This window comes from Oryctolagus cuniculus, chromosome 5, assembly GCF_964237555.1.
Source record: "Oryctolagus cuniculus chromosome 5, mOryCun1.1, whole genome shotgun sequence".
Taxonomy (NCBI): Eukaryota; Metazoa; Chordata; class Mammalia; order Lagomorpha; family Leporidae; genus Oryctolagus; species Oryctolagus cuniculus.
The window spans coordinates 80,367,867-80,439,955 of NC_091436.1; positions in this window are offsets into that span (position 1 = coordinate 80,367,867).

Genomic DNA, 72,089 nt, shown 5'->3' on the forward strand with positions numbered 1-72,089 from the left:
TAGCTATTGTGAATTGAGCTGCAATAAACATTAATGTGCAGACAGCTTTTTTGTTTGCCAATTTCATTTCCTTTGGGTAAATTCCAAGGAGTGGGATGGTTGGTTTGAACGGTAGGGTTATCTTCAGGTTTCTGAGGAATCTCCAGACTGACTTCCATAGTGGCTTAACCAGTTTGCATTCCCACCAACAGTGGGTTTGTATCCATGTTAAAGTGCCAGTTCAAGACACTGCCACTAAGATTCTGATCCAGCTTACGGCTAATGCATTCTGAAAAGGAGCAAGGGATGACTCAAGTGCTTGGGGCCCTGTCACTCACATGGCAGACTTGGATGTTGTTCTTGGCTCCTGACTCAGCTTTGGATGGAAAGTGGACCAACAGATGGAAGATATCTGACCCCCTCTCTCCTTTCTCATCTACCTTTCAAGTAGTTGAAAATAAAAAACAAATAAACATCAAATAGGAGAAGGACTAGGGCCAGCTCTGTGGCATAGAAGGTTAGGCCTTCACCTGAAGCACTGCAACCCATATGGGCTCTAGTTCAAGTCTTGGTTGCACTATTTCCAATGAAGTTCCCTGCTAATGTGCCTGGGAAAGCAGAGGAAGATGGCCCAAGTGCTTAAGTCCCTGTGTTCACATGGGATACTGAGAAGAAGCTCCTGATGCTTGGCTTTGGTCTAGCCTACCTGCGGAGTGAGCCAGTAAATGGAAGATTGATCTATCTCTCTTTCTCTCCCTCTGTCCCCACTCCGTTTCTCTCTGTATCTCTTCCTTTTTAAATAAATAAATAAATCTTAAAAAATAGAGAAAAGTGACTCTACTTCTATTTCTGAGCATAGACAACTAGAGAATTCAGACCAATTTATTGATGAGGAGAATGAAAAAAATTTAAAAAATGAAAATAAGAAAATTGGACTGAACAGAATAAAATGATGTAATCAAATATCTAAAAGTATGGTCATAGTATAAAAGATAGAGATGGCTAATAGGGTAATTATTTTATTCACTAATTTGTTCTCTTTTCAGAGAACTATGGAAACAGAATTTTCAAGATTACTTTGGGGCCGGCGCCGCGGCTCACTAGGCTAATCCTCTGCCTTGCGGCGCCGGCACACCGGGTTCTAGTCCCGGTCGGGGCGCCAGATTCTGACCCGGTTGCCCCTCTTCCAGGCCAGCTCTCTGTTGTGGCCAGGGAGTGCAGTGGAGGATGGCCCAAGTGCTTGGGCCCTGCACCCCATGGGAGACCAGGAGAAGCACCTGGCTCCTGCCTTCAGATCAGCGCGGTGCGCCGGCCACAGCGCGCTGGCCACGGCGGCCATTGGAGGGTGAAACAACGGCAAAAAGGAAGACCTTTCTCTCTGTCTCTCTCTCTCACTGTCCACTCTGCCTGTCAATAAAAAAAAAAAAAAAAAAAGATTACTTTGGACTCTAGAAATAACTTTTGATAAAGCATAAGTTAATTTAAGAATTGAAAAAATCATACTGAAAATTTTCATGAAAATTTTCAAGTATTGGCATCTGACAATGCACTAGTTAGGTATTTCTCAGTTCGTTATTTCTCTGAAGATAAGAAATTTTCTTAACCCTCACACATTAAAAGATGGCTGAGGAATTCTCTTCAGATCTAACAGTCTGAAGGAGACCATTTCAGACATAAATCTTCTCAGCAAAAAAAAACAATTCCATTGTTTATTTTCAGTGATGGCTCTGGACACCATCAACTCTTAAAATTGTTTCCAAAACGTTTTGCTCCTCTTTGTGTTTTCTGTATCAAAAGAATTATCTCTCTATTGGGACTATTTAACAGAGTGAATGTTTGAGCAAAATAGAAGTGTGGAAAGGCTGTTTCAGCCTGGAATACAGTGAAGGTGCTTAGGCCTTGGATAAAAATAAAGGAGATATTTTTCTATTAGACATTTGAACATAAAATTCAGTTTTTGATAAAGAGCATTTATCTCTTTAAGTAATATGTTTCCAACTTCCTCAATTGTTTCTTCAATTTAGTTTGTCTTAACGTATAAAATTACTAGTTTAGGAATGATGAACTGTAATATCACTAAAAAGTAGAAGTTTTAAAGAATAATTATTTATGATGTCATAATCCCCTTTTAATAGCTTGAATGTCTGAATATATTAAATACTGAAAATGCAAAATTCCTTCTCTGTTAGAGTGTATGGAGTGTTATGAGAGATGCAGTTACTAATATAACATCAAGCAACCAGTGTAGATGATAGAAAACTAAAAGCAAAGGGGAAAACCATGGTTGTAAAATCCCAAAGATATTTAAAACATTTTAGCTGGCATGATTATTAATGCACAGTGTTATATACAGAGTATAAAAAAGGTTACAGTGAATTGAATAAATACATCAAGGACTTCTCAATATGTGTTCTCTTAAACTCCAGGTCATCCTCACTTACTGTTTTAGTTACCATTTAATTGCCAACAACTCTCAAGTATACATTTTCCATTCTCCATCTGTTTTTTGTCTGAATAACCCTTTCACCTGCTGGTCTCAAAGGTACATCTGACTTCATCAAAATTTAAACTCATGATATTTTTGTGTGGCATTATCATTTACTCTGCTTAGAAAATGAGGAACTTAAAGTCATATTTCATATTCTTTTTCATTTTTTATTATTATCATCAGGTGCTAAACTATGAATATCCTTTATTTAAAAATATAGATGATATTGCATCGTGCTTTGATATATGTAAACAATCATTAAGGAAATTTTATTTCAATAATTTCAATGGATACTTCCAAACTTATATATCAACAACCATGACCCCTTTATTCTGTTTTTATCCTTCATTATTATTTTTCCAACTCTAGAAGCAGAGAGAGAGAGAGAAAGAGAGACAGAGACAGAAACATTCAGATAGAAATAGAAAGAGAGCTCTTATTTACTGGTTCATTTCCAGCATGTATGGTTCATGATTTATTCATTGCTTTATGCACCATTTATTAGGAGTATATTGTGCCCTTACTGTGTCAATTGCAAGGGGATTTATTTCTAAGCATAAATTATATCAATACCCCAACATATTTTTAGGAATTGCTTACAGCTCTGTTTTAAAACAATGATTTTAAGACACATACCCCACAATGTATTTGGATGTTCCATGAAGATGTCTCTTAACTATGGACTATTTTCAACCCTATGTTAGGACTAGAATGCAAAGATGCATACAACACGATTTAAACTTTCTTTATGGTACAGAGAAGGAGAAGATACAAAATGAAAATACTAAAATGTTAATGTGCCATGACAGAATACTCAAGGCAAACAGGAGCCATGAATTTCTTTGGAAGGAACAAGTCTGGAAATAACTCATAATAAAGAATATCTCTCTTCTAATGACTTATATAGTTTTTCAGATTTTTGTCTCCCTATAGTAACTTCACAATATTCTCCTTTTCAAACGCAACTCAGCTTTTTATTCCTAATTTAATCACCAGGAGTATATGTCTGTGTATGTCTGTGTATGGTGTTCTCAGAAAACTCTCTCACACTTTAAGTGTAATTAAATACTTAAATGAAATGTACTCATCTAGTTATAGTAAATTGCATGTTGAGATCAGAAATAGACGCTAAATTCAGCCTGTTGTGGACTTTTCATGATAGTATGATAATCACTATTATTTTTACCAATTTTATTAGTGCTACAGTATTATCACTGTTTTTGCCCATAGATGGAATTATCCATGGACAGAAATCAGCTCCTGTAAACTAAGCCACTATAGAGTATTTCATTGAAATCTGATAAATAGTTGCCAAGTTATCATTAAGCTCAGAAATATGGCAAGTGTGTCCAAAAAAGAAAAAAGATGATACACAATGAAAACTATAAAGGAAATAAAATGGAGCCAATCTGAAAGAATCTGGATAAAAGCCAATGTTGAGTCAACAGGAGAACAGACACCGTTTCAAAGTAGAAGAGACACAAGTATCAAAGTCAAGAGTGGAATATATGGCTGGTGCTATAGAGTAGTAGGCTAAGCTTCCACCTAAAGAGCCAGCAGCCCGTATAGTCACCTGTTCATGTCTCGGCTGCTCCTCTTCAGATCCAGCTCTCTGCTATGGCCTGAGAAAGCAGTAGAGGATGGCCCAAGTGCTTGGGCCTCTACACCAGCATGGGTGATTCAGGAGAAGCTCTTGGTTACTGGCTTCAGATCAACCCAGCTCCAGCCCTTGCTACAATTTGGGGAGGGAATCAGCAGATGGAAGACTTTTCTCTCTGTCTCTCCCTCTCTTGTTTTGTAATATCACCTCTCAAGTAAATAAATAAAATATTTTTTTAAAAAAAGGGGTGGAATACCAAGGAAAATAGTTGAACTGATATGAACATCCTAGATCAGAATGACAGGTTCAAAAGTAGACAAGAAAAAATTAGTCAAAAAGAAGACTCAGATACACTTTCTAACCCATATTTACCATAGAGAACAAGTCATTCACCTACTCATGAAGTTTCAATAAACCTTGTACTGAAATCAAATTGGAAAACTTTGCAAGTCACCTTACTTTTTAATTTTATAAACTCCACAAACTTCCATTTTTTGACCTATAAAACTAAAAATTTTATATTGCAGATCAGTATATTTGTGTATATGTTAATAATCCAAAATGTTACTAGTGTTGATATTTGACAGTGGTTAAACCTGTAAAGGATCTTAGAGATTATTCAGACTTTCTTCCTTATTTCCCTGATGACAAAACCTAGATCTGAAGGTATCAAGTGATTTTGTGAAGGTCATACATGTACTTAGTGCTGAAACCAGGAGAAACTCTTCAGTGTTTTAACTTCTAGGATGATGTATATTTCTAATTTTATACTTTACACATATGTGTGACATTTTGTAAATGCAAACACAATACCTACATTAATATATGACTAGTTCTTAGTTAAAAATAAATATAACTACAATATTTTACTTAATTAATCTATGTAAAAACATATGATTGTAGGCTGGCGCTGCGCCTCACTAGGCTAATCCTCCGCCTTGCGGCGCCAACACACCTGGTTCTAGTCCCAGTTGGGGCACCGGATTCTGTCCCGGTTGCCCCTCTTCAGGCCAGCTCTCTGCTGTGGCTCAGGAGTGCAGTGGAGGATGGCCCAAGTACTTGGGCCCTGCATCCCATGGGAGACCAGGATAAGTACCTGGCTCCTGCCATCAGATCAGCGCGGTGCGCCGGCCTCAGCGCGCCAGCCGCGGTGGCCATTGGAGGGTGAACCAACAGCAAAAGGAAGACCTTTCTCTCTCTCTCTCTCTCTCACTGTCCACTCTCCCTGTAAAAAACAAACAAACATATGATTGTATCATTACATATTTGCATATACCACAAAATTCTAGTGGAAAAATATATACAAAAATGTAAGCTTTCATTCAATGACTTTCTATAAATTCTGATTGTATTTAATTCCATCATAAATACTGCTTCAAATTATATGTGTATACATATATGATTTGAAATACATATATATGTGTGTGTCAGAAGAAACTTTCTTTGAGAAAAGTCCAAAAATACTAAAAATTAGCTGTTTTACCATTATACAAAATTTAAAAAGGAAGAATTGAAGACAACAAGCAGGGAGATGTAAGGTTTCAATCTGTCAAAAAAAAAAAAAAAGAAATTCTGATGCTCTTCAAATACTCATAGTTTGAAGAGAAGAAACGAATAAGTACAGAGGCTTTACAAATGAACCTCGTCCCTAGCTGTCATCTGACTTCATAGGATAAGGCTCCTCAATTGCGGTAGTTCTCACGAAGGCAGACAGAAAGGGCAAAAAGATCAGTGGCACAGCCCTGCTTTACCTTGACAGGTGAACAGACTGGCACTTCTAATGCTGTTACTAATTTATTAAGTATTCCAAAGTTAGAATTTAATCGGAATATTTTTGTCACATTATCCATCACCAATGTAGAAGAGATGGAATTTTCTTAAACAGTAGAGCAGTGTGGTGCCTTAGGCAGGCTTTTAGTCATTTCAGTTTGTCACAAAGGTCTAGTTCCATTTTAATGATTTAGTTAATTGTGTGACAAGCTATGAAAAATGGGAGTGACCCAATGCCTAGTCCCAGGAATATGCTGAGGTCTAGCGGCTAAGTGACTGAGAACCACTCTCATCTGCCAATGGGAAAAATATTTCTACCTTTTTCTTTTTCCTTAATAAATTCCAGATTTCATATGTTAACAAAAGCTAAGTCATAAATAGCTATTCATTGATACAAGAATAAGACCAACATAAAAACTAAACTAGCAGTTTAAATGTTCAATTTAAATGATGAAATTTAGATAAAAAGACAATTAAGTGTTCAACATGTAATGATCCATTTGACAGTGGGAGAAAAGAAGATTCAGAGAATTTCAAATACAGCCTCCTTATCTAGAAATCACACTTAATATTTTTTTATAGAAGAATATATGTATCCATTGCACTGTATTGGTTTATGACTCATTCTGTCATTAATTAAGGCACACTAGAGGTGGCATTGCGAGGTACTGGATTAAGATGCCACCTGCAATACTGGCATCCCATATGGCTGCTGACTCAACTCCCAGATGCTCTGCTTCAGATCCAGCTCCCTGCTGATGCAGCTAGAACAGCAGCAGAAGATAGTCAAAGTGTTTGGGGATCTGCCACCCACATTGGAGATCTGGATCAAGCTGTTGGCTTCTGGCCTTGGTTTGGACAATCCTTGGCCACTGTGGCCATCTGAGGAGTGAGCCAGCAGATGGACGATATTTCTATCTCTCTCTGTCTCTCTGTCTCTTTCTGTATCTCTTTCACTATCTCTATCTCTGTTTTTCACTCTGTCTCTCCTCTTTCTGTAAATCTTTCCATTCAAATAAATACATCTTTGAAAAAAAATTAAGGGACACTAATACTGTGCGAGTATCTGTGTAATACAATACAGCTAATGCAACTTCAAGAAAAATTCAATCAATTCAAAATATCATATTGAGTTCTATGATATTTGAGTCTGAAGTTCTAGGTCCAAGTAACTAATCGAGGAATCTTGGGTAATATATGTGAGTACACGCAGGCAAACTGACATTTAAAAATTTATAAATTTATAGAATACCATGTGATGTTTTCATACATATACAGCTTGTAGAATATCAAATCAGGGTTGATCATATATATTGCCTCAAATATTTAACATTCGTTTGTGGTAAAAGCATCCAGAATTTTTTACTCTAGTGCTTTTTTTATTCAGAAAAATATATACTACATCATCATCTATAGTCTTCCTACTGTGCAATATAACACTAGAAGATTTTTTATTAATTTTACATTAGGATTTTTTTATTCATTTCACAGACAGAGAAGTAGGACCAGACAGAGACAAGCAATAGATGAAATTCCCCTCTACTTCTTCAGGCTGAAGCTTGGACTTGGGAACCAACCCAGGTCTCTCATGTGGGTGTCAGGGATGCAACATGAGCCATCAACTGCTGCCTCCCAGGGTACAGATTAGCATACAACTGGAACCAAACACCAAAACTTCTTACTCCTATCTAGCTATAATTTAGTAGCTGTTATGTGAACTTTTCACACACAACTCCACCCATCTCTCTCCCAGTTTATGAAAATCACCATTACACTTTTACTTCCATGAGATCAACATTTTGCATTCTACATATTCCACACGAATAAGGTCATGTAGCAATCTCTTAAGCTGTGTTTTCTCTGTGACGTTGGACAAACATTATTTAACTTACATGATCATTGTGAAAATATTAACTGTGTAAAAGCAACAATGTAAGCCCAAAACGATGTAAAGAACTTTAAAAACTTAGGGAAAATTGAATTAAAATATAAACTTTTTAGGTGTAAAATATTTTGAAATTCATCTATTTGAGAGGTCATCAAAAAGTTTATGGGAAATTTGTTATGAACTTTAGAATTTCATAATGTTGTTACACAAAAATAAACTTATTTTTTAATTCCTTTTTCCACAAATACTTTGAAATACCCTCAAAGGGCTGCATGGCATATTGATAGAGATCAGGAATCAAGAAGCTTAAGAGGAACCACTCTGACACGTTAAAAGAGACCAATGGGCAACCTAATATACTGCACCCCATTCCAGCTATCACTAAGTAAAGGGTAACCATTTAATGATTCTTTGCAGGCATTGTTATACATTCAGACATGATTTTGGCAATCACTCTATTTAAAACTCAAATTATTAAGTGATTTACACAATATAAAAAATAAATTATGAGAGATTGGCACTGTGGTGCAGTGAGAAAAAAGACAATCTGCAATGGATGCTATGTTGGAGTGCCAGTTGAAGTCCCAGCTATTCTACTTCAGATTCAGCTTCCTGCAAATGTGCCTAGGATGGAAGCAGAAGATGGCCCAAGTACATGGACCCCTGCCACCCATGTGGAAGACCCAGATGGAGTTCCTGACTCCTGGCTTCTGCCTAACTCAGACTTCATTGTTGCATCCTTTACACAACAAATAAGAGGTCTCTTTCTCTGTGTGTCTTTCCCATTGTCTGTTACTCTATATTGCAAATTAATAAAATAAGAAAAATAATTACTTATGATACTGATATATAAATGAATAATAAATGAATATATAAATGAATAATTAATAAATGAATTGGATAAGCATCCAATCTTTTCTTTTTCTGTTTTATAACATTTAGACATTCTGCACTCCAAGAACTTTATCACCATAAGCTAAAGACTTTTAGGTAAAATAGATGTGTATGGAAATACAATACCTAAGTATGATCCAGCCACAAGAAAACAAGCACACAGCAATTATAGCATAGGAACATGTCATTATTTTATACTCATTGTAATATTGTTTAAATGACTTTCTGAAACACTGAACAAGAGACATGTATGCTACCATTTTTTTAACCAAATGATTCACATGAAAAAGAGAGTGAATGATAATGTCCATTTGGAGGTGGTTTTTTTGTAATTCTGTATAAGTTTTTCAAAAAATCCAAAAAAAATTCATTGTAATAAAAACAAAAAAAATTTAGAAGGCAGGATTTTCATTGTTTAGCATGAAACTATTTTCATTGTTTTAAATGCTCTTTAAAGTGCCATATGTGTCTCTCTGCTACGTCCTGGGAAAGCAGATGGTCCAAGTCCTTGCTCCCCTGCAACTGTGTGGGAGACCCGGAAGAGGCTCCTGGCTTGGGATGGTCACAGCTTTGGCCATTGCAGCCTCTTGGGGAGTGAACCAGCAGATGGAAGATCTCTCTCTCTCTCTCTGCTTCTCTATAACTCTGCCTTTCAAATAAATAAGTAAATCTTTTTTTAAAAATGCCTTATCTGTATAGCATCATATCATAATTTGAGATCTTACATACTTCACAGTTAATTAATTTAGTTATGTATACACATAAAATTAAGTTCATAATAATATCCATCTCTGAAAGCAGAATCTGATTTTCTGAGTGCATGCAAAGTCTCCAGTTCTACTATTAAGAGAATATTGAAGTTTAGTGTAGTAATTACTACTATTATTGCCATATCCCCTTTATAATCTGCTTACAGGTGACTTCTCTCCCAAATTAATGCAAATGGCCAAATTATTTATTATCAATCAACCTGCAATATATCCAGAACCATCCAGAGTGCTTGTTCTTCCTCATTTATATCTACAAACCAGGAATTATGTGTTTATGTACCAAGTGGAACATTACCATGCAGTTTTTAATGATACCTCTGCTTATAATTACTTAATCCCTGATATCAGCTGAAGGTTTCAGTCACCTTTAATGGCAAGATTATGGAATATAAACAGAGCAGTTTCTTAAAGATTTAAATTTCAAATACTCATTTTAAAGGTAAGATATTTAAGTTATTGGATAAAGAATTTTTTTTTTTTTTTAGTATTTGTTTCTGGCAATCATATCTGAACTAATTCTATATGGTACACAGGTGACTTACATGATTCCCTGGGATGAGGGGTCAGGATAAGTGACCTCTAAGGCTTTCCTAGTTAAAAATATTTTTAAAATTTTTTTGGCATTTTCATTTGTTTTATTTTAAAGACAGAGAGAGAGAGAGAGAGAGAGGGATCTGAACGTGCTGATTCACTACCCTAAACTCCTGCAACCAGAAGGACTTGGCCAGACCAAAGCCAGGAATCAGGAACTCAACCAGGTTCTCTAACATGTATAACATGGCCATCACCTCTTGCCTCCCAGGTTCCACAGCAGCAGGAATCTGAAATTGGAAGCAGAGCTGGAGCTCAATCCTGAGCGCTTCAATATCGTACGCAGGCATCACAAACGGCATGTTAATGGCTACACCAAGTTCCTACCTTTTGAATCAATTTAATATGTAGCCTGGGAATAGCCACTAAAGATCACTGCCCAAAAAGCCCCTCCCTGAATTCTGAAGATCTTGAATCTTACTTCATTTCTCTCCTCTTCTTTGATTCTTGCTATTACAAACACAGACAAAATGTGTATTTGTTGTATTTCATTGTTCTATAGGCAGAAATAGAAGTTGCACAGCTGTTTTCTAGTTCACAGTGTACCGAGAAAATGAGAGAATTTGATACAAAGGAATGAGAAGTTGGTGGTGAAATTACTACAAATTTGAGAAACTGGTATACCGGGAGAAAAAAAAAAAATCAGCTCATAAACTAGGGACCTGTTTCCATAGTTCGGCATCTTGTCCTCTCATTCTGCCAGCATCCTCTCAAAAGGGGCTACCACCTGTGGTTGAGAGATGGACGATTCCTCCTCCAAATTTTGCCCATTATGGGAATTCATAGTGAAGACTGCGCAATTTTAAATAAAGAATTCCCCAGGTCTGTTGCCAGAAAGTCAACAGAGGGAAGTGTTTCCCAGAATCTTCAGTTTGGCTTTTTGAAACATAAGCCCTAGAAGCAGCAGTATCCACCCACCAAATGGCTCTCATAGCACCATTTTAGAAAACCATGCCTCAGTCGTCTCTGTGTATAAGCATGCTCAGAGGGCCCTGAGATCCTGTCTGCGTGTTTTGTCTCTGAACTCCCAACAGCCCACAACATAATGACTTTTGGGTATCTGATTCATTAGCAAATCTGGGACATGTTTTACTTGGATTCATAATAGGATTATCAAAAAGAATTATGAGGTAGCATATTTGGAAGAACTTTAAGACTCAGTTTAAGAAAGCATTACACAAGTGCAAAGTATTGTAAAGAGGCAATGGAGGAAAATGTATTGGCTGAGAAAATAATTGGCAATGTGAAAAAGGAGCATTTTTTGCAGCTGAACAGAAAATGCTGCAAAGCAATACTGAGCCAGGTGAATGGAAAAGAGATTCAGTTTATTGGAGGAGGATGACAAGTGCCAGCAGCTTGGAAAGAAGTGGAAAGAAGATGTGACTGTTTGGAGAACGTTCTTGCTAAGTACCTAACACGATTTCCAGATTGTCAACTGGACATTCACCCTGTTTCCCAAGTGCCAACTTCCTGTCATTAAATTCCAACAGATGGCTGTTTTTAAGAGTGTGCAGGTGGAAATCTGTGTCCCTGTGTGTTTGTTTGGATGCAAAACTATTTATAAAAACTAAAAAAAGAGTAATTATAAAAGTATACAGAAAATATCCAGAATTCACAGAAAAGAATGTTGAGAGGCCAATGAATATCATCCTTAAAACATTATTATTAATTGAAATTGTTACATTCTTATTTATTGAAATTGTTTTATTCTTATTAAAGTTATATTACTAAGTTTGTTTTTTTTTCTTAGAGATTTTGTTTCAATTTATTTAACACAAGTAATAGTAATAATTAAAGTTATATCTGCACCTCAGTTATTGTAAAGGAAGGAGGAAGGAGGGTAGAAGCATGGGCAGGTTAGAGGGTAAGGTAGGAAGCATCATTATGTTCTTACATCTGTATATATGAAATACATGGAATTTGTTCATTCTATATAAATAAAAAATTTTAATAATACTCAAGATATTAAAAAAGGACATGATCCAGAGTCAGCAGGTATGTATAAGGAGAGTTATCTCAGTGAATATAAAACATGAAGTATATGTGAGCTTTTCAATAAAAGTAGACTGATAGGGTAAAGTTCTGGTGTAGGCGTCAAGCTCCTGACTGTGGCCTGGCTCAGCTGCAGCCAGCCATTTTGGCCATTTGAGGAGTGAACTAGCAGATGTAAGATTCTCTGTCTCACCCTCTCTCTGCCTCACTCCCTCCTTCTCTTTCTCTTTGTAACTCTGCCTTTCAAATAAATAATACATATGTCTTTGTAATCAGCCCTTAAGGCATTCAGAACTGGCTGAAGAGCCCATGAGAGAATTTTAGGCATGGAAAGCCAAGACACTCTGGGGGAAAAAAAAAAAAAAAAAAAAAAAAAACCTAAATGAAAGATCTCTGAGAGTGAGATCCCGTGGAAAGAACAGGCCATCCAAGAAGGAGTACCTTTCTCTGAAGAGAGGAGAGAAGTTCCACTTTGACTATGACCTTGTCTAAATATGATTAGAGTCGGTGAATTCAAAAGGCTTCCATAACCTTGGCAACTCATGACAAGAGCCTAGGGTGATTACTGATGCCATAAACAAGAGTGTCAATTTAAGTCAACAACAGGAGTCACTATGCACTTACTTCCCATGTAGGATCTCTGTCCTTAATGTGTTGTCCAATGTGAATTAATGCTATAACTAGTACTCAAACAGTACTTTATACTTTGTGTTTATGTGTGGGTGCAAACTGTTGAAATCTTTACTTAATATATGCTAAATTGATCTTCTGTATATAAAGATAATTGAAAATGTATCTTGATGTGATTGGGATGGGAGAAGGAGTGGGAGAGGGAAGGGGTTGCTCTTTTGTTTCCCAATTTAATTTCCTTTGGGTAAATTCCAAGGAGTGGGATGGCTGGGTCGAACGGTAGGGTTATATTCAGGTTTCTGAGGAATCTCCAGACTGACTGCCATAGTGGCTTTAACAATTTGTATTCCCACCAACAGTGGGTTAGTGTCCCTTTTTCCCCGCATTTTCGCCAGCATCTGTTGTTGGTAGATTTTTGAATGTGAGCCATTCTAACTGGGGTGAGGTGAAACCTCATTGTGGTTTTGATTTGCATTTCTCTGATGGCTAGTGATCTTGAACATTTTATCAAAATCAACAGCCTTTGTATACACAGGCAATGCCACGGCTAAGAAAGAAGTGCTAACATCAATCCCATTCACAATAGCCACAAAAACAATCAAATACCTTGAAATAAACTTAACAAAGAGCGTTAAAGATCTCTACAATGAGAACTACAAAACCTTAAAGAAAGAAATAGAAGAGGATAACAAAAAAAGGAAAAATCTTCCATGCTCATGGATTGGAAAATCAATATCATCAAAATGTCTTTTCTCCCAAAAGCAATTTATAGATTCAATGTAATACCAATCAAAATACCAACGAAATTCTTCTCAGATATGGAAAAAATGATGCTGAAATTCATATGGAGACACAGGAGACCTCGAATAGCTAAAGCAAACTTGTACAACAAAAACAAAGCCGGAGGCATCACAATACCAAATTTCAGGACATACTACAGGGCATTTGTTATCAAAACAGCATAGTACTAGTACAGAAACAGATGCATAGACCAATGGAACAGAATTGAAACACCAGAAATCAATCCAAACATCTACAGCCAACTAATATTTGATCAAGGATCCAAAACCAATCCCTGGAGTAAGGACAGTCTATTTAATAAATGGTGCTGGGAAAACTGGATTTCCACATCCAGAAGCATGAAGCAAGACCCCCACCTTTCACCTTACACAAAAATCCACTCAACATGGATTAAAGACTTAAATCTACGACCCAACACCATCAAATTATTAGAGAGCATTGGGGAAACCCTGCAGGATGTAGGTACTGGCAAAGACTTCTCTGAAAAGACCCCAGAAGCACAGGCAGTCAAAGACAAAATTGACAACTGGGATTGCATCAAATTGAGAAGTTTCTGTACTTCAAAAGAAACAGTCAGGAAAGTAAACAGGCAACTGACAGAATGGGAAAAAATATTTGCAAACTATGCAACAGATAAAGGGTTGATAACCAGAATCTACAAAGAGATCAAGAAACTCCACAACATCAAAACAAACAAACAACTTAAGAGATGGGCCAAGGACCTCAATATACATTTTTCAAAAGAGGAAATCCAAATGGCCAACAGACACATCTAATGTTATTCTATTTCCAAAATCTTTGTCTGCCACCTCCCCCAAATCTGGAAATGTTTGACATTTCTTCTATTTAGTACTACAATTCAGAATTTTAATCAAGTAAGGCAGTTTAGTGCAACTTTTTTTTTTTTTTTTTTTTGACAGGCAGAGTGGACAGTGAGAGAGAGAGACAGAGAGAAAGGTCTTCCTTTGCCGTTGGTTCACCCTCCAATGGCCGCCGCAGCCGGCGCGCTGCGGCCGGCACACCGTGCTGATCCGATGGCAGGAGCCAGGAGCCAGGTGCTTTTCCTGGTCTCCCATGGGGTGCAGGGCCCAAGCACTTGGGCCATCCTCCACTGCACTCCCTGGCCACAGCAGAGAGCTGGCCTGGAAGAGGGGCAACCGGGACAGAATCCGGCGCCCCGACCGGGACTAGAACCCGGTGTGCCGGCGCCGCAAGGCGGAGGATTAGCCTAGTGAGCCGCGGCGCCGGCCAGTGCAACTTTTTTTAAAAAAAGATTTATTTATTTATTTTAAAATCAGAGTTACACGGAGAGAGAAGGAGAGGCAGAGAGAGAGAGCGGTTTCCATCTGCTGGTTCACTCCCCAGTTGACTGCAACGTCTGGAGCTGTGCCAATCCGAAGTCAGGTGCCAGGAGCTTCTTCCGTGTTTCCCACGTGGGTGCAGGGGATCAGGTCCTTGGAAAATCTTCAACTGTTTTTCCAGGCCACAGCAAACAGCTCAATTGGAAGTAGAGCAGCCGGTCTCAAACTGACAACCTTTTGGAATGCTGGCACTGCAGGCGGTTGCTTTTCCCCCTATGGCACAGCGGTGGCCCAAGTGCAACATTTTAAGTTCCATTACTTTGGTTGTAACATGGTATTTCCCTTCAGTGTGTCAACTCTCCTGCTACCAATACCATTTTAATCACTTTTACATCTAAAACTCAGTGTTTGTAAGTACATTAACAGTGTTGACCCAGCACACTATCCATCTCAGGAATTTTTCATCATCTCCAATGCAACTTTATACCCATGAACTTATAATCCTTCATTCCCATCCCATCCCTGAACTGGTAGCTTTCCTGGTTTGGTTACAGTGCTGGGGGTGGGGAGCATGGGGACAAAAAACTTGAGATCCAGTGAGTAATTTATTTATTTTGTATTAAATTTTTAAAAATGTATTTGAAACGGGGCGGGGGAGAATCTTCCATTCACTGATTCATTTCCCAAATGCTAGTGACAGCCAAGACTAGGCCAGGCTGCAATCATGTCAAGAGTTCCATCCAGTCTCCCAAATGCAGGACAGGGACCCAGCACTTGAACCGTCATCTGTTGCCTCTTCAGTTTCATACTAGCATGAATATGGATTCAAAGCAGATTTCCATAACTTGATCTCAGGCATCCAATATAAGACACAGGCTTCCAATGTGATGGCTTAACCTGCCTCACTATAGCACTCACCCCTCCAATGGGTAATTTAACTGGGAGTTCCAGAAGGTGCAAAAAACCTAAGGTGCTTGATGCCTATCTTAGGTCAATGAGAGTCTAACACACAGAAGAGATCAGAGTAGATACCAGCTACCCACACTTATCAGGCCAAAAAGGGCTACAAACATACACTGTGGGGTCCAGGAATAAATACATGTGAAATCCACTAAAATACATTGAATTTCAATGCATTACCAAGACAATTGTTTTCACTTGTTTACTTGCCTGAATTAAATCTATGCGATCTGTCTCCCCTATAATTTGTGGTCAGTGATGTCTCTGCTACATTTTTCCCTTCCTTGATTTTATTCTTAATTCTCATTTCCTGGAAGAAAGCATGGTTTACTGATAAGCCAATGATAGATCACAGATTGTGTTCAAATATCTTGTGCAAGCAAATCATTCATATTTCCACTCTCAAATATGGGAAGAAATATGGGGAAACAGAACCTTCATACACTGCTGTTAGAAGTAAAATTTTTGTAGTCATTTTGGAAAACATTTGACAATTTCTCTTAAATATATAAGCATATTATTCAATCCAGCAATTACACCCAGGAATCAAACTAAGGGAAGCAAAAGCATAGGACCACACAAAGGTGAATATTCATTCTTTATAAAAATATTATTTTAAGGACAAAAGCTAGAAATAATCAAAATGTGCATTGAGTTAATGAAATCAGAAATGGCTATCCAAGCAATAAAAGGATATGAAATATTGACACATGTTACATTATGGATAAACACTTAGGAAATAATGCTATGTAAAAGAAATCACATAGAGGAAGTCTCATATTGTGTTATTTCATTTATATTAAATACCCAGAAGAGCCACATTCATAGAGATAGAAAGCAGATCAGTAGTTGCCTAGGGCTGTTATGGAAGAGTAGGAATCTATTGGGGGGGAGTGGAGATAAGATTGCTCTGAAGTAGGAGAAAACTCAATAGATGATGCAAAAGTTCTAAAACTTAATTATGATGGTAGTTGTGCAACTCAATAAATTTGTTAAAATAATTGGATTGCATACACACAATGCATTAATTTTATGGTGTTTAAGTTATTCCTCAATAAAGCTATAGAAGTAACGAGAGAGCAGGAATCTGGCCAAATTTATCTGGGCAAACTGTCAGAGAGTTCAGTTGAATTTTCCCTGAGAAATACCATCTCTGTGATCTTGTGTGAGTCACTGAATTCCTCCAACTCTAAAATATTCTTATTTATAGAATTTCTATGTTTTAAAGCTTTGCATTTATTAATTTCTTTTCTTTGTTGCAATTACATGTTATGACTCAGGAGGAGATGTTTATTAACTGAGAGTCACAATTTAGAGTCACAAACAAAATACTAAAGTTTTTGAAAATTAATGAAGGGAAGATAAAAGTTTGCAATATATAGTAATTATTTTTTAATCAAAATAGTAATTTTTATAACATATTCCATGCTGCCATAAAAGTAATAAGTGGTCATAGTGACAGTATGAAAAAGTCATGTTTTCCCTTTTTTATGGTGTTTTATCTTAAACTAATATAAAAATTGCCACTGTCTATGGAGTATAATGTGATGTTCAGATGTATGTACACATTGTGTAATGTCCAATCAGGGTAAACATATCTAGCTCCTCAATTAATATTATTATGATAAAATGTTTAAAAATAGGCCGGCGCTGCGGCTCACTAGGCTAATCCTCCGCCTTGTGGCACCAGCACACCGGGTTCTAGTCCCGGTCGGCTGGCCCTCTTCCTGGCCAGCTCTCTGCTGTGGCCAGGGAGTGCAGTGGAGGATGGCCCAAGTGCTTGGGCCCTGCACCCCATGGGAGACCAGGATAAGTACCTGGCTCCTGCCATCGGATCAGCGCAGTGCGCCGGCCACAGTGTGCCGTCCGCGGCAGCCATTGGAGGGTGAACCAACGGCAAAGGAAGACCTTTCTCTTTCTCTCTCTCTATCACTGTCCACTCTGCCTGTCCAAAAAAAAAGTTTAAAAATAGATTTTTTATTTTTAGACAAATATATCATACGTTATCAGTATCTATAGTCATCCTACTGTGCAATAGAACACCAGAGGCTTTACTCTAAAAATTGCAGCTTAGTACACATTAAATAATCTTGCCCCCTCTTTTCCCCAGTCTCTTTTAAAGACCATCACTCACTACTTATATGAGATCAGATTCTTTAGAATCTTTTTTTTAAAGATTTATTTATAAAGACAGAGTTACAGAGAGGCAGAGGCAAAAAGAGAGAGAATGAGAGGTCTTCGATCCGTTGGTTCACTCCCCAGGTGGCCGCAATGGCCTGAGCTCTGCTGATCCCAAGCCAGGAGCCAAGAGCTTCTTCTGTTTCTCCCATGGGGGTGAAGGGCCCAAGGACTTGGGCCATCTTCTACTGCTTTCCCAGGCCATAGCAGAGAGCCTGATCAGTAGTGGAACAGCTGGGACTTAAACTGGCACCCATATGGGATGCTGGCACGGCAGGCAGCACCTGCTTTACCAGCTTCTTGAGATTCTCACATGATGTTAAGAAATGCTTGTCTTTCTATGCTCGGCTTGTTTCACTTAACACAGTGGTGATTATTTCTTTCCATGCTGTTGCTAATGACAAGATTTCCGCATTTTTTTTAACTTTTATTTAATGAATATAAATTTCCAAAGACAGCTTATTGGTTACAATGGCTCCCACCCCCATAACTTCCCTCCCACCCGCAACCCTCCCATTTCTCTCTCCCTCCCCACTTCCATTCACATCAAGATTCATTTTCAATTCTCTTTATATACAGAAGATCAGTTTACCATATATTAAGTAAAGATTTCAACAGTTTGCACCCACATAGAAACACAAAGTGAAAAATACTGTTTGAGTACTAGTTATAGCATTAAATCACAATGTACAGCACATGAAGGACAGAGATCCTACATGAGGAGTAAGTGCACAGTGACTCCTGTTGTTGACTTAACAAATTGACACTCTTGTTTATGGCATCAGTAATCACCCTAGGCACTTGTCATGAGTTGCCAAGGCTATGGAAGCCTTTTGAGTTCACCAACTCAATCCAAACATCTACAACCAACTCATATTTGATCAAGGATACAAAACCAATCCCTGGAGTAAGGACAGTCTATTCAATAAATGGAGCTGGGAAAACTGGATTTCCATGTGCAGAATCATGAAGCAAGACCCCTACCTTTCACCTTACACAAAAATTCACTCAACATGGATTAAAGACTTAAATCTACGACCTGACACCATCAAGTTACTAGAGAGCATTGGAAAAACCCTGCAAGATATAGGTACCGGCAATGACTTCTTGGAAAAGACCCCAGAAGCACAGGCAGTCAAAGCCAAAATTAACATTTGGGATTGCATCAAATTGAGAAGTTTCTGTACTGCAAAAGAAACAGTCAGGAAAGTGAAGAGGCAACTGACAGAATGGAAAAAAAAATATTTGCAAACTATGCAACAGATAAAGGGTTGATAATCAGAATCTACAAAGAAATCAAGAAAATCCACAACATCAAAACAAACAACTCACTTAAGAGATGGGCCAAGGACCTCAATAGACATTTTTCAAAAGAGGAAATCCAAATGTCCAACAGACACATGAAAAAATGTTCAAGATCGCTAGCAATCAGAGAAATGCAAATCAAAACCACAATGAGGTTCCACCTCACCCCAGTTAGAATGGCTCACATTCAGAAATCTACCAACAACAGATGCTGGCGAGGATGTGGGGAAAAAGGGACACTAACCCACTGTTGGTGGGAATGCAAACTGGTCAAGCCACTATGGAAGTCAGTCTGGAGATTCCTCAGAAACCTGAATATAACCCTACCGTTCGACCCAGCCATCCCACTCCTTAGAATTTACCCAAAGGAAATTAAATTGGCAAACAAAAAAGCTGTCTGCACATTAATGTTTATTGCAGCTCAATTCACAATAGCTAAGACCTGGAACCAACCCAAATGCCCATCAACAGTAGACTGGATAAAGAAATGATGGGACATGTACTCTATAGAATACTATACAGCAGTCAAAAACAACGAAACCCGGTCATTTGCAACAAGATGGAGGAATTTGGAAAACATCATGCTGAGTGAATTAAGCCAGTCCCAAAGGGAAAAATATCATATGTTCTCCCAGATTGTCGACAACTAACTGAGCACCAAAGGGGAAACTTGTTGAAGTGAATTGGACACTATGAGAAACAGTGACTTGATCAGCTCTTCCTGACTGTTGATTTTCAATGTAATACTTTATCCATTTTAGTATTTTTTTTTTGTTCTAATACCATTGGTTGAACTCTGTAATTAATACACAATTATTCTTAGGTGTTTAAATTTTAACTGAATAGTGATCCCTGTTAGGAATTTGGAAAACATTATGCTGAGTGAAATAAGCCAATCCCAAAGGGACAAATACCACATGTTCTCCTTGATAGGTGACAACTAACTAAGCACCAAAAAGGAAACCTGATAAAGTGAAATGAACACTATGAGAAACGGTGACTTGATCAGCCCTTGCCCTGACTGTTGATGAACAACTTAATACGTTATCCGTCTTAGTATTTTTTTTTTGTTTGTTTATTCTACTTAATACTTTTGGTTGCATTTTTTAATAAGTATAAAAGACAAAAGATGATAGGGGCCAGCGCCATGGCATAGTAGGTTAATCCTCTGTCTGTGGCACCAGCATACCATATGGATGCCAGTTCTAGACCTGGCTGCCCCTCTTCCAGTGCAGCTCTCTGCTGTGACCTGGGAAAGCAGTAGATGGCCCAAGTCCTTGGGCCCCTGCACCTGCATGTGAGACCAGGAAGACACTTCTGGCTCCTGGCTTCATTTCGGCATAGCTCAGGCCATTATGCCATCTGGGGAGTGAAATAACGGAAGGAAGACCTTTCTCTCTGTCTCTCCCTCTCACTGTCTGTAACTCTATCTCTCAAATAAATAAATAAAAATCTTTAAAAAAGACAAATGATTATAGAATAAAATATAATAATAAATAGATAGTGATTTATTGGGGCCTGCATTGTTGTATAACAGGTTAAGATGCAGCCAGCATCCCATATGGGTAGCAGTTTGAGTCCAGACTGTTCCACTTCCTATGCATCTTCCTGCTAATGCGCCTGGGAAAGCAATGGAAGATGGCCTAATTGTTTGGGTCCCGAACTCACATAGGAGACTTGGATGAAGCTCCAGCCTGGGCCATTGTGACAATATGAGGAGTGAACTGTCAGATTGAAGATCTATCTCTATCTGTATAACTTTCTCTTTATAACATCAATAGATGATGTAAAAGTTCTAAAACTTAATTTTGATGGTGGCTGTGCAACTCAGTAAATTTATTAAAATAATTGGATTAAATCAAATTGGATTAAATAATTGGATTAAACCATTTATTTATTTTTTTAAACTTTTATTTAATGAATATAAATTTCCAAAGTACAGCTTATGGATTACAATGGCTTCCCCCCCATAAGGTAACTCCCACCCAAAACCCTCCCCTTTCCCACTCCCTCTCCCCTTCCATTCACATCAAGATTCATTTTCGATTCTCTTTATATATAGAAGATCAGTTTAGCATACATTAAGTAAAGATTTCAACAGTTTGCTCCCACACAGAAACAGAAAGTGAAAAGTACTGTTTGAGTACTAGTTTTAGCATTAAATCTCAATGTACAGCACACTAAGGACAAAGATCCTACATGAGGAGTAAGTGCACAGTGACTCCTGTTGTTGACTTAACAAATGGACACTCTTCTTTATGGCCTCAGTAATCTCCCTATGCTCCAGTCATGAGTTTCCAAGGCTATGGAAGCCCCCTGAGTTCACTGACTCTGATAATTTTTAGACAAGGCCATGGTCAAAGTGGAAGTTCTTTCCTCCCTTCAGAGAAAGGTACCTCCTTCTTTGATGACCCGTTCTTTCCACTGGGATCTCACTCGTGGAGATCTTTCATTTAGGTTTTTTTTTTCTTTTTTTTTTTTCCCTAGAGTGTCTTGACTTTCCATGCCTGAAATACTCTCATGGGCATTTCAGCCAGATCCGCATGCCTTAAGGGCTGATTCTGAGGCCAGAGTGCTGTTTAGGACATCTGCCATTCTATGGGTCTGCTGTGTATCTCACTTCCCATGTTGGATCATTCTCTCCCTTTTTTATTCTATCAGCTAGTATTTGCAGACACTATTCTTGTTTATGTGATCCCTTTGGTTCTTAGTCCTATCATTACAATCAATTGTGAACAGAAATTGATCACTGGAACTAGTGAGATGGCATTGGTACATGCCACCTCGATGGGATTGAATTGGAATCCCCTGGTATGCTTCTAACTCTACCATTTGAGGTAAGCCAGCTTGAGCATGTCCCGAATTGCACATCTCTTCCCTCTCTTATTCCCACTCTTATATTTAACAGGGATCACTTTTCAGTTAAGTTTCAGCACTTAAGAAGAATTGCGTATTAGGGGGATTAAATCATTTTTAAGAAGAGTTGTTAGGGCTGGTGCCGTGGCTCAATAGGCTAATCTTCTCCTGTGGCACCGGCACACCAGGTTCTAGTCCCGGTAGGGGCGCCAGATTATATCCCGGTTGCTCCTCTTCCAGTCCAGCTCTCTGCTGTGGCCCGGGAGTGCAGTGGAGGATGGCCCAAGCCCTTGGGCCCTGCACCCACATGGGAGACCAGGAGAAGCACCTGGCTCCTGGCTTCGGATCAGCACAGTGCACCAACCGCAGCACGCCTGCTACAGCGGCCATTGCGGGGTGAACCAACGGCAAAGGAAGACCTTTCTCTCTGTCTCTCTCTCTCACTGTCCACTCTGCCTGTCAAAAAAAAAAGAGTTATTAATATAGAGATTATTTACCTAAGATATGCTATAGGAAACAAGGCAATAGAGGCCCATTTCACTCAATGCCAAACTGTAGACTGTGCTTGTGAAACTAAGAAAAGTTTACAGATAAACAACTTATGTAGTAAAATACACATTTGATTTCCCGTGCAAAAATGAGTTGTGCATACAAGGTAAAACTCCCACCTGTAATGCCAGCATCCCATACAGTTGCTGATTCATGTCCAGCTGCTCTGCTTCCAATCCAGCTCCCTGCTAATGACCTGGGAAAAGCAGTGAAGTTGGCCCAAGTAGTTGGGCCCCTGCCACCCATGTGGAGGCCCTGGAAGAAACTTGGCTTCAACCTGGCCCAACCCTGGCTTTGTGGCCATCTTGGGAGTGAACCAATGGATGGAAGATCTCTCTGTCTCTGCTTCTCTCTTTGTAACTCTGACATTCAAACAAATAAAGTTTTTCTTTTTTAAGTGAGTTGTTGGGAAGAGAGAGAGAGAGTGATTTTAGGATAGATTGCATTAATAAGTCTCTATATGGGAGACAAATTAGTACTGTTTAAGAGAAAGGAGAGGGCAGAGAGGGCAGACACACACACACACACACAGAGAGAGCACATAGGAAGAAAAATAAAAGATTTTGACACTTTGCAGATAAATATATATATTAAAAGTAGAAAGAGCTAAGAAATTTTAAATACATATAGACAAACAGAGATTCTTTATTATATATCAGATAAAATTAGCACAGGAGTGAGCATCTGGTGCAGTGGTTAAATCACCTCTAGAGACATCTGCCTCCCTAATTTGAGTGCTGGGTTTGAGTCCAGGCTGCACGTTTATCTTCCTACCAGTGCACACCCTATGAGGTAGCAGGTGATGGCTCAAGTACTTGGGTCTCTACCCCCATCTTGGAGTTCTTTTTTTTTGAAGATTTATTTATTTGAAAGACAGAGTTACACAGACGGAGAAAGAGGGACAAAGGAGAGAGTTCTTCCATCTGCTGGTTCACTCCCCAGTTGGTCACTATGGTGGGAGCTGTGCCAATCTGAAGCTGGGAGCCAGGAGCTTCTTCCAGGTCTCCCATGCAAGTGCAGGGGCCCAAGGACTTGGGCATAGCAAGTCAGAAGTGGATCAGAAGTAGAGCAGCCAGGACTTGAACCAGCACCCATTGGGATGCATGCAGTAGCTTTACCCATTAATCCCTAGTGCTGGCCCCCAGATTGAGTTTCTAGATCCTAGCTTCATCCTGGGTCAGGCCCAACTGCAGGCGATGAGGGATTGAGCCTCCAGATAGAAGATTTCATTCTATCTATCTATCTATCTATCTATCTATGTATCATCTATCTCTACCTCTCTGTCTCTGCCTATCAAATAAAATGAAAAATTTTAAAAGTGTATCATGCATAAATGTATATGATAGAAGGATTACATAACTTTTCAAAGCACATTACATTGAAGGAATTCAACTGAGATGAACTTAACTGTATCTGTAAATATAAGAATAGGAATAGATCTGAGAACAATGAGTATCAGATACCTTAAACAGTATGCCTTATTTATCAATGTTCTACAAGTTCAAAGCAGAGTATATCACATTTTTACTTCATTATGGACCTCATTTATAATTCCGTTTCAGGGCTGCCTTTAAATATTTATTCCTGCGGCACCGGCACTCAGGATTCTAGCCCCGGTCAGCGTGCCGGATTGTCCCGGTTGCTCCCCTTCCAGGCCAGCTCTCTGCTGTGGCCAGGGAGTGCAGTGGAGGATGGCCCAAGTGCTTGGGTGCCTGCACCCCATGGGAGACCAGGAGAAGCACCTGGCTCCTGGCTTCAGATCAACGTGGTGCGCCAGCCGCAGCGCGCCTGCAGCAGCGGCCATTGCAGGGGTGGACCAACAGAAAAGGAAGACCTTTCTCTCTGTCTCTCTCTCTTTCTCACTGTCCACTCTGCCTGTCAAAAAATAAAATAAAATATACTTATTTCTTCTTATGAGGACATGCTGTTTGGTTCACTTATCTGCAGTGCATGACACCTCAATCGTGCTTTTGAAACTGATCCAGTCTGCCCTTCAGTTTGATAGGACTGGTTTGTGGAGCAAAGACACGTGGCCATCTCATGAGCTTTCACCGAGATTGCTATGCCAAGAATCCTGTATTTAGCACAGCTACATAGATGGAGTGGGTAAACAATAGTTGCCGTTATTTCATCGTGTTCTCTAAAAATACTGCTGGTCTAAGACAAAAATATCTTCTTTTGGCAGTATCACATCCATCTCAGGTGGCATAAACTTTTCATCAAAGAAAAGGACCCTCTTGTCCACACTGTACACCTGTGAATGTTAAGGATGTGCTTAGAATTGCTACCATTAGTTTCAAAATATTCTAGGCACTTGCCTGAACAGGTGCTGGAGTGTTACTATTCTCTATAGATCATACAGCCAGTTCCCCTTTGATGCATGATATTAGTTTTCTGTGGGTCTCTTGACATAATCTTACTACTGTCAGCATGAAAACTCTCTCTACTTTTTCTGGAATCACCTTTCTGAATCTCTCTGCCTCATTGACTCTCTTTTCCATTTCAAATGTCAACGAAATGCATTATATTTTTTATCCCCAATGTTTCCTATGATTTTTTTTTGCTTCTACTATTTTTGGTTTTCACTGTGTAGCTACATGTCTATATTTTGAACACACTTTTTTGATGTATATTATTTAAATCAATGAATTTATGAAGTGTACATAGAAATGGACAACACGAACACAGAAAAATATACCATTGATCATTTTCCCTCTCAGCTATCAGTTATATCTTTAGACGACAAGTTGGAAATGTGAAATTCAAGGAAATTTTTATGTTAAAATTCACCTAGCTGAAGTACCCAAAGTGAGGCAAGTAAGGAAGAAAATTGGTATTTTAATAAGTTCTAAGGAGCTGGAATGTTTTTGATTCTTTATCTTGAGCCTTTTTTTTTTTAATGTATTCATTTGAAAGGAAGTTACAGAGAGATACCAAGAGACAGAGAGAGATAGAGATCTTCCAACTACTGGTTCATTCTTCAGATAGCCACAATATCCAGGGCTCTCCGGACCCAAGCTATGAGACAAGAGCTTCTTCTGGATATCCCATATAGGTGGCAGGGGCTCAAACACTTGGATCATCTTCTGCTGCTTTTCCCAGGCCATTAGCAGGGAGCTGGATCAGAAGTGGAGCCATTGGGGGTGAGCAATGTGGTGTAGCAGGTAAACTACTGCCTGCAATGCCAGCATCCCATATGAGCACCTGTTAATTTTCCAGCTATTCCACCTCCATTCTAGCTCCCTGTGAATGTGCCTGGGAAAAGCAACAGAAGATGACTCAAGTACCTGGGCCAATCACTAATATGGGAGACTCTATTGCAGGTCCAGGTTCCTGGCTTGGGCCTGTATCAGACCTGTCCATTGAGGCCATCTGTATACCCATACATTCGGTTTTTTGTGCCTTTATTGTCTGTGTTTCCGGGGTCTTATCCAAGAAATTATTACTGATGGCAGTGCCTTACAATGTTTTCCCTATATTTTCCTTTAGTAGTTTGATGATTTTGGGTCTTTGGTTTGGATCTGTGAATGATAATATTTTTTTTTTTAAGTAGGGTGTAATATAGGGGACTCGTTTCATACTTCTGCATGCTGATATCCAATTTCTCAAACACTATTCATTACAGGTACTGTCCTTTCTCCAGTGAATGATTTTAGCTTATTAGTCAAGCATTAGTTAGTTAGAGATGCACGGATTAATTTCTGGGGTTTGTAATCCATTCCCTTGGTCCACATGGCTGTTGTTGTACCAGTACCAGACTGCTTTGAATGTAAATACCCTGTAATATGTCTTGAAATCTGATATTGTGATTAATCAAGCTTTATTTTAATTTTTTAAGATCGATTTAGCTATTCAGGGTCCCTTGTGATTCCATATGAATTTTAGGTTTTTTTTTTTTTTTTCTAGATCTGGGAACATCTTTGGTATTCTGATTGGGTTCACATTGAATCTATAAATTGCTTTGAGTAGTATGGATATGTTGATGACATCAATTCTTCCAATCCATGAACATAAAAGATTTTTCCATTTTTTGTGTCACCTTATATTTCTTTCCTTAATGTATTATAACTTACATTGTAGAGATCTTTCACATCCTTGGAAGTCTTTTAAGTTCCAAATTCAGTTTTTTTTCTTCTTTAAAAATTATAACCACTTTATTTTCCTATTGAATATACTATGGTAATACCCTCAGGGTAGTGAAAGTTCCCCTATAAGGTAACTTCCTCTACCTAGACATGATACTGGTGCTTGGATTCAGTTTTCAAAATATATCAGTTTTTCTTAACATTCATGTGTCTTGTTAATTATTCTACATGAACCCATGTCACTTAACTTAATATTTATATAGAAAGTGTGAATATTTTCTCATTTCAAATGGTAAAACCTTACTGATGGGTGAAAACAAATTCTGGCATGAAAATTGAGAACAGGATAATGGTAGTGGAGAACATATGCAGAAGATTGCTAAGAAGATGCATTGTTTTTGTTATACTGCACGCTAGCCTTATACTTTTCTTTCCATGAAAAAATATAAATATGTTTCAACCTATTACAGAAGTTTTGTTATGTAAATTGTCTCTATATTTTAAATTCAAGTTTAAAGAAGACATTGACATTAAAGTTGGTTATTTTTGAACCATTACTCTGTCATTCAAAGGATACCTGTCATCTCAATCATTACAAAATGAACAAAAGACTAAATAATATAATCTAATGTTTATGAACATGAAATAAATTGAAGTTAACTGTGCTTAGGTGGTTTTATGACATTGCTGATAAGAAATATTAAAATGCCACTTATCAATATACACAGAAAATATATCTTTTAACTAGTCAGTGAAAATCAACATTTTTTACATTTAGCCATATTTTAAAAAGGAATATATGGAATGTAGAAAATGCAGCAGTGGAAATTTGTGTTTTGCCTTTTGATGTTCTTCAAATAGATATTATTCCAGAAAGGCACTTGGGAAATATGTGATGTTGCAGTATAGATTTGCCTGTTGTTAAAGAAAAAATATAATAGGAAGTGTTTTCCATTCTTTTAAATTCCAGATGTTTATTGTATTCGAAGCATCATTTTCACAGAGTTGCACTGATCAGCGCACATCTATCTTAACAAACTATGTATTTACCAATGCATTCCTTCAAAATAATGCATGGTAATTAAGACAAGCATTTACAATATAGAGCTAGTCCGGGCATTATTTTTGGCACATGTTTTCCATTACAGATGAATGATGGTAAATTTGATATTATTGAGTAATTTATTACTTTTAAGAGACTTTTAAAGCTATATGAAGCCGGCACTGTGGCTCACTAGGCTAATCCTCTGCCTTGCGGCGCCGGCACACCGGGTTCTAGTCCCGGTTGGGGCACCGGATTCTGTCCCGGTTGCCCCTCTTCCAGGCCAGCTCTCTGCTGTGGCCAGGGAGTGCAGTGGAGGATGGCCCAAGTGCTTGGGCCCTGCACCCCATGGGAGACCAGGAGAAGCACCTGGCTCCTGGCTTTGGATCAGCGCGGTGCGCTGGCCGCGGCAGCCATTGGAGGGTGAATCAACGGCAAAGGAAGACCTTTCTCTCTGTCTCTCTCTCTCACTGTCCACTCTGCCTGTCAAAAAAAAAAAAAAAAAGCTATATGAAGATACCTAATATCAAACAATCTTCCATTAACAAATCAATTACTGGGAAGGGCTTTCACTGGGGTGTAGAGCCAAGCTCATTGCTTACGGAATGACCTTAACCAAGATACAAGAGCAGTAAATGCAAAAATATCTGCTTTGATGAAAACTGAACAATACTTATTTGGGTGGTCACACTCAAACTTAATGGCATCTGAGCAAAACTAATCTGAGTAGCTCTTAGTCAAACTAAAACACAATTAACTGTCATGCCATAAATTATGTATGAAGTTTATAGTATGTACCATCTTTGTTAAATGTGTGTTTTGATTTGACTTGCACTTTAAAAACCAAGAATGGGGGAAGTGTTTAGTCCCATCATTTTCCATGTATTAAAGTAGTTATATAGGACAGGAGCCTGATGATTATGCATTAACAATTGAAACACTAAGGGAAGAGTTAGGGAGAAAATTGTAGTGCAAATTTCATGGAAAAAAGGGGAATGCTGTGAATCTATATGGAGGATGTGGACACACAACACAAGCACAGACAAAACAGAGGACCCCAACAGCCAACAGCTTCAGAGCCAGGTTTGGAGACTGAGGTGAGACCAGTTTGCAGCTGCCCAAGCCACTGGTGATATAGCTGCATGAAGACCCTGGTGTGAGCCTGGCCTAAAGCCCTGTGAGAGACAGAGAACCTGTCAAACTAGAGGGATAAAAAAGACATGTTTCTCTCTCCCCCATCCCACCAACAATGGTGACCTGCAACTGGCTCAGAGAGGGCAAGAAGAATTTTGGACATATGTAACAGCTGTGTCAACTTGTGCCTGCATGCAGAGCAATCAGACAAGAGGAGATACCTCAATCTGGCTGGGAGGATTGACAGGGGCTGGGAACACATATAGGACTGTGAGATGACCAACCTCCCAACACAGTACAAGTTCTGGAGCCCAAACTGCCCAGAGCCCCCACAGGCAACTGGCACTGGTAGGGTGGTGTGGATCCTCAGCACCCTGTTACTGTGGGAGCCGTGTGTTCTGGGACTACGGAAAAACTGTGCCTGTGTCGGAGAGTGCAGAGTGTGGCTAAGTCTCAGGACAGTTGCTGTGGGAAGTTCTATATGCTCTGAGCGCCCTGATGCCTGGGTTGGGCAATTGTGGTGGCATCTGTTCTCACACTGAAGACTGCATGGATTCTTTTTGTGGTTCTTATGGGAGCATGGATGACTATTGTACCCACCCAGGCATTGCTTGCCTTGAAAGTCAGGAGGTGGGGGTGTGACAATGCCAACAGAGTAAATCAAACCACCTCCTCTGATTAAAAAAAAATAATATCTACCATACTCAACTTGCTTGTCACCCTGGATACTACTGCTACCTGGAGCACTGAACAGAGCTCTCTGGCCACAACTAGCACACACCTGAGGTGAGAAACAGGAAATTCCTTTCAGAGGATCTCCAATTAGAGTCACAGTTGGCTTTTTATCAAAGCTAAAAGTCATCAGAGGACAAAAAAAATCAAGTATATCCACAAATGCCTAAAAATAAATGCAGAAATCCAAGAAACAAGAATAAGAAAGAAAACATTATGCCTCTAAAGGGACACAACAACACTACAATATTAAAATGTGAAGACGAAGTGACTGATGAAATGTTAGAAATGGACTTAAGGCCAGCACCACGGCACAATAGGCTAATCCTCCATCTGCAGCACCGGCACAACAGGTTCTAGTCCCAGTCAGGGCTCCAGATTCTGTCCCGGTTGCTCCTCTTCCAGTCCAGCTGTCTGCTGTGGCCCAGGAGGGCAGTGGAGGATGGCCCAAGTCCTTGGGCCCTGCACCTGCATGGGAGACCAGGAGAAGCACCTGGCTTCTGGCTTTGGATCAGTGCGGTGCCTTGGCCGCAGCATGCTGGCCACAGCACACCAGCCGCAGCAGTCATTGGGGGTGAACCAACAGAAAAAGAAGACCTTTCTCTCTGTCTCTGTCTCTCACTGTCCACTCTGCCTGTCCAAAAAAAAAAAAAAAAAGAAATAGAATTAAAAAGATTAATCATAGAATTACTCAAAAGCAATCAGAAGCAGATCACCAAATTAAAGAAAGCTGTACATGACATGAAATTAAAATTTGAAAACAATCAAAAGGAAATATTAGAAATGAATAACTCAATTGAACAAATAAAAAATGTGGTGGAAAGTCTTAACAGCAGACTTGGTGAGGCAGAAGAAAGAATATCCAAGTTAGAAAAACAATCTCTGGAAATTTTAGTCAGACCAAAAAGAAGAAAAATAAATTAGAAAAATTAAAACAGGTTTGGAGAATTATGGGACACTATCTAGTGACTCGACATAAGAGTTCCTACAGACATGGAAAGAGAGAATGGATTAGAAGGTCTATTTAGTGAAATAGACTTTTTCCCAATTTGGAGAAAGAAAGGGAGGTTCAAGAACAGGAAGCACATATAATTCCTAATAGACATGACTCAGAAAGATATTTACCATGAAACAGTGTAATAAAATTTTCAACAGTAAAACATAAAGAAATTACCCTAAAATGTGCATAAGATAAACAGGAAATTCCTTTCAGAGGATCTCCAATTAGACTCACAGCTGACTTTTTATCAGAAACCCTACAGAGTAGGAAAGGATGGTGACACATAGTCCAATTTTGAAGAGATAGAGAAAAAAAAAAAAAAACTGTCAAGCCAGAATCCTGTACCTGCAAAGTTCTCATTTATAAATGAAGGTGAAATAAAGGCCTCACATAACAAACAGAAATCCAAATAATTTGTCACTATTCATCCATCCTTACAAAAGATGCTTAAGGATGTGATACAGACAGAAACACAGAAACATAGTCATCAATATGAAAGAATATGAATGCAGAAAATCTCCCAGTAAAAGTTTAAAGAAAATCCAAAGTAAATAATAGGAATATTTATGGAAAAATGGCAGGGCCAAGTCATTACTTATCAATAGCCACCTTGAAAGTAAATAGCCTAAATTCTCCAATTAATAGACACCAGGTGGCTGAAAGGATTAGAAAGCAAGACCCATCTATTTGCTGCCTACAAGAAACACACCTCACCATCAAAGATACATATAAACTGAAAATGAAAGGATGAATAAAGACATTCCAAGCTAATTGAAACTAATAAAAGAGCAGAGTGAAGCCATCCAAATACAGACAAAATAGTTTTTAACACAAAACACTATTAAAAGAGACAAAAAGGACATCAATTCAGCAGGAAGATACAACTATAATAATTTTACATGTACCCAATGCTAGGGTGCCTAGCTATTGAAAAGTAATGACAATGAATCCAAAGAGAGACATGGAATCCAATACATTAGTAATGGGGGACTTCAACACTCCACTTCAACTATGGCCAGATCAACTAGATAGAAAATTAACAAGGAAACAAAAGAGCTAATCAACCCTATGAACCAAATAGACCTGATATCTACAGATCTTGTCATCCCACAGTTGCAGTATATGCATTCTTTTCATCAGTGCATGGAGATTTCCTTAGGATAGACCGTAAGCTAGGCCATAAAGCAAACCTCTACAAATTCAAAAAAATCTAAATTATTCTACACATTTTCTCTGACTACAATGGAATGAAACTGGAAATCAACAACTCAAGAATCTCTAGAGCATTTGCAAACACATGGAGACTGAACAACATGGTCCTGAATGAACAATGGGTCATATAAGAAATTAAAAGAGAACTCAAAAACTTTCTGGAAATGAATGAAAATGACAATATAAACATATCAAAACTTATGTGATGCAGCAAAATCAGAGTTAAGCAGGAAGATTATAACAACTGGTGCCTACATAGATAGGCACTAAATAAATGATCTATCAATGAATCCCAAGGACCAAGAAAACCAACAACAAACCAAACCCAAAATTAGTAGAAGAAAAGAAATAATTAAAATTAGAAAAGAAATAAATGAAATTGAAACAAAAAACCACAAAAGACAAATGAAATGAGCTGTTTTTTTTTTTTCCCCAAAGAAATAAGCAAAATTGACACACCATTGGTCAAAGTAACCAAAAAAAGGGAGAAGACCCAAATCAATAACATCAGAGAAGAATAAGGAAATGTAACAATGGATGCAGCAGAAATAAAAAGATTCACTGGGAATTAATACAAAGAGTTCTGTGTCAACAAATCAGGAATCTTAGAAGAAAAGGATAGATTCCTGAGCAGATAAAATCTACAAAATGTGAGTCATGAAACATAGAAATCTAAATGGACCAATAACCAAGATAAGCTGGAATCAGTAATAAAAGCACTCCCAACAAAGAAAAGCCCAGGATCAGGTGGTTTCACTACTGACTTCTACCAGATGTTTAAAGAAGAACTAATTCCAATTCTTCGCAAATGTTCAAAATAATTGAAAGAGATGCAATCTTCTCAAACTTCTTCTAATGAAACCAACATCACATTAATTTTTAAACTAGAAAAAGATAAAACAGAGAAAGAAAAATATAGACCAATTTCCCTGATGAACACAGACACAAAAACCCTCAACAAAAAGTAGCCAATAGAATTAAACAACACAGCAGACAGATCATTCAGCCAGATGAAGTGGGATTTATCCCTGATACGTTGGGTTAATTCAACATTTGCAAATCAATAACATCACATTAACCAAATGAAGAACAAAAACTACATGATTATCTCAATAGATTCAGAGAAAGCATCTGATAAAACGCAACATCTTTTTTTTTGAAAACCTTAAGGAAACTGGGTATAGAAAGAAAATTCCTCAACACAATCAACCTATGACAAACCTAAAGGCAGCATCTTATAGAACGAGTGAAAGTTGGAAGCAGTTCAATTAAGATCTGGAAACAAAGATGCCCATTCTCACCATTACTATTCAGTACAGTTCTGGAAGTTTTAGGAAGAGATTTTAAGTAAGAAAAATAAATCAAAGGGATACAAATTGGGAAGGACAAAGCCAAACTATCCCTATTTGCAGAAGACATGACTCTATATATTGAAGAAGCAAAAGACTCCACTAAGAGAATATTGGGACTCATAGAGTTTGGTAATGTAGCAAGATATAAAATCAATACATGGGGCCGGTGCCGTGGCACAGCAGATTAAAGCCCTAGCCTGTAGCGCCGGCATCCTATCTGGCCTCCGGTTCAAGTTCCAGCTGCTCCTCTTCTGATACAACTCTCTGCTAAGGTCTGAGAAAGCAGTAGAAGATGGCCCAAGTCCTTGGGCACCTACACCCACGTGGGATACCCAGAGGAAGCTCCTGGCTCCTGGCTTCGGATAAGCCCAGTTCTGGCTGTGCAGTCATTTGAGGAGTGAACCAGTGGAATTGAAGTCCTCTCTCTGTCTGGCTCTACTCCTTTCTGTAACTCCTCTTTCTTTCAAATGAATAAAATATTATTTTAAAAAAATCAATGCACAAAAATCAACAGCCTTTGTATACACAGACAATTCCTGGATTGAGAAAGAACTTGTAAGACCAATCCTATTCACAACAGCCATAAAATAATTAAATGTCTTGGAATAAATTTAACAAAGGATGTCAAAGATCTGTATTATGAAAATTACAAAACATAAAAGAGAGAAATAGAAGATGACACAAAATATGAAAAATCTTCCATGTTCACAAATTGGAAGAACCAATATCGTTAAATGTCCATACTACCAAAAGCAATTTACAGATTCAGTGTAATCCAAAACAAAATATGAATGGCATTCTCCTCAGACCTAGAAAAATATGAGGATAAAATCCATTTGGAAAGAGAAAAAAATCCAAATAGCTAAAACAATCTTATACAACAAAAATAAAGCCAGAGGCATCACAATACCAGTTTTTGGGACATACTGCAGGGGAGTTGTAATCGAAACAGCCTGATATTGGTATAAAAATAGATGAGTAGACCAATGAAAAAACACAGAAGCACAAGAAACCAATCCATACATCTACAACCAACTTGTCTTTGACAAAGGAGCTAATATCAATCCTTGGAGCCAACACAGTCTCTTCTACAAATGGTGCTGAAAAAACCAGATCTCCACATGCAGAAGTATGAAGCAAGACCCTTATCTTATACCTTACACAAAAATCTACTGAAAATGAATCAAAGACCTAAATCTATGACCCGATACCATCAACTTATAGGAGAACAATGGAGAAATCCTGCATGACACTGGAATAGGCAAAGACTTCTTGGAAAAGACCCAGAAGCTCAGGTAATCAAAGCCAACACTGACAAATGGGATTAGGTCAAGTTGAGAAGTTTCTGCACAGCAAAAGAAACACTCAGTAAACTGAAGAGGCAACTGACAGAATGGAAGAAAATATTTGCAAACCATGCAACTGATAAAGCATTAACATCCAGATTCTATAAAGAGCTCAAGAAAGTAAACAACCACAAAACCAACAATCCAACTAAGAAATGAGCCAAGCACTTCAAGAGAGGAAATTCAAATGAACAATGGTCACATGAAAAAATTCTCAGGATCACTATCCATTAGGGAAATACAAATTAAAACCAAAGTAATGCTTCACTTCACCCCAGTTAGAATGACTTTCATACAGAAATCAACAAACATCAAGGCAAGAATGCTGGCAAGGATGTGGAGAAAAAGGTATCCTAATCTACTCTTGGGAGGAATGTAAATTGGTACAGCCACTATGGAAGACATGGAGATAACCCTGAAACTTGAATAAAGACCTACCATATGACCCATCTATTCCATTGCTGGGAATTTGCACAAAGGAAATGAAATCAGCAAATGAGAGTTATTTGTTCCCCCTATATTTATTGCAACTCAATTCACAAAAGCTAAAATATGGACTCAACCCAGATGTCCACTAACTGAAGATTGGATGAAGAAATTATGTTATATTTACACCATGAAATATTACACAACAGTAAAAAAAAAAAAGAGCAACCCTGCCTTTTGCAACAAATGGATACAACTAGAAACCACTATACTTAGTTTGAAAATAGATCTTTGTAAAAATTAAGAATGAGGATAAGAGAAGAAAGAGGAAGAAGGATGGGAGGACTGGTGGTAGGGAGGGTAGGGTAAGAAGAACCACTATATTCCTAAATTTGTGTATGAAATGCATGAAGTTTGTACACCTTTAATAAAGTTTTGTAGGCAAATAAATATAATAAAATAAAATCTCCAAAAATAGAAACACTAATCTAATCTAAAATTTAAATGAAGTTCTTTGAGTCACTATTACATATTAATTGAGAACAATATACAAGCAATAGATGAAATTTGTCTTGCCCTTTTTACTTTGTCATGTGCACTCCCATATGATATTTGGCTCATGAATTACTGGTCCTTTGAGAGTTAAATAAATTTGATTCAACCTCTATTCAAGGCAGACCTCACCAATGTCTCTGCAAATTTTCTCAGGGGATGGCAAGGCCTTAAACATTTGAGGTCATGTCATGTGCAGGGTGCCAGTCCTTCTTCACTTTTCTGCAAACCAGTCACATTAGGTTTTTGTATACTAGTTCAGGGATAAAGCAAGGAACCTTGTACCAGACTTATTCCCTGCTCTGACTCCTGCTGTCCCACTGTGGGAGGCAGGGCCCATCTCCCACAATATGGCGCCGAGAGGAAGTACAAGAATGCAGAATTGAAAGTTACAGAACATGACTGCTAGAAGTTGCAGGAGCTGATCCAACCTCTGATTGGAAAAGAATGGCGCACTTAGCGCATGGACAGAGACCTGATTGGTATGATGACTGCAGGAACGCCAGCAGGGCACGGATTGGTGAGAGAGGACTGTAAAGGGGGATAGAAACGGCACAGTTCGTCTGTTCTCTCCTTTTTTCTTCTCTTTACTTGCTCTTGCTTTACTGTAATAAAAACCCTACTGAAGGGGGATCAACGGCATCCGGTATCGTTCATCCACGGGTGGAGGAGCAACATCCCACCACTGCTCTCTCTCTCCTGGCCACTTCTTTCCCCTCACAGCTTCTTTCCTTCTTACTTGTCTTCTAGGGTCCTTCAAGGTACTGGAAACATCTACTGACACTGAAGTTAATTTTGTATATCTAAAATTATATCAAAATTTTCTGCTATTTATTCTCTTCTCACAAAAGTGCAGGTAGAGTCAACATGATGGTTTGTCTACAATATATGCTGCCTTATTTTTAAGGAAAATGCCACTAGTTCACAGCCAATAAGATGATGTTACAATTAAATATTGCAAATCCCTATTGGTAGTGCCATTATAATTCCTATTTCGAAGATGAGGAATCTTAGATGCAATGCTATGCCCTGGCTATCTACATTTACACACAAATGCAAGAAGTAAACTAGAGCTTGAATCCAAGCCTTCTAACCCTATACCATACCACCTTTCTGATAACCCATGGAATCTCTCTGCTCTTGGTTATAAATTACCATCAACCAATTTCATCACATAATGAATTCTTTATAAAGTAGACACTCATGTTTTTTCTTTCTTTATATTACTGAATATTTTCAGAATCTTGAGCTTCCCCTATCATATCTTTCTCTGTACCTGGCTTCTGTGTTCCAGCATGATTTATGTGTGAGTGCATACAGTTCAGACTGGCTATGAAGATAGTATTACAGGCCGGTGTCACAGCTCAATAGGCTAATCCTCCAGTCGGGGCGTCAGATTCTGTCCCGGTTGCTCCTCTTCCAGTCCAGCTCTCTGCTGTGGCCTGGGAGTGCCGTGGGGGATGGCCCAAGTCCTTGTGCCCTGCACCCGCAAGGGAGACCAGGAGAAGCCCCTGGCTCCTGGCTTTGGATCAGTGCGGTGCGCCAGCCGCAGCGTGCCAGCCGCAGCGGCCACTGGGGGTGAACCAACGGCAAAGGAAGACCTTTCTCTCTGTCTCTCTCTCTCACTGTCCACTCTGCCTGTCAAAAAAAAAAAAAAAAAAAAAAGATAGCATTACACATGAGATACACACCATCCACAGCTTTTCTTCTTCTCCACTCAAATGTTATGGTCCTGTGAAATAGATCTGCACCAAAGTTGGGGGGATGGGAATATGAAATGAGCTGAGGAAAATTCTAATCTGTTTTCTGAAAGTCTAAAGGAGACTAAGGGTCATGGAAGTCCCACACAAATGCCCCACCCAACATTTTAACCCAAAAGATCCATGGATTGTGGTGAAATCTCCGTTGCAGTATGAGCGGCAGCTTCCTGACAGGTGCAACTCTCTGGGGAGGCAGGACTGAGGGGTGTTGTAAACCAGCTTCCTTCTCTCTTTCTCTGTGTTGTTTTCAGAAGCTCCTCTCATCACAAACAATATTCTGCCTTAAGAAACAATGGACTTGTGTTTACTAGGCTCCATTTGATGATTTTTGAATATGTAATGTTTTCCATATGAAGGCAGTTTTGTTGATCAAAACTATTTATAATCAGGGACTGGCATTGTGACATAGCTAATAAATCCATCACCTATGATGCTAGCATCCCATGTGTGTGTCAGACAGTGTCCTGGCTGTTCCACTAACAAACCAGCTCCCTGCCGGCAGCCTGGGAAAAGCAGTAAAAGATGGCCCAAATGCTTGGGCGCCTGCCAACAAAATGAGAGACTCAGATGAAGCCCTTGGCTCCTGGATTCTGGCTCCTGGCTCCTGGCTTTGGACTTGCCCACTCCTGGTCATTTGTGTCATCTGGGGATTGAATGAGTGGCTGGAAGACCTCATTCTCTCTCTCTTTTTCCATCTCCATACTCTTTCAAAATAAATAAATAAATCTTTATTGAAAAAAAATAGTTATTCAAACAGCCATGTTTGACTTCTAATTTCAGTATGAATTATTAACTTTAAAAGAATTATTCAGTAACATATTAGCAAGTCCAGAAGTTTTAGAACTATGTTTGGGAACACTGTGTCTTAAGTGATACAGCCATTAGTGGAAAATATTTAGGTAAATATTAGTAATATTTAACATAATCATTCTAAGTAACTCTGTAGTCATATAATATTTAAAGTGGTAATTTTTCCTCTATATTTTAAATTATTTATCTTAGGTTTATATTTATCTATATCTTTATGTGGTAAACAAACACAACTGTCTTGATTATCTGGCAAGATTTTATTTGGGCAGAACTGTATATTATAGTTATTATTATGATGGTTTAGCATGCATTTATATGGTGCTTTTCCATAGGGAGTTGAAGGTACTTTATTTAATTTGGGGGTAACTCTTGTAACACTCAGCTAAAGTAGGTTGAATATATAAAAAATCTTAATAGTTCGTCTATCTATGTTCAATGCCTCAGTGTTTAGTTCCTTAGGATTTACAAAATGTTGATATTGAAATTATGTCATTTGTTACTCATGTGTTTATTGAAATATTTCTAAAAGAGCTGCTTCCCTTCATCTACTCTTTCGTTATCCAGTTCTATAGTTCACACAAGCAAAGCAGGATAAATGCTTGCATCTTTGCTTTTGTTTATATGTAGTTTATGTTTTGAAGCTCTGTTGGCTGTAATTCTCATACACTTTGGAACACCAGTTCTATAACTCATATTTAAATACCACAGCTGTGCCTTTCAAAGAGAAAAATGAGTATTTTAGTGTTAGCAACATATCCAAGTTATTTAAAATTTGCATTTGATGTATTATACCCTGAAACATATAATGGTTCAATGCTATGTAAACTCTACTTCTTTCAAAATTCCACCCTCACCAGGTGTGTAGTCATATTGTCACCCATTTTAATTCATGTTTCCAATGATGTTCTGCCACATTTTGTACTTCCCTCATGCTACCAATGTTAAAATTTTGTTTCCTAATTCTGTCATTGGATATGTAATATTTGGTTACTTAATTTGTCCTTTATAAACTAAAGCTTTCTTCTACTGAAAGTTCTAATTTTCATTTTATTTCTTAAATGAGGATAATAAGGAATTATTGTGTGGGACATAGATATCATTGATCAAGTGTATTAGACCTTGTTAGTTCTATATGAATGGTTAATTTGTCTTAGAAAACTCAGTGTCAGGGAAGAAAATTAAGAAGCCAGGGATAATCTGAGGAGCTCAGAAACTGTGCATGACATCTTGAAGAAAAAGGATCCAATGGGAAGTTTATTAAGTTTCTCTAACTAAACAAAGGCTCGGGAATAAGCAATGTCCTTTAGGAATGTAAAAATCTTGCTGTTCAAAGCATATGGTACAGATGCCTCAAAGTGAAAGGATGTGTCATGATGTGAGATTCAGAGAGAGCTTAAGGGGATCAACAATGGATATGGAAAAAATTTAAGGGGGTCATGAAATGATCCCAGTAATAAAGTGTGTTAGGTTGCACAAGCAGACAAGAAGAAGAGAGAATTAAACTAATGTGCAGAAGAAATGTTTGGTGTTCAATTCGCATTAGCAATATAACAGGTTTAATTTTTGGTGTAAATAGATAAAGGTCACTTTCATTCAAAACGAGATGGCCTTCATATTAATTTAATCAGGATCATGTGTGATTCATCACTTCCAAACATGCATCTCCAGCCTTTCTTTATATGTTGGTATAATTCTAAACTTGTAAACCCAAATTTACAAGTACAAAAGTCCATAACACAGACATTATTCCATCTCTCTTTTTTCTTTTTTTAACTTTTATTTAATAAGTATAAATTTGAAAAGTACAGCTTTTGGATTACAGTGTTTTTTTTTCCCCCATAAACTCCCTCCCACCTGCAACCATCCCATCTCCCTCTCCATTTCCCATCCCATTCACATCAAGATTCATTTTCAATTATTTTTATGTAAGGAAGATCAATTTAATATATACTAACTAAAGAATTCAACAGTCTGCAACCACACAGAAACACAAAGTGTAAAGTATGTTTGAGTAATAGTTATACCGTTAATTCACATAGTACAACACATTAAGAGCAGAGATCCTGCATGGGGAGTAAGTGCACAGTGACTCCTGTTGTTTACTAAACAATTGACACTCTTATTTATGTCATCAGTAATCACCCTAGGCTCTTGTCATGAGTTGCCAAGGCTATGGAAGCCTTTTGAGTTCGCCAACTCTGATCTTATTTAGACAAGGTCATAGTCAAAGTGGAAGTTCTCTCCTCCCTTCAGAGAAAGATACTTCTTTCTTTGATGGTCCGTTCTTTCTTCTGGGATCTCACTCGCAGAGATCTTTCATTTAGGCCATTTTTTTTTTTTTTTTTGCCAGAGTGTCTTGGCTTTCCATGCCTGAAATACTCTCATGGGCTTTTCAGCTGGATCCGCATGTCTTAAGGGCTGATTCTGAGGCCAGAGTGCTGTTTAGGACATCTGCCATTCTATGAGTCTGCTGTGTACCCCACGTCCCATGTTGGATCATTCTCTCATTTTTAATTATATCAGTTAGCATTAGCAGACACTAGTCTTGTTTGTGTGATCCCTTTGACTCTTCATCCTTTCAAATATGATTAATTATCAACTAAAACTTATCACTTTGACTAGTGAGATGGCATTGGTACATGCAACCTTGATGAGATTGAATTGGAATATCCAGGCAATTTTCTAACTCTACCATTAGGGGCAAGTCTGATAAAGTATGTCCCAAACTGTACATCTCCTCCCTCTCTTATTCCCACTCATATTTAACAGGGATCAATTTTCAGTTAAATTTAAACACCTAAGAATAATCGTGTGTTAATGAAAGAATTCGACCAATTGTATTAAGTAGAAGAAAAAAAATACTAAAAGGGATGAAGTATTAAGTTGTTCACCAACAGTCAGGACAAGTGCTGATCAAGTCATTGTTTCTCATAGTGTGCATTTCACTTCAACAGGCTTCCTTTTTGGTGCTCAGTTGTCAACAATCGGGGAGAACATACAATATTTGTTCCTTTGGGACTAGATTATTTAATGCAACATGATGTGTTCCAGATTCCTCCATTTTGTTGCAAATGACCAGATTTCATTGTTTTTTTACTTCTGTATAGTATTATATAGAGTACATATCCCACACTTTCATTATTGAGACTTCCGTTGATGGACATTTAGGTTGATTCCAGATCTTAGCTATTGTGAATTGAACTGCAATAAAAATTGTGGTTCAGACAGCACTTTTATTTGCCAATTTAATTTCCTTTGCGTAAATTCCAAGGAGTGGAATGGCTGGGTTGTATGGAAGGCTTATATGCCGGTTTCTGAGGAATCTCCAAACGGACTTCCATAGTGGCTTTACCAGTTTGCCTTTGTGTTAGTTTCCCTTTTTCCCCACATCCTTGCCTGAAACTGTTGTTGGTAGATTTCTGTAAGTGAGCCATTCTAACCGGGGTGAGGTGAAACCTCATTGTGGTTTTGATTTGCATTTCCCTAATGGCTAGTGTTTCTGAACATTTTTTCATGTGTCTGTTGGCCATTTGGGTTTCTCTTTCAAAAAATGTCTATTGAGGTCCTGGCCCATTCATAAGTGGGTTGTTTGTTTTGTGGCTGTGGAGTTTCTTGATCTCTTTGTAGATTCTGGTTATTAACCCTTTATCTGTTACATAGTTTGCAAATATTTTTTTCCATTCTGTCAGTTGCCTCTTCACTTTCTTGAATATTTCTTTTGCAGTACAGAAACTTCTCAATTTGATGCAATCCCAAATGTTGATTTTGGCTTTGACTGCCTGTGCTTCTGGGGTCTTTTGCAAGAAGTCGTTGCCTGTGCCTATACTTGCAGGGTTTCTCCAACGTTCTCTAATAACTTGATGGTGTCAGGTCGTAGATTTATATCTTTAATCCATTGAGTGGCTTTTGTGTAAGGTGTAAGGGAGGGGTCTTGCTTCATGCTTCTGCTCATGGAATCCAGTTTTCTATGCACCATTTGTTGAATAGACTGTGCTTACTCCAGGAATTGGATTTAGCTCCTTGATCACATATAAGTGAATTGTAGATGTTTTATTGACTTCTGGTGTTTCTATTCTGTTCCATGGGTCTATCCATCTGTTTCTGTACCAGTACCATGCTGTTTGATTATAAATACCCTGTATTATGTTCTAAAATCTGATATTGTGATGCCTCCAGCTTTCTTTTTGTTGTACAAGATTGCTTTAACTATTTGAGGTCTTCTGCACCCCATATGAATTTCAGCATCACTTTTTCCACATCTGGGAAGAATGTATTTGTTATTTTGATTGGTATAGCATTGAATCTATAAATTGCTTTTGGGAGAATGAACACTTTGATGATATTGATTCTTCTAATCCATGAGCACGGAAGATTTTTCCATTTTTAGGTACCCTCTTCTATTTCTTTCTTTAAGATTTTGTAATTCTCGTTGTAGAGATCTTTAACATCCTTGCCCTGTAATTAGGTGCATATACATTGATAATAGTTACATCTTCCTGTTGAATTGATCCCTTAATAATTATATAGTGCCCCTCTTTGTCTTTCTTAACAGATTCTGTGTTCAAGTTTATTTTGTCTGAAATTATGTTGGCTATGCCAGCTCTTTTTTGGTTTCTGTTGGCATGGAAAATCTTTCCAACCTTTCACTTTCAGTCTGCAAGCATCTTTGTTGGAAAGATGTGTTTCTCATTAGCAGCAAATAGTTGGGTTTTGTTCCTTAATCCATTCAGCCAGTCTGTGTCTTTTAACTGGAGAGTTGAGGCCATTAACATTCAATGTGACTATTTATAAGTAGTAACTTTGCCCTGCCATTTTCCCAAAGATATTTCTAATATATGCTTTGAACTTCTGTGATCTTTTACTGGGAGGTTTTCTTCCTTTACCTTCTTTCATATTGATGTCCATGTTTCTGTGTTTTTGTGTGTAACACATCTTTAACCATCTTTTGCAGGGCTGGATGAGTGGTGACAAATTCTTTCAATTTCTGTTTGCTATGAAAGGTCTTTATTTCACCTTCACTCACAAATGAGAGCTTTGCAGGATATAATATTCTGGGATGGCAATTTTTTTCTCTTAGTACTTGGGCTATATCTCACCATTCCCTCCTAGCCTGAAGGGTTTCTGATGAGAAGTCTGCTGTGAGTCTAATTGGAGATCCTCTGAGAGTAATCTGATGTTTCTTTTCACATTTTAGAATCTTTTCTTTGTGTTTCATTGTGATGAGATTTATTACAACATGTCGTGGTGAGGATCTCTTTTGGTCGTGTTTATTAGGAGTCTATTTGCTTCCTGTACTTGGATGTCTCCATCCTTCTCCAAACTGGGGAAGTTTTCTGCTAGTATCTCATTGAAAATGCCTTCAAATCATTTCTCTCTCTCTCTATGCATTCAGGAACTCCTAGAACCCGAATGTTGGGTTTTTTAATAGTATTCTGTAGATTTCTAACAATATTTTTTTAGATTACTAATTTCATTTTCTTTTCTTTGGTTTGACTGTATACTTTCCTGTGCTCTGTCTTCTAAGTCCGATATTCTCTCTTCTATTTCACTGATTCTGTTTTTAAGGCTCTCAAATGTGTTTCTCATTTTTTTCCATTGAATTCTTCATTTCATTTTGATTTCTCTTCAATATCACAATTTCATGTTCTACTAAATTCCTCATTTAATTTTGATTCCTGCTTAAGTTTTCATTCTCATGAGAGAGATTTTCTGTCCTGTCCATTATGATTTGCTGTAGTTCATGAATTTGTTTTTGATAACTTCTAAATGTTCTTATCATAAATTTTTTGAAATCCATATTTTGAATTTCTTCTATCTCATCATCTTCATTATCTTGTATTGGAGTGTCATGTTCATTTGGAGGCGTCATATTGTCTTCCTTGTTCTCATTTCCTCAGTTTCTGCATTTGTTGTTTGGCATTGTGGAGATAATCTTTGGTTTCTTCTTCTTCCTTTTTTTTTTGTCCCTCGCTGTGGTGGCTTTTCTCATTATACTATGACTCTAGATTAAGTTGACTATCTGCTTTTGTTGACTCTCTAACGTTTTGTGGTGGTGTGGCCTGAGAACTCTGTTCAGTTATTCAGGATTAAGGGTGTACCAAAGGTGACACACCCAGGTTTGGTGTGGTACATCTCTTTCTCTCTCTCTCTTTTTTTTTTTATCTAGAAGGGAAGTAATTCTGCTCAACTGAGTTCTTCTCCTTGATGGCAGTCAGTGCCTGAGCACTAGCCCTAGTGGGTATAATATTTGTCTGCTCTGTCCCAAGGACCACACAAAGGATCTGTGTAGTCCTCAGTGTAAGCTGATTCCCCTGCAATGTGTCACCAGGTTTCCAAGGTTTCTGAGTTTGTGGCATCTCATAGCAAGACTACTCACATCTCAGCCACACTGTGAGTTCTCTCATACACCCTCAGTTGTTTTTTTTTTTTTTTTTTTTTTTCACCGTCCTGGTTCATAAGCTCCACACATTCAATAGTTCTTAATCTGTTATTTCTCTCCAAAAGAGTCAGGTTTTTCTGCTTGGATGAGGGCAGGAGTATCCCTGAGCTGGCACAGCTGTTATGTATGTCCAAAATGGCACCTGTAGTATTGTCTTCCCAGCCTCTTTTTTCCTATATAAAGGTCATTTGTGGCAAATTGCCTGACAGATATTACTCTTGGATTATTTTCTGTTAAAAGATCTGGTTGTATATGAGTAAATTTTTAGTTTGTTCTTTCACAGCACATCTTGAAAATTAGAACAATAAATACTTTTTTTTTGACAGGCAGAGTGGACAGTGAGAGAGAGAGACAGAGGGAAAGGTCTTCCTTTTGCCATTGGTTCACCTCCAATGGCCACCACGGCTGGTGCGCTGTGGACGGTGCACCGCACTGATCCGAAGCCAGGAGCCAGGTGCTTCTCCTGGTCTCCCATGGGGTGCAGGGCCCAAGCACTTGGGCCATTCTCCACTGCACTCCCAGGCCACAGCCGAGATCTGTATTGGAAGAGGGGCAACCGGGACAGAATCTGGCGCCGCAGGCAGAGGATTAGCCTATTGAGCCATGGCACCAGCCAGAACAATAAATACTTTTAAGAATGTATTCTTGGGGCTGGTGCAGTGGCTCACTTAGTTAATCCCCCACCTATAGCACCAGCATCCCATATGGGCACTGGTTCTCCTCTTCCAGTCCAGCTCTCTGTTGTGGCCCAGGAAGGCAGTGGAGGATGGCCCAAGTGCTTGGGCTCCTGCACCCACATAGGAGACCAGGAAAAAACACCTGGCTCCTGGCTTCAGATCAGTGCAGCTCCAGGCATTGTTGCCATTTGGGTAGTGAACCAACAGACTTTTCTCTCTGTCTCTCTCTCTCACTGTCTATAACTCTACCTGTTAAAAACAATGTATTCTGAATGTATATCTATTTTTTAATATTTTTTTGACAGGCAGATTTAGACATTGGGAGAGAGATACAAAAAGAAAGGTCTTTCTTCCATTGGTTCACCCCCCAAGTGGCTGTAATGGCAGGCACACTGTGCAGATCCAAAGCCAGGAACCCGGCACTTCCTCCTGGTCTCCCATGCAGTTGCAGGAACCAAGCACTTGGGCCATCCTCCACTGACTTCCCAGGCCACAGCAGAGAGAAGGACTGGAAGAGGACCAAGCAGGACAGAATCTGGCACCCCAACCGGGACTAGAACCAGGGGTGCTGGCACTGTAGAAGGAGGATTAGCCAATTGAGTCACAGCATCGGCCAATTTTTTATCTTTTTTTAAGGAATTTATTTATTTGAAAGAGTAACACAGAGAGAGTAGAGGCAGGGAGAGAGGGATAGAAAGAGGTCTTCCATCTGTTGGCTCACTCCCCAATTGGCTTGCATGGCCAGAGCTGCATGGATCTGAAGCTAGGAGACAGGAGCTTTTTCCTGGTCTATCACGTAGGTGCAGGGGCCCAGGTACTTGGGCCATCTCCTCCTGCTTTACAAGGCCATAGCAGAGAGCTGATTCAGAAGGGAAGCAGCTTGGTCTCGAACCAGAGCCCATATGGGATGCTGGTGCTTCAGGCCAGGTCATTAACCTGCTGCACCACAATGCTGGCCACACTATTTTTTTTTAATCTTAATCTCCCTAAACATATGGATAAAAGTGAGATATAAAATGACTATAGTGATTAATTGCAAGATACACTAGAATACATGAAATAGTTGGAATTCAGAAAGCATATGTAATATCCAAATATTGAAAAATTAAAGGCAACACATTGCCATTAATTGTTCTTTTATATAGATCAAAATGACTTTTTTTAACTTATAGACATTATATTTGACATATATTGCTGATGGGGGTATAAAGAGTCACCTGCATTCACTTGCCTGCTCCCTTTTATAAATCTTGTATTTGTAGTAGTTTCTTAGGAGAATTTATCTGCATTCAGTGCCCTGACCTATAGTATAGGGAATGGGCAGCAAAGCTAATGCCGGACTTTCAGAAATATTCAAAATCATCAGTAGACATTTTGATATATTTTTCTGAGCAAATGAACAAAATATAAATGACAGAAGAAACAAAAGAGTTAAGTAACATTTTTCCTACTATAAAGACATAATGTTTATTGTTCACATCTTTTCTTTTTTAAACTTTTATTTAGTAAATATAAATTTCCAAAGTACAGTTTATAGATTATAATGGCTTCCCCTGCCCCATAACTTCCCTCCCACTTGCAACCCTCCCATCTCCCGCTCCCTCTCCCATTCCATTCACATCAAGATTCATTCTCAATTATCTTTATATACAGTTTGCACCCACACAGAAACACAAAGTGTAAAATACTGTTTCAGTACTAGTTATAGCATTACTTCACATTGGACAACACATTAGGGACAGATCCCACATGAGGAATAAGTACACAGTGACTCCTGTTGTTGACTTAACAATTTGACACTCTTGTTTATGGCATCAGAAATCTCCCTAGGCTCTAGTCATGAGTTGCCAAGGCTATGAAAGCCTTTTGAGTTCACTGACTTCGATCTTATTCCAACAGGGTCATAGCCAAAGTGGAAGTTCTCTCCTCTCTTCAGAGAAAGGTACCTCCATCTTTGATGACCCCATTCTTTCCACTGGGATCTCACGCAAAGAGATCTTTCATTTAGTTTTTTTTTTTTTTTTTTTTTTTTTTTTTTTTTTTTTCCAGAGTGTCTTGGCTTTCCATGCCTAAAATACTCTCATGGGCTCTTCAGCCATATCTGAATGCCTTAAGGGCTGATTCTGAGGCCAGAGTACTGTTCAGGACAGCTGCCATTCTATGAGTCTGCTGCGTATCCTGCTTCCCATATTGGATCGTCCTCTCCCTTTTTGATTCTATCAGTTAGTATTAGCAGACACTAGTCTACATCTTAGTTTTTTCTTATGAACAAGTGCTGAAGGAAGTGTTTAAACGTTTTGTTAAATTTAATGTGCTATGTAAAACTACATATCACTCACTACTCACTTTCTAATAATGTAATCAATACTTTGACTTCAGAAATGGGAAGCTCATTCAAGTAATTTAAGTAAAAGAAAAAATAATACTGTATAACAGTGGGGTCTATTTTATCACTGAGCCAATGTCCAAAGAGGGTCAATGTCTCATAAAAGCCTGGGATTAAATATTGCTAGGACGATTGCAGGCCAGACTGTAAAATTGGTCTGGCTCTTATCTTCTCTTTAACTGTTTTTCTCTGTCATTTATTGTCCTCAATTCTGAGCCTCACTGTTCTCACTCTCTCTCTGCAACTAGTTTGCTGCATTCTTAATCATTCTAGTAAGTTTGAAGAAGCAATCCTGTCCTGCTCTCTTTTTGGATCATATGTTTCAATGGTGCTGACCTCAATTTCTACTTTAGAGATGCAACTTAGACTTTGTGAATAAATTATAGTATTTGATTCAGATATGAGAGTACAGAATATTTGTTAAAATCACCAAATTTTGAATACAAGTTTCTGGTTCAAGGCTCAGATCCAACACCCAGCAGGAACTGGTTTCCCTTTTAATTTATTTAGAGCAATGCCTATAGGAGTAAACATCCAGTTTAACTGTTATTTCCATCAAGCAAGCAGAGAGAGGACTCAAACAGGGATTATTTGTGGAAGTACTGGATTATTAGAGAATTATTGGAATTTGCTATTGCTTGATTGTAATGCAATTGATAATGCAATTGTTAATGGTCATTTTGCCAACACATGGAGACATTCTGCTTGAGAGTGAAATCTACGTCAATATAAAATGAATCGGAAATTGATGGCATTACCTGAAAACCAAGTCTATTGCATGATCCAGGGCATTACTATTTTGCTTAAGGCAGAATACCTGTTGCCATTTTGCTGACTAGTATTTTAGATTTTATTCCCTAAATAATTATCCAGATAATTTAAAAAATGTATCATGTTCACTATTATCTATTTGAGTTACTTTAGTTATAATTTCAGATAAATAAGAGCATAAATGGAAGATTCATACCCTGGCACACTGATATTCTTATCCTTGATCTTTCATAATTCTAACTTAATTCTTTCTAAGATTATAATCTCCTTTCTGTTTAATATGCTTATATCATGCTTCTTTGATTTCACAAAATTAAGTAACATTTAATTTTCAATATCTGTTATGATTTAAATTATTTAGATTCTATTTGATAATGGTAATCTTTAGAGATTTTCCAAGACATTATAGCTGCTAGTGGATGGGAGAATTCCTGGCTAGCACACCAACATATTATAGCAGATTTGAACTGCAAGAACTTGTTCTACCCAGGATGAAGTATGAGACAGATGAACATTCTTATGTAAAACAAAGAAATTAGCACGTAAAATAGAGAAATTAGCATATGTACATTTTCCTCCTCAGTTCATTTCATTTTCTTATTTCTTTCATCTATGTTATTACACTTATATTTTCCAGATTTGCTGCATCTACTCTCTGGAGAATTTTTTTCCTTCTGCAATTAAGTTTTCAATGCACCTTAGCTATTGATTGATTGAATTTCAAAAGGCACAATTTTTTTCATTGTGCCACAAATAGTATAATTGTGTACATAGGAAAGAAACTGTAATCTATATCCCTAAACTTTTCTCAACAAAGGAGAGTTACATGAGTTCTCCTTTCAATTTTTAGAATCATACCATATTTTATAGGTTTCCTATTAAGATAATAATTGTTTCATTGTTGTATTTCTTTAGTTTTCATTTACACCTTTTTTATTATTGATAGAAAATTAGCAAGAAAAAAGGCATCTTAAAATACTCGTTGAATATACTCTACTTTCACATTAAATAACTTTATTATTCCTGAAACGTCCCAACTTTCTGTTTTACATTAAGCAAAATTATTCTCTGAGACTCTGTGCAGCTATAGAAGTTGTTAAAATAATGGGACAAGATTGTTGCTTCATGTACATCATCATTTCTCCTAGGATAGTCAAAACTGTGCAGTATACATTTGAGTCTGTTCTTCTTAAAAAATATATTGATGCCAAGATTTTAATATTTTATATATCAAAATAAGCGGGTTTTTTTCCCACTTTCTTTATAAATGAATTGAGATGGCCTGAAAACTCTCTTTCAAAATCAATTTCTTTTTGGCTTTGAATGTTTTGCTCAAATATCTGACATTTCAAATGCAAATTTAAAGCCCATGTTTCCCTTTATCTTCTAGGTGACATGTTACTATATATGAATTTACTAGTTTATTTTTATTTTTCTCTTTGGGTAGGCTTTTTACTTCATACTTATTTTTAACTTTACCAGCTTATGATTAGGTATGATATTTTTATTCAGGCACCCTACTAAAAAATACTAAGCTTTTCATCCTAGTAACGTATTTTCTTGGTACGGGTAGAGTAAATTTTCCTGGAATTCTCGTTAAGTATATCTTGGTTATCCGTGATTTTTCTTCGTTGCCTCATGTTTTCTCTCATTTATAATATTTTAAGTAACTATTACACATTTTTCTTTTTCTGTGTGCTGAGAGAATTGTGAATTTTTATCTTCCAAATTATTTATTTAGGTTTCCAAAGTTTCTGTTTTCTTATTTATCTTCCTACTGACTTAAAAAAAAAAATCAGGTACCTTTTAAATTTCCACAAACATCTCCTTATCTGTTCAGCTTTATACTGCTTTTCTATAGAGGATCTATTTATGCTATGGATAAAATATTCTTTTAAATTTTTGAGATGATATAAATAAAAATTTGTTTTCAGGTACTGGTGTTTGGCCTGAAATTAAGACATTGAGTGAGATTGGTATAGCCCATTTCAAAATATGTGGATTAGAATTTCCACTCTTCTACCAATTCCAGTTTTTTGCTCATGCATTTCCTTGGAAGCAGTGATGTTGGCAAATTACATGTGTTTTGGCCACCCAAGTGGAAGATGTAGATTAAATATTTAAAAAAAAATATTTATTGATTGATTTATTTGAGAGGCAGAATTATAGACAGAGAGAGAGAGGTCTTCCATCTGCTGGTTCATCCCCCAAATGGCCACAAAGGCCAGAGCTGGGCTGATCGGAAGCCAGGAGCCAGGAGCTTCTTCCAGTTCTCTCAAGTGCGTTCAGGGGCTCCAAGCACTTGACCATTTTCCACTGCTTTCTCAGGCCAAATCAGAGAGCTGGATCTGAAGAGGAGCAATTGGGACAGGAAACAGTACCCTTATGGGATGCTGGTGTACCGGGCGGATGCTTAACTTAAACACCACAATGCTGGTTCCCAAATTAAATTCTTGATCTTTTGCTTCCTCCTGGTCCAGTCCTGACTTTTGCAGGCATTTGAGGAGTACCAATCTAAAGAAAGATCTCATTTTCTCTCTCTCTCCCTTTAAAATAAGTAAATAAAAATAAGATTTTTTTTCTACATTAAATAATCACTTTCCTGTAGACTCATTCATTGGATCTATGTCTTTTTCTTTTGTGTATGTTTTTGTGTATTTCATGAGATGCCAATGACTCTTAGTTGTTATTTCCTAGGAAGAACTGGGCTAGCTAATGGGAAGGATTCTTCAGCAAGGTTTCAGCTTTGATTTTTAACAGTTTTCTTCCTGTAAAGCAAGGTTAAAAGTGGTTTTGCAGTCTGTTAATATGCTGTTGTCTGCATAACTAGGTTTTTGAAAATGAAGTCAGGGAGAGTGGAAGGCAGATATTCAAGCTTGGGCTTGCTGTTCTTTCAGTATTGCAAATTAGTAACCCATCTGCTCTGGAACCAAGCCTGGCTGGTTCACCGGTAAGTTCTGTGACTTGTTACAAGTTGCTGGATCTCCTTGCACCTCTTTTAAGTACAAATATTACTGTGTAGCATTGTTGTAAAGAACATATAACATTAGGACCAGTATCTGGCCATAGTGAACACTTAATAATTGTAGCCTTAAATGGGAAAATATAAGAACTCTATTGTGGTATATTTTTCTCTTGCAAAGAACTAACTTTTTCCTATCTATTGTAGAGTTCTGAAACCACTTCAACCCATTTACTGCTTCTGTTGAAAGATGATCCACTGAAAAACTCCCTGGGTGTCTCTGTTCTTCTCTCCAGAGACTTGTTCTCTACATTTACTCTAAATGTCACAGTTACCTGGCTCTTTATATCGATTATAAAATATGAAGCACAGGAGAGAGAGAAGTGCTGACTTGCTGATTACCCCTGCTGTTTTTTTAATAGATAATAATTATGAATGGATAACACCATATCATAATCACTATGGTTAACTTCTGCGTCTGATCTTTGAGTTCAGAGTTAGAGTTCCCCTACTTTGAGCTTTGAATATATCCAGCGTTGGGCCTAGAAAAACTCTTCTTTTGGATTGTATTTGTGCCACACAATCAATACAAATCCATTATACAGTTAGGTAATACCATTTTCCTCAACACTCAGAATCATTTGTGTCTGTAAATCTTCAATGCCAAACTGAATCTGAATTTCCTCATTCTTGAATTTTTAGAGTGGTTTCTGCATTAATTAAATTGTTTATTTCATCTTTGAATATCATTTATATGTTTATCTACATTTAACCTTTGTTGTTAATTTCCTGAATGTTTTTAGCTTGCACTATTATTTGTGAAAATAAATATTGGCTTTTAAAATGTCAGAATTCAGTTATAGCTCTTAATAGAGTAATGACTTAATATGCATTTTAATATATGTATGTTCACCTATATATTTTAACATCATTTAATATATTATTATAAACCTTAAGAACTTTAAAAAAATTGAATGGAACGTGTTTTCACTAAGGCAAATATAACCTGATATATGTTGTTATTAAATTTTAAATGCATGTTTTCTTGTATCACACCTCACAGACATTGAGAATATAGATTGGTTCTCTTTCACTTAGAAATACAATCTGTCTACTTTGAGAACAATGAATTCATTCATGGGTCATATTAACTAGTCAATAATTTATGGCCCTTGTTTACGTGTAAGATATTGAACATATGCAATGTAAATCTTTATGGACAAAAAGTGAGTATCTTGTGATTAAAACACACCTGAGAAATTTAACTAATAGAATGTTTTCACCCTTAAGGTCAAGGTTATGGCTTAAGTAATGGAATAAGTTGATATGCAAGCAGAAAAGACCATTTACTCAGATGATCTGAAACACATAATTTTTCAGCATTCTACTTCGCTGTTTTGCTTGCAACGATCAGTGTGAATGAACCAGGAATGAAATAGAATCAAGGTTTCATTGTATGACACTGATCCTGACTACTGTAAAAATGGTAGTGCTCCTACTTGAGAAAGTGTCTCATTTAAAAAAATCATAGCCTTGGATTTCCACAAAATATTATAGGATTTTCAGCTTTGGGGGGGGGCTACCTTAGAGGAAATGTTTATGGAGTTCAAATTATTCCTGGAAATTCGCTTCCACAAGAAGTGTAGATAAGTCTCAGCAATTACTATTGTGTCCTATTCAGATTGGTTTTATGTTATAGTGAATTCAATTGATATGCTAAGAAAAAGTATTGTGGATTAAAATTATATTTTTGTAAACTTTAAAGAAAAAAGGAAGAAAGAAAGGAGGGGAATTGAGAGAGGGATAGAAGGTTAAAGGGAAGCATGGTTATATTCTTAGAATTTGTATCTATGAAATACATGAAATCTGTTCATTTTATATTAATAAAAATCAAAAATAAAATAAAAACTGATAGTAAAATTTAAAGTACAAGCTAGTTGTGTCTCCTAAACAATGACTACCCATATGTAAAATAAAATAATGCATATAATTCATATATAAATATATAACATGAAAATGACACCTATAGTTTATTTTCCCTTTCCTACTAAGATATAAAATCAGTTTGAAAAGCCATGCCACAATTTGACTCATCATTTTTTGTCTGCCTTTAAAATAAAGCAACCATATCCTAACAAAGGAAAACTGTTAAACTTTAAAGTTACATAGATTATTCTTGACATGGGATTTGAAACACTTTGTTGATTAGGAAACTTACCTCTATTTTTATCTCACTCCTTATCATTATGGGATCATTGCAAAATGCCTGTGGAGCCATAGCGTGTGGAAGACGAATGTGTTCCCACTTAATTTATCTTGTTAGGTGATTTGAGTAACAAAATACTCCTGAAAGTGTTTCATGATCGCCAAATTTGACAGAAAGTGGTATTTATAAAGGTTATCCTGTAGATACTTGGTTGGTCCCATGTCGATGTCTGCTTCCTCCGGAACTCAGAAGGAAACCACCTCTTCCACTTGAGGGATCTTCAAAGGCCTTCATCTCCAGGATAATCTTTAGTGATTGGCAGGACCTCCAACTATGAGAGTTTCACTAGTCAGGTGAAGAGTTACCTTTTATTATTACACTTTATAAGCTGACTGAATTAAGTTACGCCTGTACATCATTTTTCTTACTTGAAATTAAAAAGATTTACTCTCACTGTTTTGAACAAGTACATTTTTGCTTGCAGCTGTCAAAACAAGCTGTCATTTCAATTATCTAGAGTGCCTATTAGTCAATTTTTAATAAAGTTCCAACTACGTTTTCCTGGTTTTTAATGAATGGCTTACCTTGCACACCTTTTAAATATGTGTTTCATGGCCCCTGCAGAATTCTGAAATTAGGTAGAAAATATTAAATAATTTAATCATAAAATGTCTTACGTTTTTCCATTTTGCATAACATGCACTCCTTTCTAGCATTTTATTTCCTTTTAAAAGCCTTTGCAGTGACAACAGAGGTTATAACATTAATGTATTTTAGACACAATTATCTTCCCATTCTTTAGAAATATATAAACAAGTAATGTCATTTTTGTTTGTTTTCACTTTATTTTCAAAGGATGATTTTCTCTTCTAGCCTACTTGGAAACTCCCAAAAGGTTTATTACTGGACCGGCCTTGTGGCAGATCAGCTTAAGTCACTACCTACAATGTTCCCATATGGGCACCAGTTCGAGTGCCAGCTGTAGCACTTTTTTTTTTAAAGAAAGCTTTTATTTAATGATTACAAATTTCATAGGTACAGCTTTAGGAATATAGCAGTTCTTCTCCCAATACCAGCCCTCCCATCCCCACACCCATCCCACCTCCTACTCCTTCTCCCATCCCATTCGTCTTTTTTATTCATTTTTAATTAACATTATATACAGAAGACCAACTCTATACTAAGTGAAGATTTCCACAATTTGCACCCACACAGACACACAGAGTATCAAGTACTTTTTTTTTTTAAGATTTATTTATTTATCTGAAAGAGTTATAGAGAGGCAGGGGGAGAGAGAGAAAAAGAGAGAGAGGTCTTCCATTTGATGGTTCACTCCCCAGATGGCCACAACAGCTGGAGCTGCTCCAATCCAAAATCAGGAACCAGGAGCTTCTTCTGGGACTCCCGCATGGGTGCAGGGGCCCAAGGACTTGGACCACCTTCTACTGTTTTTCCAGGCCATAGCAGAGAGCTAGATCACAAGTGGAGAGCTGGGACTGGAATTGGTGCCCAAATGGGATGCCAACACTGCAGGTGGCGGCTTTACCTGCTATGCCACAGCGCCTGCCTCTGTGTTACATTTTTTCACTGGAAATCTTTCAAACATTCTGTTATAACCAGATAATAAGCAAAATCCAGTCTATTACAGCCCGCATTTGAATCACCTGTGTATTCACAACACACTGCATACTTTAAAAAAATTATCATATTATTTAATAATGTGTAGGGATAGACATACTGGCATAGAAGATTAAGCCACCGCTTAGAACATTAACTTTCCTGATCAGAGCACTGGTTTGAGGAAAGCTTACTCTTCAATCCAGCTGCCTGCCAACGCATTCTGCTGGGCAGTCCATGATGACGCAAATGCTTGGACCCCTGCTAGCCTTGTGGGAGAACAGTATGGAATTCCTGAATTTTGGCTTTGGTTTGGCCCAATCCTAGGCTCTGTGGGAGTATGGGGAGTGAACTCCTATACGGAAGATCCTTCTCATTTCTCTCTGTCTCTTTCTTTTTCTTGTTCTTTCCCTGTCTTTCTTTCAAGCAGATGAAAATAAATAAAATAAACATTTTTTAAAATAGCAAAATTCCTCATTTAGAAAAAATATGAGCATGCTAATACAAGCTTGGTTTGAATCCTTTGTAGATTCCTTTTTGGATGACAACAGTATTTATCTTCAGGTTTTTCATGAAGATTAAAGTATGGAAAATATGTAAAACATTTAGAACTGTAGTCAGCAAATAATGTCCAATAAATATTAATTAGTAATAATTCTAAAAACAGTTTTAGAAAATATTTCATGAATACTGTATATCCTTTCAAGTACAATATAAATTTGTAGGTTTATAAGCATTTTTTCCTAAGGAAATAATTCATGGCTTTTTATCGGATTCTCAAATGTACCCATAAATTTAAAAAGGGATAAGAAGCCATATTCTAAGTTGTTTGAATACTAAGAACCAGGCAGATAAAAGATTAGTTCTCTGACAACAGAGCCCAGGATTCTAGCACAAATGGCAAAGTCAAGCTTAAAAATTAGAAAAAGAGGCCGGCGCCGCGGCTCACTAAGCTAATCCTCCACCTAGCGGCGCCGGCACACCCGGTTCTAGTCCCGGTTGGGGCGCCGGATTCTGTCCCGGTTGCCCCTCTTCCAGGCCAGCTCTCTGCTGTGGCCTGGGAGTGAAGTGGAGGATGGCCCAGGTGCTTGGGCCCTGCACCCCATAGGAGACCAGGAAAAAGCACCTGGCTCCTGGCTCCTGCCATCGGATCAGCGCGGTGCGCCGGCCGCAGCGCGCCGGCCGCAGCGGCCATTGGAGGGTGAACCAACGGCAAAGGAAGACCTTTCTCTCTGTCTCTCTCTCTCACTGTCCACTCTGCCTGTCAAAAAATAATAAAAAAAATTAGAAAAAGAAACAAGAGTATTGTGAACACTCTCTCTGCTAGGAACTTTAAGAATTTCTGAGATCCAATTCTGGGCATTCACTGAAGTTGATGTACAGTTGTGCCTCTGTGTCTATAGATTGAATTTAACTATGAAGCAAAAATATTCAGGAAAAGTACTTCTGTTTGTCCTATCATTATTCCCCAGGCAATACAGCATTATAGCTATTTACAAAGAATTTACATTGTGCTAGATATTGTAATTCAATATATATAGGAATATATGCATAAGGCAGATGCATATAAATAACACACAAGGCAATATAAATGACTTGAACATCCTCAGGCTGTGTATCTGCAAGTCAGAGAGGGGATGGACAATCCGCTGTGCATTCTGCAGGATGAAGGTATGGTGGTTTTTCTGTCAACCATTATACCTGCCACTATCTTTCAAACTGACCACACTTCTTTCGGGCATTTGCCTCTTTTCCATTGTACATCCCTTCAAGAGTTATTAGCAAAGTGCTTTTTCAAACATTTTGAAATTAAGAAGCAAGTATTTGATCCTCTAGCCTCTTAAAATTTTATATTTTACAATAACAATACTGATTACAAGGCTAAAATCTGAAAATATTGGAATTTTCTATGGCATCACTGACATCTGGAAATGAATTCTTACTATTCTTTTTAACTTACACTGCAGAGTATCTGGTTCTTCGTTCTAACCTCTCTCCAGCCACTTTACCAGTTCGAGTTCTATACCCTCTGTATCTTTCTAAAAACACTAATGTTTTAATTTCCGAGGCTGGCTTCCAAAGGCTCCCAATTGATACACTCAACAGGTTACTACTCAGTGGATAAAACATATAATTAAGTTGGTAGAAACAACAATGTGTGTTTGGCACTGAAAAAATTCAGATTGCTCTAAAGCACACAGGAGGAAAGCATAGCTAAGCTAGTTCTGAAAAATGCTTACTATTGGAGAGAGAGATTTCATGTCAAGCTTGAAGCCACCTAGCAATAAGTTAACCAAAAATAATAGGTGAGTAATGTAAGGCTCCATGTACACAAGAAACCAAAATATGTTCATTTCCCAAAGTGGAGAAAACCTTATGAATAGGAAGGAAAGAGTGTAGTTTAGTGACAATGGATACAAAACAATGGCCTTATACTAATAAGAATGACTCTAGACACCCATCTCTGCCACAACCACTGACCTTTTCAAGTATGGTCTTGTGATTATGTCTCAGGTCTAATTTTGCATCTGTCTTTTTAATTATAATCATCCTTGAGTGTGTGCAGTGGAGTCTTACCGTAATTTTGATTTGCCAAATCACTAATGATTTGATAAGGTATTCATGAGCTTCCTTGGAGAGAAATCCACTAATATTCCTTGTGCATTTCTAGTTCAGAAGTTTGTCTTTTTATTGTTGAACTTTAGGATTTTTTCCATATATTCTAGATATAAATCACAATACAAATAAGAAAATAAGATTTTAAAATATCTTCTTCTATTCTATGTGTTATCTTGTTGACTCTCTTGATAGTTTGCTTGGAAAAACAAAGGTTTTTTTATTTTGGATTAAGCATAATTTTATCTAGTTTCCAAGCTTTAATTTTTGATGTTGATGTTGTATCTAAGAAACCATTGAGTACTATACAGTCACAAATCGATAATTATTTATTTCCAAGATCTTTATAGTTTTAACTCTGAAGCATAGACTTAATGCTTCTGTATGTGTATGTGTGTGTGTGTGTGTGTGTGTGTGTGTCTGGTGTGAAGTGGTCCTGTTTAATTCATTTGCATAAAGATATCTGAATTTTCCAGATCCCTTTGCTGCACAAGACTTCTTTCACTATAAATTTCCTTGGCACTCTTACAAAAAACTAATTAACCATAAATAGAAAGACTTACTTCTAGATTCTAACAGTGGTTTGGTGTTTTGTCTAAAATCAATTGTGGATTCTGAATTTCATTCCATTGATCTATACATCTATCCTTATACTAGCTTCACACTCTCTTGATTAATGTAGGTTTGTGGTAGGATTTACAATAAAGAAACACGAATCTTTTCACTTTATTTTTTTTTTTCAAAATTGTTTAATTTGTTATGAGTCCTATGCATTTCCATATAAACATTTGGACCACCCAGTCAATTTCTCCAAGAAACATAGCTGAGATTTTGGAATAGATTATGTTGATTCTATAGACAGATAAGAAACATTACTCTATTAACACTATTGTTTTCTGATTCATAAACGTGGAATATCTTTCCCTTTTTTAATTAAACTACTCTCAACAATGTAAATTTTATTTTTAAACTTGCACTATGTTTATAAAATGTATCTGTATTTTATGTTCTATATGCTGTTGTAAGTAAAATAATTTTCATGTTTTCATTTTCAGATTGTATGTTAATAGCAGATAACATTACTGTAGATTGTTGTATATTGATCTTACATACCGCAATATTTTAGAACTCATTTTTTAGTTCTGATAGTTATTTGGGGGATAACAGAGTTTTGTATATATAAGGTCATGTCATCTGTATAGAAATTTTTTCTTATCATTTTCTAATGCAATATATTTTGCAACTTTTTTCTTGCCTAATTTTTCTATGTTAAACCTCAAGTATGATGTTGACAAGAAGTAGTCATTACAGATACCCTTATTTTTTTCCCTGAGCATAGAAGGAAGGCATTCATTAACTATTGAATATGATATTATTTGTAGATTTTTCATATATGTGTTTAATCAGATTGCCTAGATTTAAAAATAATTTCCAAAAGGCATCTGTAAATTAAATATATTTTAATGTGTTTTGGGAAATCATGAAGATTTCATCCTTTATTCTATTGATATTATGTATTACATTGAATGATTTTTGGATATTAAATCACCTTTTTTTTTCTGAGATAGATCCTACTTGATTGTCATATTTAATTTCTTTCATATTTTGCTAGTATCTTGTGGAGACTTTTTAAGTATATATATGCATATATTCATAGCAAATATTGTGTAAATTTCTTGTCATGAAATAAATATTCTGATTTTTATATAAGGACAATTATGACCTATAGAATGAGTTGGAAAGTTGTCCCTCTTCTATCTTTTTTGCAAGAGTTTATACAGGAATGATCTTCAATGTTTGCAGACTTCACTGATGAAGTTTTCTTTGTAGAAGTTTTTTGAATTAATAATTCAAGGGGCTAGTGCTGTGGTAAAGCAGGTTAAGCAATTATGATGCTGGCATCCCATAAGAGCATGAGTTTGAATTCTAGGTTCTCCACTTCTGATCCAAAGCCCTGTTATGTACCTGGGAAAGCAGCATAATATGGCTCAAGTATTTGGGTCCCTGCTAACAAGCTGGCAGACACTGATTGTTTTGGTCTGACCCAGCCCTGGCTTTTGTGGCCATTTGGGAATTAATCATCACATGGTAGGTCTCTCTCTCTCTGTCTCTGGCTCTCTCTGTCTCTCTCTCCCTGCTCTCCCTCTATTTCTCTCTTTCCCCTCTCTCTGTAAATCTGCCTTTCAAATAAATAAAATACATATTCATAAAAAAGAATTGCTAATTGAACTTTTTACATATTCTAGATCTATTTGGAGTTTCTAGTTTCATATTCTCTTTAAAATTATTTGTTCATTTTATTCTTTTGAGAGAGAGGGAAGGAAAGACAGTGAGAAAGTATGAGAGCAAGAGATCCCTTCTGCTTATTCAACCCTCACCCCCCATAATGCTCTAGGGTTAGAAAATCAATCCAGGTGTCCCATGTTGGAGGGAAGGACACAACCACTTGAGTCATCACCTGCTGCTCCCAGAGTGTGCATTATCAGGTGGCTGGAATTAGGAGGTAATTTGGAACTCAAATTCAAGTACTCTGAAATGGATTGTTGACACCCCAAAGCCAAATGACATTTTTTTCTCTTTTTCTTATTCTGCTGTTTTTAGGTGGACCACCTATAAAAAGGAGCTGTCTTGATTTTGAAATCTGTTCTAATTTCCTGCAACTTAATTTTCCATAGACTTATGCAATTCATTGAACATTTTAATTAAAAATATTTAGAATGTTTACCATCATATTTTATGTGATTTTTCTTTTGAATAGCACACAGACATACCCTAAGAAAAACAACAGAGAGCTCCTATCCACAGGTCCACTCCCCAAATGCCTACAGCAATCAGGCTGAGTTGGGGCAAATCTAGGAACTAGGAATACAATCTAGGTCTCTCAAATGAGTGACAGGAAAGTTTACAACTGCCTCCAAATCTATATTCAAAGGAAACTAGAATCAAGAACTGATGTTAGGAGTCAAAACAAGGTTCTCTGATATCAGACCTAGCATCTTAATTGTGTGACTAAATTCTTGCTCCTATGTGATACTGCAGCTTATTTTTCCTTTTTTTTTACATTTCTTGCTTTGTGTTATACTGATAAAACTTTTTCTTTCCTTTCTTTTCTCAAAAATATAGATTATATATATTATGTATATATAAACATATAAATATATTTACTTTGCCACAGTTTCTCACTGCCGTACTTAGAAAGTAGTCATGATTGATAGCTTGTTGGTATGTTTTCTAAAATGTTTTATGAACATATAAACATACATGTAGATTGTATTGTAGAAACTGCATCATATAATTCAAACTGTTATGCAACTTACTTTTCTATTTAAATACAATCTCCATGAAAATTCAGACATATTTCCAAATTAATAAAAGTAGATGTATCTCTTTCTTTTATTAATTTCTGTAAGTATTTCATTGTTTGGAAGTAGTTTAATTTATTCTTACTGAATGTGTTTTTAAAAAGTAATGTGTACTTATAAAAAAACCAAACAATATCAATGGTATAAAATAATGATTAAAGACTTTGTTAAAAAGCACTGTTATTACAGTTTAGAAATCCCTCTATAATGGGATTCTAATTTATCTGAGGAGCCTATATAAATGACAACCCAAGATTATAGTTCTGTAGTCCAGCAAAACTACCCATTTCATGGATACACTGATTCCCATTGTCTTTTACTCCACTAAATTTTTACATTGTCCTCTAAAGAACCTAATTTAACCAGCTTTCTCTTATTCTGAATTTGATTCTCAGTGTTATATGCAATTTTCACAAGAAAGATATCTCCGTCATTCAAGATACTCTTCACCTCTGTATTTCATGTCCATTCTCATCAAACCAACAGAAACTCCAATGTGTTTATTATTATACTTATAAAACATACTAAAATTATTATTTTCTATAAAAATAAACTAAATATTGAATAAGATAGAATAAGTATGTGCAATTCACTGGGGAAATCAAAGCTTTAGCATCTACAGTAGATATTTGCCAAATATTGGTTGAGTAAATTAAAAAGTCAGTAAACATGATTTCTTTCAAAATTACATTCTTGCATTGCATTGGTTTAATTTTCTTTTTAAAGATTTATTTATCTATTTGAAAGGCACAGTTACAGAGAGGTAGAGACAGAGAGAGAGAGAGAGAGAGAAAGTGAGAGAGAGAGAGAGAAGTCTTCCACCTACTGGGTCACTTCCCAAATGGCCGCAAAGGCCAGAATTGTGCCTATCCAAAGCCAAGCGCCAGGAGCTTCTTCTAGGTCTCGCACTTTGGTGCAGGGTCCCAAGCACTTGGTCCATTCTTCACTGCTTTCCCAGGCCATAGCAGAGAGCTGGATTATAAATGGAGCACCCGTGACTCAAACTGGCACCCAAATGCAATGCCAGCACTGCAAACCAGGGCTTTAAACCATGGTGCCATAGCACCATCCCTTGTGTTGGTTTTAACATGGTATTTCTTACAATCATTCAGGATTTTAATATGGGGAATCATAAATTATAAAGCTAATAATTGTATCCAGGCAAAGTGTGATTATTTGATTCTTTTACTTACAGAAGTGACTATTTTGGGGACCAGTGCTGTGGTGCAGTGGGTTAAGCCACTGGTCTCTGGTAGAGGCGTACATAAATGTGAACCTGGAATCAGTTGGTTGCCATCTCCCTTGTTCAAGGAGGAAGAGTGCTTCTTTAATAGAAAGAGAAAGAAAGCGAGTAAATTACTACTCTGTGTGCAAAGTTGGAGCAGCCACTCAGGAAACTTAAAGGATTTAAATGAGGGTTTATATATTAGGGAGAGTATGAAAACACAGGAATTGCTTATACTCTCCAACAAAAGATCACCAAAATTTATCTAGCCATGTTTTCAAAGGAAACAAAAGTGAAACTATTGCTAGGGCAATAACACCTTAACAAGCAGTAAGTGTTTTGCACTCTACTTTCTGATGGCTCATTAGGAAGACAGGAAGCTCTATTTCTGTTTTGTGATAGCCAAGGAGCATTTTCTCACTCTAACTTGTTATTTTATATAGATTCTAATTTTTGTGGCATCCTGATCAGTATCTGTTGAATATAGAAATGGATATGAATAGTACAGTTTTTAAAGATTTATTTATTCATTTGGAGAGAAAGAAGGAGAGAGAGAGTATGTGTGTATGTGACAGAGAGAGAGAGAGACAGAGACAGAGATACAGAGAAAGAGAGACATCTTCCATCCACTGGTTCACTCTTCAGATGGACACAATAGCCAGTTCTAAAGCTTGGCTCCAAGCAAAAGTCAGGAGCCAAGAACTCCATCCAGGTTTCCCACCTGGGTTGCAAACACCCGGATACTTAGGCCCTACTCTGCTTCATTCTCAGGTATATGAGCAGGAACATGTATGAGAAATGGAGCAGTTAGAACTGGAACTGACACTCTAATATGAAATGCTAGCTTGAAAGATGCTGTTTAATCCACTGCACCACAATATGGCCCCTACAGTGCAGTTTTTGATGGCCTTGCTACATTGGAAGGACTTCAAGTTCTACATGTCCTGCAAGTAATTTTGGAGAACAATAAACCTATTAAATATAATACGATCATTTCAGCATTTCCCCCTTTGCATTTAAGTCCTAGAGCATACACAAAAGAGGCCCTACACCCAGAAACGATTAATACTGTCTTATCCGGAGTGTCAGCCAATTTCAGGAAAAGTAGTCTACCATTCATTTTATACACACAGGTATGCACCATCATTTCAAGATACCCATGGATATTTTATATTCATGTAATACCACTTTTTAAAGAGGTAATAATAATCCTTTTTATTTTACATCAACTTTTGAATAAATTCAAGAAAAAACATGCTGACATTGTTTGGAATATGAGAAATACGACCCACGAAGCTGTCTGAGAATGCACTGCCTTTGTCATCATTGAATTTAGCATTGCTTTTAGCTGTCCTGTCTAGCACATGTTATAGAATCACTAGTTCTATATACTAGGACTTATTTAGGCAACAATGTGATTACTTACAAATGAGATGTGCTGTAAGTGCAAAATATCCCAGATTCCAGAGATTTAGTAAGAGAAAAAGAATGTAAAAAAATCACTAATATGTTCTCAATATTAACTAAATGTCAAATAAATTTTAGAATGTGTTTGGATAAATAAAATGTATTATTCAATTGATTACTCCTATTCCTTTTCACTTTTTAATGTAGCTACTAGAAAATTTGAAATTACTATGTGTATTGAATTTATGTATTGTGTTTCATGTGTATTAGATAGTATACACTGGTCACTCCTGACAAAGGATAATGGGGAATCATCCATGTATTTTACATATACATCTGGGAGTATGTGAAGTCATGATAATATTTTCTTTTTAGAAATTTGGTGCTATTTAGAAACATATACATTTAGGAAGACACCAGGAACAAAAAATTAATTTACTTGAGTTCTACAAAAGTTCAAACTAGAGATGAGAAGGAACTGAACCCCATAGTGTCATGGAAGAATTGAAAGAAAATGTCACGGGTTAGGAACACTGAAGTTGAGTTGAAAATTTCGGTTGAGGAAATTAGAGAAACTGAGGATAGTACTTCAAGTGCATGAGTAGATGTGATAATGTGATAAATGTCTTTAATTAAGAGGCAGAAGATAAAGAACTATTTTTTTCCTGTATTCCCAAAGGGAAAAGAGGAAGTGACTTGAGAATGTTAGTAGCAATTAGTCAACTAAACCCCAACTATTTTAAAATAGCTTTAAATAGTGCACTGCAATTTAAATTCTTCAATGGGGTGAAAAGATTTTGTAATTCATGTAATGAATTTCTTCTTCTCAAAAGAAGCTTCTGGGAAGAAATTTGTAAAGCAGAAAATTTTCCCCAGAGCAAAACTTTGTCTTTCCTTGATAGAAGAAATAGCATAAGTGTGATATAAAACTAACCAAATGTAATTATGGGTATTTTGGAGAGGGGAAAATAAATAATAGTGTTCAAAAATGGTTGTACCTTATTATTTAATTAAATTTTATTTACTTGAAAGAGTTACAGAGAAAGAGAGAGAGAGAGAAGGAAGAGACAAAGAGAAAGAAATCTTTCATATTCTGGTTCTCTCCCCAAATTGCTGCAACAGTCAAAGCTAGGCCAAGCGGAGGCCAGGAGCCAAGAAAATCTTCCAAATCTCTCACATGGGTGCAGGGGCTTTCCCAGGACCAGTAGCAGGGAGCTGGATCAGAAGTGGAGCAGTCAGTCCACTTCTACCAGTTGTCTGGGAGATAACTTTGATCAGACCAAAAATGTTAAGAAATTAACATATTCTAAATTGAAAAAAAGATGCTTTCACATAAGAATACAATAGAAGCTATACAATTTTTAAAAAGCTCTGTTCCCATAGCAAAAATAAAGGCACGATTTACCTCTGCTCCTATAGCCATTAAAGATTGTTACTGCATAAAATGTCCCAGAGCAGCCTGTTCAGATCATGACTTATGTTTTAAAGGCACCTTACCATGTCATAAACTATGCTCCTTCAACATGCTCTCTTTCAGTAAGTGACACAATACTGTACCTTGTTCATCTCAGACATGGAAGAATCATTCTAAAGCCTCCCTATTTTTTTTTTTTAATCTGAGTCACCAGGCTTCTAAATTTTAACCTTAAATTTGTTTTGAAACCATCTGCTGTTTCTCTTGTCACCATCCTCCTTGTTGAAGCCATTGTCTGTTGGATACCTGGTTATCCAGCTTCCACTCTTGACCCCCTACAACTCAAACTCTACACTGCACCTGTGAGATTTTATAACTGCACATCTGATCTTTTATTCTCCATTTATTCAACGACTTCCTATTGCGTGTAAGGATTAAGATTTTGAGGATTAAGGATTTTAAGATTATGACCTATATTCTTAACAAATTATTTAGTCTCTGTGTTGTTGGACATCTACCGATCTATTTAGTTTCCTTAATTGTAATTATCCTTGTGTTAACATATGCTCAAGCCAAACTGATTAAGAAGTTTTCTCAGTTTGTATTTGTTTCAGTCAGGTCTTGTACATGATATTGTTTATAGCTTGGTAACTCTCCCGAACTTTCACTCCTTTTTATCTTCTGTCTCAATGTAAGCAGTCCTTCCTCCAGATAACTTTACTCAGACACCAAGATGAGGTTACACCACACGGTAAGTATTTTGTTAATATGCTGAATTTTAGTTGTTTAGAACACTTGTAAATATTTGTTTAGTCTCTGTAAATGTCCTTGATGGCAAGAACTATGTCTTTTCTTTCTTTAAAAAAATTACATGAGAAGTAGGGAAAGCTCCCAACTATTGTTTGGCTCACCAATGGCCACAACTGCTTAAATTAGAGCCAAGATCACAGAATACAAACTAGGTTTCCTATAGTCAATGGCATGAACCCACCCAACAGATTGAGCCATCACTGCTTCCTGCTACGGTTCATATTAGCAAGGAATTAGTGGTCAGGAGCCACAGGAAGGTATTAAACTCGTATACCCCAATATGGGATGCAGGTGCCTTATCCAGGGTCTAAACTGCTAGGCAAAATGTTCATCTGTTATTTTTAGCATGTATCTTCATATTTGCATTCTCAAAATGTGCACAAATGCCTAAACCACAAAAGATACTAGTGAGAATTTATAGACTAGATATATGAGTGGGATAAGTGATCACATTGCCATAATGCACTGTTTACAACTCTGTCACATTTCGTACCCCTTTAACAGAAAGCTCCTAAATGCTTTGCATCTCAGTGCCTGGTGTATTGTGTGCTTTATTGGGAGCCCTAAAATATATTGATTAAAATATTAGTGAAAATAGGTGGGCCAGTGCTGTGGCATAGCGGGTAAAGTTGTCACCTGCAATGTCAGCATCCCAGATAGGCACCAGATCCAGTTCTGGCTGTTCGACCTCTGATCCAGTGCTCTGGTATAGCCTGGAAAATCAATGGAGGATGGCCCTAGTCCATGAGCCCCTGCACCAGTGTGGGAGACCTGGAAGAAGCTCCTGGCTCCTGGCTTCAGATCAGCACAGCTCTAGCCATTGTGGCCATTTGGGAAGTGAAACAGTGGATGGAAGATTTATCTCTCCCTCCCTCTCTCTCTCTCTCCCTACCTCTGCCTCTCTGTAACTCTCCCTTTCATATAAATAAATATTTTTAAAAGAAAATAGGTTATGTCTGTATGCCAGATAAAATGTAATTCTATTACATTTAGTTAATCTTTTCTTTTTCTGGGGAGACATGCTCATGGATAAGAAATCACTGAAACACCTATATCTTTCATTTACGGGCATAAAATCAGATGACCAAAGTGCCTTTGTCAAGTCCTTGACTGTAACCTTTGAAGTAACCTACAATGTGACTGATGGACAGGTATGAGGTACTGAGTTCTGTTAGAACTCTGCAGTTTAGAACTCTTTTCATCACACGTTTTTGTAAACAAGAAATCCAGACCCCACGTCACACATTTTTAATTTTTTTATTATAGTAAGATAGTATTTCAAGTAGTACACAGAAACAATTCCAAAAATATAATGATAGCCCCCACCCTCCTTCCTTCCTTTTTTATTTTTAAATTTTTGTGATAATATAACTTTAATTTACTTTATAATCACAGGGTTAATGCTAAACAAATAGAGTTTAACAAGTACAAATAAAGAGTATTATTCATCATGTTATACCACTGACAAGAACTGGAAATAGTAATCAAATCCCAAGATGTCAATTTTACTCATATATATTAATATGTTTTTTTGTTTTTGTTGTTCTCTATATTAACTAACACAAATCATAGGAAACATGTGATATTTGTGTTTTGGGTTCTGGCTTATTTCATTAAGCATAATGGTCTCCAGTTGCATCAATTTTGTTGCAAAAGACAGAATTTTATTCTTCTTATGGCTGAGTAATATTATATTATGCATATATACCACATTTTCTTTTTTAATCATCAGCTGGTGAATATTTGATTGTGTAGGAAAAGGTACCCTAATACAGTTTTTATGGAAATGTAGCCTGGTACAAACATTATGGAGACAGTGTGATGATTACTCAGAAATCTAAAAGTAGATCTACCATATGTCTCAGCCAACCGACTCCTGGGAATATTCCCAAAGAAAATGAAGTCAGCATATGAAAGAGTTCCATGTACCCCATGTTTATAACATGTCTCCAATTTGTAATGTCTCTCACTCTATTATTTTTGCAAAGAAAAGCACTGTAAGGCATAATACTATTTCAAAACCTAAATGACAAGCCAGTGGACAAAGACATACAGTGAAGATATTCCTTTGACATTTACCTCAAATATCTTATAGGGAATAAGTATAAAATCTCAATAATTAGTACCTAGATTACTCCTCTGTAAAGCTCAATCTTGGCATTTTTCTTAAATTTTCTTACATTTCATTTTTTTCTTTATTTTATTTAGTAAATATAAATTTCCAAAGTACAGTTTATGGATTACAATGGCTTTTTCCCCCCATAATTTCCCTCCCCCCCACAACCCTCACAACTACCACTCCCTCTCCCATTCCATTCACATCAAGATTCATTTTCAATTATCTTTATATACAGAAGATCAATTTAGTATATATGAAGTAAAGATTTCATCAGTTTGCACCCACACAGAAACACAAAGTGTAAAATACTGTTTCAGTACTAGTTATAGTATTAATTCACATTGGACAACACATTAAGAGCAGATCCCACATGAGAAGTAAGTACACAGTGACTCCTGTTGTTGACTTAACAATTTGGCACTCTTGTTTATGGTCTCAAAAATCTCCCTAGGCTCTTGTCATGAGTTGCCAAGGCTATGGAAGCCTTTGTGAGTTCACCGACTTCGATCTTATTCCAACAGGGTCATAGTCAAAGTGGAAGTTCGAGTGCGGGAAGGGGAGTTGATGTGACACAGACACCAGCGGGGAGAGGAGGGACGCCCAGGGCTCCGAGTCCACACATCAGCGCTGGAAGCGGAGGTGAGCTCAGTAACCGAAGATTTTGGCGGGAAACGGCAGACAGAATTTTAGAGGGAAGTGGGCTTTGAAGTGGGAAAGTTCAACAGACTGACTACAGGAGAGAAGGAAAAAAAAAAGTGGGGGTGTACTGGTACAGACAAGTTCCTCTATCCGCCAACCTTGCAAAGGCAAGCAAGAGACAAAGAGCTGGGATATACATAATAAAAGGGGAGAGTTAAGGCTACAATTCAGTAGCCTAGGCAACCCAGTGGGAGTCCACAGGAGAAATGGAGCCTGCACAGACTCTTTGGGTAGAAGCCAGAGATCTGAAGCTAAATACCATCCATTCTGCTCAGCCTTGCAGTATTACTTACTTCCTGAATAAAAAATAAAATAAAATAAAATAAAATAAAATAAAATAAATAAATGAATAAATTAATAAATAAAGAGAGATTTACCATGCATAACCTGAGGGTGTCACCTTTGCACACCTGTAACCCTGAAGAACCAAGCAGAGCTCTCAGTCCACACCCATCTCAAGCCTCCAAGGCTCCTCCAACAGCAGGCAGTCCACTTAAGACGGACATAGTATAAAAAAAAAAAAAAAAAAAAAAAAAAAACTCACAGTGAGGGAAAAAGAATTAAACATGCCAAGCAATAAACACAGAAATCGAGGGAACAAGATCAACGATGACACTATGATGCCTCCAAATAAACAAAACACCCCAAGCCAAGATTATGAAGATGATGAGATAGAAGAAATGCAAGATACGGATTTCAAAAAATTTATGATAAGAACATTTAGATGTTTTCAAAAGCAAATCCTTGAACTACAGAAATCCTTATTGGACAGGATTGAAAATCTCTTTCGTGAAAATGAAATTTTAAGGAAGAATCAAAATGAAACGCAGAAACTAGTAGAACAGGAAAGTGTGATAGTGAAGAGAAATCAAAATGAAATGAAGAGCTCAATAGATCAAATGATAAACACAGTAGAGAGCCTTAAAAACAGATCAGTGAAACAGAAGAGAGAATCTCGGACTTAGAAGACAGAGCACAGGAAAGGATACAGTCAAACCAAAGAAAAGAAGACGAAATTAGAAATCTAAAAAATATTGTTGGGAATCTACAGGATACTATTAAAAAAACAATATTCATGTTCTAGGAGTTCCTGAAGGCATGGAGAGAGAGAAAGGATTAGAAGACCTTTTTAGTGAGATACTAGCAGAGAACGTTCTGGGTTTGGAGAAGGACAGAGACATCCTAGTACAGGAAGCTCATACAACCCCCAGTAAACATGATCAAAAGAGATCCTCACCACGACACGTGGTAATTAAACAGTGAAACATAAAGAAAAGATCCTAAAATGTGCAAGAGAGAAACGTCAGGTTACTCTCAGAGGATCTCCAATCAGACTCACAGCAGACTTCTCATCAGAAACACTACAGGCTAGGAGACATAGCACAGGTGCTAAGAGAGAAAATTGCCAGCCCAGAATATTATATCCTGCTAAGCTCTCATTTGTGAATGAAGGTGAAATAAAGACCTTTCATAGCAAACAGAAATTAAAAGACTTTGTGGCCACTCGTCCAGCCCTACAAAAGATACTTAAAGATGTGCTACACTCAGAAACACAGAAACACGGCCATCAATATGAAAGAAGGTAAAGGAAGAACACCTACCAGTAAAAGAGCATGGGAAGCTCAAAGCATATACTAGAAAATATCTCCAGGAAAATGGCAGGGCAAAGTCACTATGTATCAATAGTCACATTAAACGTGAATGGACTTAACTCTTCAGTTAAAAGACACCGATTGGCTGACTGGCTTAAGGAACAACACCCAACTATTTGTTGCCTATAAGAAACACATCTCTCTAACAAAGATGCATGCAGACTGAAAGTGAAAGGTTGGAAAAAGATATTCCATGCCAACAAAAACCAAAAAAAAAGCAGGTGTAGCCATATTAATATCAGACAAAATAAACTTTAATACAAAAACTGTTAAGAGAGACAAAGAGGGGCACTATATAATGATTAAGGGTTCAATTCAACAGGAAGATTTAACTATTATAAATGTATATGCACCTAATTACAGGGAACCGGTCTATTTAAAAGATATGTTAAGGGACTTAAAGGGAGATTTAGACTCCAATACAATAGTACTGGGGGACTTCAATATTCCATGCTCAGAAACAGATAGATCATCCGGACAGAAGATCAACAAGGAAACAGCAGATTTAATTGACACTATTGCCCAAATGGATCTAACAGATATCTACAGAACTTTCAATCCTACATCTAAAGACTTTACATTCTTCTCAGCAGTGCATGGAACCTTCTCTAGGATTGATCACATACTAGGTCATAAAGCAAGTCTCAGCAAATTTAAAAGAATTAGAATCATACCACGCAGCTTCTCAGACCACAGCGGAATGAAGCTGGAAATTAGCAACTCAGGAATCCCCAGAAAGTATGCAAACACATGCAGACTGAACAACATGCTCCTGAATGAACAGTGGGTCATAGAAGAAATCAAAAGAGAAATCAAAAATTTTCTGGAAGTAAATGAGGATAACAACACAACATACCAAAATTTATGGGATACAGCAAAAGCAGTATTGAGAGGCAAGTTTATAGCAATAGGGGCCTATATCAAGAAATTGGAAAGACACCAAATAAATGAGCTTTCAGCGCATCTCAAGGACCTAGAAAAACTGCAGCAAACCAGACGCAAATCTAGTAGGTGAAGAGAAATAATTAAAATCAGAGAAGAAAGCAACAGGATTGAATCCAAAAATACATTACAAAAAAATCAGCCAAGCGAAGAGTTGGTTATTTGAAAAAATAAACAAAATTGACACCCCATTGGCCCAACTAACTAAAAAAAGAAGAGAAAAGACCCAAATCAATAAAATCAAAGATGAAAAAGGAAACATAACAACAGACACCACAGAAATAAAAAGAATCATCAGAAACTAATACAAGGACTTGTATGCCAGCAAACAAGAAAATCTATCAGAAATGGATAGATTCCTGGACACATGCAATCTACCTAAAATGAACCAGGAAGACATAGAACCTAAATAGACCCATAAATGAAACAGAAATTGAAATAGTAATAAAGGCCCGCCCAACAAAGAAAAGCCCAAGACCAGATGGATTCACTGCTGAATTCTACCAGACATTTAAAGAAGAACTAACTCCAATTCTTCTCAAACTATTCAGAACAATGGAAAAAGAGGGAATCCTCCCAAATTCTTTCTAGGAAGCCAGCATCACCTTAATCCCTAAGCCAGAAAAGGATGCAGCATTGAAAGAGAATTACAGACCAAATCCCTGATGAACATATATGCAAAAATCCTCAATAAAATTCTGGCCAATAGAATGCAACAACACATCAGAAAAATCATCCACCCAGACCAAGTGGGATTTATCCTTGGTATGCAGGGATGGTTC